At 40.7% G+C, this 59,205-nt stretch overlaps 2 protein-coding genes across 3 annotated transcripts in view; both read right to left on the bottom strand.

Annotated features, from left to right (window-relative positions):
• Window positions 1–17,911: 17,911 nt before the first annotated feature.
• Window positions 17,912–54,011, bottom strand: LOC111157653 (DNA meiotic recombinase 1). Of its 2 annotated transcripts, XM_022519259.1 has the most exons (13): window positions 53,876–54,011; window positions 53,045–53,089; window positions 51,967–52,113; window positions 48,783–48,865; window positions 45,722–45,774; window positions 43,960–44,001; window positions 42,582–42,654; window positions 38,286–38,377; window positions 37,799–37,872; window positions 37,561–37,675; window positions 37,144–37,204; window positions 25,236–25,352; window positions 17,912–17,981 (listed from the first exon to the last, which is right to left on the bottom strand). In XM_022519259.1, the coding sequence occupies exons 1-13, from the start codon at window positions 53,924–53,926 to the stop codon at window positions 17,912–17,914; spliced, it is 1,023 nt and encodes a 340-aa protein (XP_022374967.1). In that variant the 5' UTR covers window positions 53,927–54,011. The 2 variants fall into 2 exon arrangements, with proteins under 2 accessions (XP_022374967.1, XP_022374968.1); XM_022519260.1 differs by lacking the exons at window positions 38,286–38,377; window positions 42,582–42,654.
• Window positions 54,012–56,385: 2,374 nt separating this feature from the next.
• The window catches only part of LOC111157637 (family with sequence similarity 227 member A), an 83,160-nt gene continuing 80,340 nt past the window's right edge, over window positions 56,386–59,205 (bottom strand). Inside the window, exon 16 of the mRNA XM_022519230.1 lies at window positions 56,386–56,561. Within this exon, the coding sequence (XP_022374938.1) occupies window positions 56,386–56,561 (176 nt within the window). The remainder of the gene's footprint in view (window positions 56,562–59,205) is intronic.

Genomic DNA, 59,205 nt, shown 5'->3' with positions numbered 1-59,205 from the left:
GATTTGGGGTCCCTCACTGTGGGGGCTGAGTGGTGTCTCCTACTCTGTTGTGAATGTTTCCCAAATTATTGCAAAAGGAGCATAAGGAAAGGAGCTTTGTGACAAGCCGATCAATTGTCTCTGGGGCTGTAGATGCAGATGGGCAAGAAGAAGCACTGGACGGGTGTCGAACGCCACATGGGCCAAGCGCTGTGCTAGGGCCAACACATGGGTTCCTGCCCTCGTGTTGTGTATGCCCTAGTGGGGGGAGCTTGGACAATGAATCTCTATGTTAGTTAAATATTGCTAACTAAAATAGAAAAATAAAGCACGGAAAGGGGATAGGGATTCTGTGCCTGTGGGGGAGGGGAGTGTATGGGTGTCCTGGTGTTACATGGGGTGCCCGGAGGGAAGGCTTCCCTGATCAAGTGACACTGGAGAGCAGAGCCCTAAAGGGAGAGAGCTAGCCTTGCCGGCAGCGGAAAGAGCAAGTGCAAAGGCCCTGAGGCAGAATGTGGCCGGCTATATAGCAAGGAAGAAAGACTGGAGAGGACTAGATTTGAAGGATTTGTAGGCTGCTATTGGATTTTGCCTTTTCCTTTAGGTAAAATGGAAATCTCTAGAAAGTTCTCAGAGTGACACAATAAAAGGACCCCTATGACTACGGTATAGAGAATAAATTGAGAGTGAGCTAGAGCAGAAGCAGGAAATTAATTAGGAGGCTAGTGTAGTAGTTCAGGCAAGAGATGATGGGACTTGGTACAGATTAATGGCAATGTGTAAAGGAAAAATGGTCTAAATGAAAATTTAACCAATAATTTGCTAATGGGTGGGATATGAAAGAAAAGACTCAAGGATAACCTTATAGGAGTGACACAATAATTAAGCTCCTGTGATTTAGACTGTATAGGCACTGAAGGAATAATTTGGACCGTTTTGCCTATTTATCATATTTGCTAAGTAATTAAATCTGAAGCTCTCTATATAACAATAATTTATAAACTAAGGTAGGTCCATTGAAACCCTCCCTATGTTTTGCTGAAGTAAAATAATATTTTGCTACTTGATTAGGTCCCCATCTTACAGAATCTCATGGCTCCTTTGTCTTCATAAGGCTTTTCGCAGTACATAATTATATATTTACGTCATTATTTGGTTAATACCACCTCCAAAAAATATGAACTTTGTTTTCCTATGGCAGACAAGTTTTTTTTTTTTTTTTTTTTTTTTTTATTAAGTGAATCCATAGTATGCTTTTTCATTCTTGGTATATCTGTTTTCTTACCTAAGATGGTTAAAAGTTATTACATTTTTTTTCTAAATACAGAGAAGGATTTTCTTTAAGTAGAGAGGTCAGAGAACCTAGGAATTTCATTAGGAATAGCGAAGACTGTTGGGGAAAAGGAAATATGCTTTGCTCACTTCATCTTTTTTGGAAAACTAAGTACTTACCCTATGATCCAGCAGTTACGCTCCTTGATATTTCCTGTAAGATTTGGAAACTTACGTCCACACACAAACCTGCACACGGATGTTCCCAGCAGCTTTATTCATAATTGCTGAAACTTGGAAACAACCAAGATGTCCTTCAGCTGTGTATCCTTCAGAAAAACTGTGGTACATCAGGGCAGAGGAATATTATTCAGCAATAAAAACAAATGAGCTATCGAGCCATAAAAAGACACTGAGAAATCTTAACTGTGTATTGCTAAGTGAAAGAAGCCAATCTAAAAAGGCCCTATAACGTAGGATTCTAACTACATAACGCTCTGGAAAAGGTAGAACTATGAAGACAATAAACAGATCAGTGATAGCCAGGGATTAGCAGGGAGGGAGGGATCAACAAACAGAGTACAGAGGATTTTTAGGAGAGTGAACCTATTCTGTATGGTACCATGATGGTGAATACGTATCATTATGCATTTATCTAAACCCAGAGAATGTACAACATTAAAAATGAACCATAACGTAAACCATGGACTTTGGGTGATGGTGATATGCCCATGTAGGTTCATCAATTGTAATGAATGTGGAAGTGTTGATAATGGCTCTGCATTGATAGGGAAACAAAGGCAAAAGAAAAAAATTTCCTGACTACCTACAGCCCGCTGACAGTCCATGAAACAGGCAGAGTGACATTCCTTGAGGAACTCTCAATGTTGATACTTTGCTAAGAGAAAAAGGCAATCTTAGCCCAATCCCCAGGATCCTGTAAGTCTACTTTAACATATAAAAATTCCTTTGGAAATTTCTTTTGTCTCTACTACCCAAGATATATGTTGGTGATCATCCCCCAAGCATCTGACCCACTGATACGCATCTGAAGGGCCTCGTGACTAATGTTTTATTAGACAGTAATAAATGACCTTTTCCTAACAATGGCTAGCCCCTCAAGGTCCTGGAAACCTTGCTTCCAAAATTCCTTAGAGACTTACGCTATCCCTAACCCCCTCCCCACTTGAAAGTGTATAATCGGCCTCTCCTCACAACCCCAGTGCAGCTCTTTCTGCCCACGGGTCCTGTCCCTATGCTTTAATAAAACCACCTTTTGGGGGCGCCTGGGTGACTCAGTGGGTTAAGCTGCTGCTTTCGGCTCGGGTCATGATCTCGGGGTCCTGGGATCGAGTCCCGCATCGGGATCTCTGCTCAGCAGGGAGCTTGCTTCTCTTTCTCTCTGCCTATTTGTGATCTCTCTCTGTCAAATAAATAAATAAAATCTTTAAAAAAAACAAACAACAACAAAAAAGCCCCACCTTTTTGCACCAAAGACATCTCAAGAATTCTTTCCTGGGCATTAGCTCCGAATCCCAACATCTTTCCTCTATCATGCATGTGTGGGGCTGGAGGTATATAGGAAATCTCTAGACCTTCCTCTCAATTTTGTTGTAAACCTAAAACTTCTCTAAAAATAATAAATCCTTAAAAAAGAAACAAACCCTAAGAACTGACAGCTATTGTGTACTCATGCTTACTGTATCCTAGGCATGTGCTACGTGCTTTATTTTGTTGTCATCTGTAAATGAAACAACAGTGCCTCAAAAGGATTTTAGAAGGAGCAAATGAAAATACACACTCAGAGCGGTACCTGGGCACATTAACACTCCGTGAATGTTACCTGTTATCATCCCTCCACTTTCCTGGATGAGAAAGCTGAGGCTTAGGAGCCTAAGTCACTCATCCAGGGTCACACAGCAATTGGCCTAGCTGGGTCGAAACCCTAGGTGCTCTAGCACAGCTTTCACGTGGTACTGTTGACATCTGGGGTCAATTTGTTGCGCCAGTTATCTCATGTGCGATAAGATGTTAGCAGCATTCTGGACTCTACCAACTACATGCCAATGGAATCTCCCCCCTCCTCCAAGCTGTGACAACAAAATGTCAGAAAATGCCTCCTAGGGAACGCTGAGAATGACTAATTGACAGCTGCTCAAGAAGCCCTATGCTGTACTACCTCCCCATGGGATCACAAGATGATGATTATTCTCTTTCAACTGTCAATTTTTTTCTGCAAATGTGGTTTGTCTTCTGCACTCCATCAGCCAACAATACAATGCCATTTTTCATTTTATCTGTTTTATTATTATAGCAGTAAAATTTATATTCAAAGACTCAATTTCCAACCACTAAGAGAATTATTTCTTTTGTTTAGATTTTAAAACCATAGGTTTTTAAGCTACTTTGACTGTCTACCACCTATGCTAAGTTCTGTACCTACGTTCTCTCCCCTCAGTGTTACAACTCTGCAATTTCATAGTCATTAAACTCCCCAAATGTGAAATACAGTTGCCTCTGCCTTCTGCTTTGGTAGGACCAAGGTTAGTTTTTTTTTTTTTTTTTAAGGTTTTATTATTTGACAGAAAGAGTAGGCAGAGAGGCAGGCAGAGAGAGAGGAAGAAGCAGGCTCCCTGCTGAGCAGAGACCCTGATGCGGGGCTTGATCCCAGGACACTGGGATCATGACCGGAGCCAAAGGCAGAGGACTAACCCTCTGAGCCACCCAGGCACCGCCCGAGGTTAGTTTTTTGAGAAAAAAAACTAACTAATTGTACTAATTGTACTTTGGATATAAGAGGATGAGAATCCTGACATTCTTCAGTCAACAAGGTAACCTAAAGAATTTGCCTTCCAACCATGGTATAGGAGGGACACATAGGAAATCTATTTCTAAAACATGAACTTTTATATACACTCTTTTCTAAAGTTGATAAAACTGAGAAATTTGTTTAAAATGTCACCCTCCTGTGCACCTCGGTGGCTCAGTGGGTTAAGTGTCAGCCTTCGGCTCAAGTCACGATCCCAGGGTCGTGATCGAGGCCTACATCAGGCTCCCTGCTCACCAGGAAGCCTGCTTCTCCCTCTCCTGCTTCCCCTGCTTGTGTTCCTTCTCTGTCTCTCTCTGTCTCTCTCTCTCTCTCTCAAATGAATAAATAAAATATTTTAAAAATAAAAAATAAAAATAAATAAAATGTCATCCTCCTACTTTATAAACTAAAAGAATACTTCTTTTCTACCCAAAATCTGACCATGGACTTTGCCATGTATGTACCACCTCAGAGGTTCTGAATATAGGGACAATTAGAAATGATGACATAAAAGTGAGAAAAGTAAATGATCCTAATAACTTGGTAACACATTCTGTTGCAAATTAGGAAAATTATAGTTTTTTGCTTTCAACAAAATGAAAAGAGGGCTATGTGGAATTTTTAGGAATTTTCAGGATTTTAAAGGATGATGTTGGATATCAAACTGCTATGTTATTTAAATTCCATCGGGATACATTCAGAAGAGTGATGTGGAGGTGATAGTTTCATATTAAAATGGCAGATCATTAAAGTAACAAGATAGATTATGAGATTTTGGGCATATAAATTGGAAGGAGATTAAAAAATTGACATTACCAGAACAAAACTCTTTTTGATTTCTACCTATGGAATTATATGGATCAAAGTTTATCAGCACTTATAGCTATAAAAGGGGAAGGGGGAAAAATAGCCCAAAGTAATATTCTTCCATGGATATAGGATCTTTTTTTCTTAATCTGCCTGTATCTTATTAAGAGATACTATTCCCAGGGCACCTGGTTGGCCCAGTAGGAAGAGCATGTGACTCTTGATCTTGGTGTTGTGAGTTCAAACCCTATGTTGGGTGTAGAGATTCCTTAAATAAACAAACTAACTAACTAAAAACGTTTAAAAATATTAAAAAATAAAAGATACATCCCCAATAAAAATTTCTGTTTAATAGTTATTTAGAGTTTTAATGTATATATGTTGTTTTATTTAATTGTGTTCTAATAATAATTATTATGGTAACTTAATCCAGAAGAAATTTTAGTATATAGAGCCTTAGGATCATAAGAAATGAGAAAAAAGGGGCACCTGGGTGGCTCAGTCAATTAAGCATCTGCCTTCAGCTCCGATCATAATCCCAGAGTCCTGGAATCAAGCCCCACATTGGTTTTCCTGCTTAGTAGTGAGTTTGCTTCTCCCTCTGCTCTCCCATCCCGCTTGTGCTTGCTCTTTCACTCTCTCTCTCTCTCTCAAATAAAATCTTTAAAAAAATGAAATGAGAAAAAATATTTTAGTATTTGTGCCACAATTCTGTGTGACAGAAATAAATGAGGAATAACACATTTGATATAAAAATGTAGGATAAGATTTTGGAAAGAAAATAGGAGTTCAAAGAGAAAATAGAACCACATAAGATGTCCAACTCTTAAAGAAGAACCCATTCGTGTATTTTTATTATTTTTTAAGATTTTTTTATTTTGGGGCACCTGGGTGGCTCAGTCATTAAGTGTCTACCTTCGGCTCAGGTCATGATCCCAAGGTCCTGGGATCGAGCCCCACATTGGGCTCCCTGCTTAGCCGGGAGCCTGCTTGTATTCCCTCTCTCGCTGTCTCTCTCTGCCAAATAAATAAATAAAATCTTAAAAAAAAAAAAGAAACTAAAAGACTTTTTAATTTTTAAGTAATCTCTATACCCAGTATGCGACTTGAACTTACAACACCAAGATCAAGAGTCGCATGTTCTACAGACTCAGCCAGCCAGGGGCCCTCTTCCTAGTATATTTTTAAAGGATGATGTTGGGTATCAAACTGCTAAGGTATTTAAGTTCCACTGGGATACATTCAAAAGAGTGGTGTGGAGGTGATAGTTTCATGTTAAAATGGCAGTACTTCACCATATTATAAATTTTAGCTTTTAAAGCACTTTTGGGGCACCTGGGTGGCTCAGCTGGTTAAGTATCCAACTCTCGATCCCAGCTGGGGTCTAGTTCTCAAGGTGGTGAGTTTAAGCTCCTCACTGGGCTCCATACTGAGTGTGAAGCCTAGCTAAAAAAAAATGAAAAACAAAACAAAACATAAAAACCGACAATGTAAACCTACAACGAAAAAGTTGCATCAACATAAAATCTGTTTTCAGAATTTCCTTAGGGGAACTCTTTGAAGACCGCTAATCTTAAAGAGATGAACCCGGACCATGTCGCCATGCTCCATCTAAAGTGGGTGCCTCACTGTGCTGTTAATTACCGTCATGCGGAAATCAGGCTGAGAGGTGTGAATCCTTGACTCCAGATGAACGTGTGTGTTAGTGGCTGCTGTTTTAGAGAGACCTAGAAGAACGGAATCCCACCGTCACTGTTTTTACTTCGCTCTTCTGTATAAGTCTCTTGCTTAAGATTTTCTATCGCTCCCCAGGACCAGAAGATCCAATATTAGCTCCATAGTCTGACATTGAAGGTTTTCCAAATTCTGGGCCCAACCTCTCACCACCTCCCTGCTTCAGCAAATCCCTATTCTCTATCTTCACCCACATTTAAAATATTTATTTATGCCAACTTTTGTGATTTTATTTTTATTTTTTATTATTTTTACTTTAAAAAAAATTAACATATAATGTATTATTAGCCCCAGGGGTACAAGTCTGTGAATCGCCAGGTTTACACACTTCACAGCACTCAAACTTTTGTGATTTTTGTTAATCCCGGTCCATACATGCAAATAAAAATGCTCAAAGTCTACTTCTGTCCCTTCTCTGCTTGGAAACTTAGAGAGGTGATTTTCTTCTTCTTCTTCTTCTTTTTTTTTTTTTAAAGATCTTATTTACTTATTTGACAGTGCAAGAGAGATCACAAGTAGGCAGAACAGAAGGAGGCAGAGAGGGGGGAAGCAGGCTCTCTGCTCAGCAGGGAGAGCCCGATTCGGGGCTCGCCCAGGACCCTGTGATCAATGACCTGAGCTGAAGGCAGAGGCTTAACGCACTGAGCCACCCAGGTGTCCCTGAGACAGGATCTTATGTCTGTCCTCTGGCATTTAGAAGCATTAGTCACCACCTGGAAACGATATTTTTTCTGTTCTCTTGGTAGATAACGAGGGCAGCTGTTCGGTTCCTCCCTTCAGCGCAGCATGCGAGCAAGCCGAGGAGGAAGAGAGTCGAGACTCTACAGTCAGCTCACTAGGGGTGACATAGTCAAGGATTAAAGAGAATGACTCACAAGCACAGAGATGAACAGTGTTACCGCGTCTTAAATACTCTAGATGAGAAAGGGGATTGTAATTATCAAGGTGTGACGAATACTACACTCGCATACACAAATGCTTGGCACTTATCTTCTGGAAAAGCCCAGAATTGCATCCACCCTGCCCTTTGCCTCCGCAAATAGTACCTTTCTAATGAGGGTGGGACAAGAAAAATTTTCTTGGTGACAGAAAAAATTGTTTTAATTCCCTAGCAGCCTTCTAAGTCAAGGGATCCTAGTAGCTGAAGGCTCTTTGGTTTGTCGAATACGAATGAATTTAAAGACAGTGTTCAATGATATGTATGGGAGTGCAAAACCCGAGAAGCCAGAGGAAGTAAAAATGTTTTGCACGGGGGACGTGGAGGAGGAGGCAAGAACACAATGTTTTACCTTCAGAAAAGCAGTAATGTTGTCTAGTGCTCAGTAGAGGGTGTTCAACGGAGGGGCCATTAAGATACCATGGAGGGCTGAGTTCCTGTTCAAGATGGATACTGGTTAAGAGCAGAGACTGTCTGCGCCGAAGCAGCCACATGGGAGGTAACTGGTTCTCAGTCCAGAGAAAATTCCGTGATGTTCCAGTAGATTATAAGGCACAGCGATGTAATTTTCTTTAGATTCCCAGCTCCCTGAATTCTGTTACTCTTCACTCCTACAGTCCCCGTCCCCCACCCATGACCACGGCTGCCAAGTGTGCGGCCAATCCCAGGCTTTGCAGCCATTGAATCCGGGTATGGGTACGTACGGCTGACATAATGGGCCCCTCCTCGCGTGCTAGTGATAGAAAAACAACTGTCACAGGCGTGGGCTGACCACAGACTGACCAACTGAGGCCATTTCCGTGGTAGCTTTTTGGTTCTGGAGAAGCATAAAACGGACCTGAGCAAACTTCTGGGTCACTGTGGCCAAGGACCATCTGGCATGTCACATGCTGGGCCCCAGTCTCTGAGCTCCCCTGGGTGTGACTCAAAGGTTAAAAGATCAGACCTGCCAGAGCTGTGTGACTGGCACTGTGGGTGTTTCAGAGGCTCTGATGATCTCTGGAACTACAGCAGGGCCTTGTCTTGGCTGGGAAATCCAGACCCAAAGAACAGGGGATTGGCAACCTTGGTTTACTTTTGACAACCCTAGAGAGGAAATGTCAGCCTTCACAAGCTGGAGGGGAGGGAGTAGCTATATGCTAGGGCAGCTGAACAGGAAGTCGAGGGACCACGTCATGTTTTTAAATAGATTCCTCTGTGTTCTCCAGACAAATACAGGGATGTTGATCAGGTATGGAGCCGAGTGGGGTATCTGAGAGGAGAGCTGGCAGCGACCTGCCGAGGAACAGAATGGAAAGGAGGAGAATTGACCAGAAAGTATATAATTATGTACTTTAATTGTACCTTTAGAATTGCACTTAAGAATTACAATTGTACTTTGGAGACACATAGACTTAATAATGTGAAGAAAAACAGGCTGGCACCAAAAATCAGAACATAAGGACCAAGACAGTGAAAACATCGATGGGTCAGTTAAACACCAACTGGTGTGTCTAAGGTATTATATAATGAGAAGGAAAGTTCTGGTGTTTACATAATTTTGATCACAGAGGCAAAATATAGTTTGCACACACTTGGAGGAAAACCAACCAGCATCAGAGTGATCTCTTAGGAAGGACTTTGTGAAACAAGGACACCAAGCCTACACACACACACACACACACGCGCGCGCGCGCACGCACACACGCACACGCACATACCCTACCTGATCTGGGGGTGGTTTTCATTGGTCCTGGGTAGAGTCAAAAGAGGAGACCTTTGCTTTTACATACATATAAAATTCTAGGCATCTAGTTTGAGAACTTACAGGGTTCTCCCCCCCAAAAAGGGCTCCTGCCCAGTGTAAATAAGTCCCTGTAAGTAATTTCACATGGTTTTCCCTCCTCTACCTGTTGAAATTGCTGCAAAGACCAGTTCTTAAATTGGGAAATGTGGGAGTTGACTCCCTTGGCAGTACTTGTAAATCCAATAGGGATTGTAGTGTTCAGGACAGGCTCTTTGCTCTCTGCCAAGGAGCGGAACTCCTTGAGGAAAAGGGGTGGAGGGAAGGTTGGCAAAGCAGCCATCCAAGAGCTACTCAAGGTAGAGGGTGCCTTGTCAAGACAATGTGAATGTCCAGGCTGCCTGGCAGGTCTTTGTACCTGCCCCAAACTTGCTCAAGCACACCCCGGACGAGGCAGTTCCCTGCGTGAGTGGCCTCATAGCTACCTGTATTTTTGCTTTGTGGCTCTTAGCCACATTTGGAATCATTTGGGTGATTTCCCCTGCAAGTCCATGCCTCAGGGACTGTCTTGATTAATCATTCCTATATACTGTTGTACTTGGCAACTAACTGGTGTCTCCGTATTGGCGGAGTACAAGGCAGTATGCTTTGTAACTTAGGGATGCACAGATATGTAATCTAAGAACAAAGATTTTAGGTATGGGAGTGTTTGACAACAAATTCAGAAAAATGGTTAATTCTTTGGGGGAGGAAAGAGACTCAGTCCTAGAGGATATTCAGGGGTCTTCAATTGTATTGGTAATGTTTCCTTTCACAAGTATCAGCTGCATTATTTTTTATACCTTTTTGTCTTAAATACTCCATAATACATTTAAAATATACATATGGATGAATGAATGAGGTTTTATGTGGGGAGTCCTCTGAGCCCATTAATAATTCAAGGTTTATATCCAAGCAATCTTACTATTTTTTTTTATTGTTCTGGGATAGAGCTTCTTTTTAAAAAGATTTTAAAATTTCAATTCAATTTAATTAACATATATTGTATTATTAGCATCAGGGGTAGAATTTAGTGATTCATCAGTTGCATGTAACACCCAGTGCTCATTACATCAGGTGCCCTCCTTAATGCCCGTCCCCCAGTTACAGCATGCCCCCACCCACTTCCCCTCCTACAACCTTCAGTTTGTTCCCTATAGTTAAGTCTCTTATGGTTTGTCTCCCTCTCTCTTTTCATCTTACTTTCTAAAAAATATTTTATTTATTTATTTTACAGAGAGAGTGAAAGAGAGAAAAAGCAGGGAGAGCAGCAGAGGGAAAGGGAGAAGCAGGCTCCCCACTGAGTAGGGATCCTGATGTAGGGCTCGATCCCAGGACCTCGGGATCATGGCCTGAGCTAAAGGCAGACACTTTACCAACAGAGCCACCCAGGAGGCCCTGTTTTCATCTTATTCCCCCCACCCCCTTGCCCCATGTTCATTTGTTTTGTTCAAATTCCTTAAATTCCACATATGAGTGAAATCATATATTTGTTTTTCTCTGACTGCCTTATTTCGCTTAGCATAATATCCTCTAGTTCCATCCACATCACTGCAAACGGAAAGATTGCATTCTTTTTGATGGCCGAGTAATATTCCATTGTGTGTGTGTGTGTGTGTGTGTGTGTGTGTGTGTATACACACACCACATCTTCTTTATCCATTTTTCTGTCAGTGGACATCTGGGCTCTTTCCATATTTTGGCTGTTGTAGACATCAAGCAACCTTCTTCTGATTCCATATTCATCAAGCAACTTTAGCTTCATTTGAACTTGCTCACTGAGGCAATGGGTAGTTCGGGTCAATCTTGACAACTAATCAGCTTGCTATTATAGTCCGTTCTTCAAGATCAGTGGCATTTTGGTGTACTCTACTTGGTAGCTTGTGTGCTTCGTGAGACGGAGCTATTTCTTTTTTTTTTTTTTTTAAGATTTTATTTATTTATTTGACAGAGATCACAAGCAGGCAGAAAGGCAGGCAGAGAGAGAGAGAGAGAGAGAGAGGAGGAAGCAGGCTCCCTGCCAAGCAGAGAGCCCGATGCGGGGCTCGATCCCAGGACCTCGGGATCATTGACCTGAGCCGAAGGCAGAGGCTTTAACCCACTGAGCCACCCAGGCGCCCCGAGACGGAACTATTTCTCTAGAAATTAATCAGTACTGGAGAACAAAATACACTGAAGATGAAGGCTGAAGGCCTGACTCTGAGGCATGGAGCATTTGCCACCAGATGACACCTCTTGAGAAAATTTCAACTAGCTTTCCCAGGTCAAAACCCCTTTGTCTGTGCCTGCTTTTAGGTTTACATAGTCTTAAAAATGTTATGTAAATCCCGTGTTGCCATTTAACTTTCTAATATCTTGTGTCTCATGTTTCTGACCATATTGTAAGCTCTTGAAGATGAATGCTCCCAGCCTATAAGAGCCCAACATTGTATCCTGTAGAATACTGTTACACTGATGACTTCCAAGGAACCATAACTCCTGACATTCGAGCTCCTGCATAGTCCCCTCCCACAAGGATCTGGGCTTGGCTGATGACTTGCTTTGGCCAATGGGACCTTAGCAAGTACGAGACAAGTAGAAGCCTGATAAGCTCTTGCCATCCTGGAACCCAGGTACCATGTAGAAGCTCAGGCTAGACTACGGAATGATGACAGAGAGAAGTCTCACCCTTTCATCCATCCCTGCCAACATCCCAGACACATGGGTGAAGTCATCTTAGACCCTCCAGCCAACCCATGAGCTGAAGGTAGCTGTGTGAGCGGCTTGTTTCCTCGTCCCTTTATCTGGATGTTGCCATATTAGGATGTAAAAGCACAAGTGCTGTAACCATCTTTTGACCATGAGGGGAGCTTTTGGAGAACCAACAACCAGCACTGAGGATGGGAAAGTGAACGTTCTTTCTGTTTCTTGTTGTTGTTATATAATAGCGACATTATATAGTTGCTATTAACTTAATTACTATATTAATTATATTAATGAACTGACTAGTTAATTAATGAAGGTCAGCTTCTGGACTCTTCATTATATGAGAAGGCATATTTCCTCATAGCTTAAGTCCTTTGAGTTGGGTTTCTGTTACCTGCTGCTGAAGGCATTTTTTTTTTTCTTTAAGTATTCTCTACAGCAGATGTGGGGCTCGAAGTCATGGCTCTGAGATCTAGGGTCTCATCCTCCCCCAACTGAACCAGCCTGGTGCTCGGCAGCTGAAGGCATTCTAACTGATATGCTCCTCAACCAGCTCCACTGGTACAAATAGAAAACCCCTGAAATGCCCTGCATTGTGTGTAACAGACCTTCAATGAGTTTGTCTCTGCTGAGGAAGTAAAAGATTTTGTGGTAGAGACTACCAGTTGCTTTCCCCCTTAATTAAAGAACTCTCAGTTCTAGCTGGGCATATTGCTGTCTAGAACAAAAGACTAATCCCCAACTTCTTTGTGTGTAGATAAGGCTGTGTGACTGAGCTCAGGCCAATGAGATACAAGCACAAGTGTGCGGGAGGACTGCTTCACAGGGGCTGACTCAGCTGGAAGGAACTTTTTTTCTGCCCTTCTGACTTTCATAGTTCTTCCCCCAGCTTGGTTTCTCTGACAAGAGTTCCAAGCACTATCTTAGGCCATAAGGTGACCTTGAAGATGGAAGCCAAGAGCGAGGATGGTCAAGCAGAAAGACAGAAGCCTGATGACAAAGTAGGGGTCCCGAGGACAAAATGGAGGCACCAGAGCATCTCCGGACTGCCTGGCTTCAGATTGCTTGTTAACGAGAGAAATAGAAACCTTGATTTTGTTTAAGACACTGTTATTTTCAGTTTTTCTTTTATATTCAGCTAAGTAAAATCCCAACTTTCCTTTTAAAATATTAAAGGCTGGGGTGCCTGGGTGGCTCAGTGGGTTAAGTGGCTCTTGATCTCAGCTCAGGTCTTGATCTCAGGGTCGTTGAGTTCAAGCTTTGCAACATGCTTAACAAAACAAAACAAGAAAAGATTGACATAGGAAAATATATGAAGAGTATGAATAATGAGGAATCTCTCATCTGGGTGTTAAGCAAGCCCTCCCTGGCTTCCTTTTTCTCCATTTCCCTGAAGCAGCATTTGGGAATCACTTTCTCTGCACCTTGGTTGGAATTCTAGATTGCAAGTAGTATAGTCCAACTCCAGCTAACTGAAACAAAGGGTAATTTGTCACAAGGACATTAGGAGTCATTGGGTTGGCAGGAGGCTGGAAAACCAGCTGGGGAATGAACAGGAGTTTGAACAACACTGCAGTTTGGGAGTCAGAAACCTGCAGTCTAGCAGCAGGAACAGACTGCCAGGTCACCACACTGCTGCTGGCCCTGCCACCCTGCTGTCACTGCACGAATGAGTGGCTTCTAACCCATGTTTTAATCCTCGGCAACTGTCACTCAGTATCCAATGTCTCAGGACAGACTACATGAATTGGGGAGACACAACTCTTTAAAAGAAAACCAGGATCTTATTATAATAGAGACATGGAAACTGTACAATCAAAAAATTAGAAACATTCACTACGTTCAAGCCAGAGTCAGGTGGAGAAGACTTGACTGGGCACAGCTTTGTGTCCAAGGTCTCAATCCCTCTTTTTGCCGTGAAAGACATCCCTTCTCAATTGTCTAATCTACTGTATTCCCTGTTTTTGGCTTGGCCACCCTATTCTGATCTGGCTTTCTAGCCTTATTTTTTTCTTTGCTCTTTAAGGAATGATTGAACAGGAAAGTTAGAAAGGAATGGTGGAGATATTCTATTTCAACCTCTTCATTTTCTAAGTGGATACTAGGTTTCCCTAGATCTTGACTTACATGTTTCTGTAGCCAGTATCGAGTACAGATTGTGTCTTGTGCATCCTGGCGTTTGTTAGAAGTCATCAAGAAGTCATGAATGCCTGTTGACCTGTAAGCTAGACTCAGGCGATCAGAGTTCCTTGCCCCTACCCCATTCCTTGGAGTATGAGTTTCACTTATCTTTCCCATTTTTCTAAGGATAGACTTGAGATAGTGGTATGGTGTTGAGAACACCTGCACAGTGTACGTGACTGAAGCCAGTCAAGGCCTCTCCGTGAACTTTTAAGATTTGGTGGGCAGGCGCAGGGATCTGAACTTGTCTTGCTGTTGCCCAAGACAAGCATCATGTGTAAGTTCCCTTTGCTTACTAAAATGGCCACCCACCAAGAGCGTGGCCTGCCTCTTTCTTCAGTCCCTCCCTGCCCTCCACCCATGGGGGCTGATTTCAGATAACCCCTGGGAAGTTCCTGAGGAGGTTATGGCCAACAGTGTTTGACCCCTGACTGTACCTAATTCTTACTAACTGCTTGGGTCCCTGTCCCCACTAAAATTCATACATTGAAGTCCTAACCCCTAATACCTCAGCATGTGGCCTTATTTTGGAATAGGGTCATTATAGATATAATTAGTTAAATTGAGGTCATACTTGAGTAGGGTGAGCATCTAATCCAACATGACTGGTATCCTGATAAAAGGGGAAAATTTGAACACAAAGACATATACATAGTAAGAATGTCATGTGAAGATGAAGGCAGAAACAGGGTGATTCTTCTACAAGCCAAGGAATGCTGAAGGTCACCAGAGAACCAGCAGAAGCTAGGGAAGAGACAGGGAACAGATTCTCCCTTGTGGACCTCAGAAGGAACCAACCTTGACCTCGGACGTAGAGCCTCCAGAACTGTGAGACAATAAAATTCTGTTGTTTAAGCCATCCAGTTTATGGTATTTGGTTATGGCAGTCCTAGCAAACTCATACACAAACCTTAAAAGTAGGTTTGTGGTAAAAGTAGGTAAAAGTCCTAACCTCTACTTGCCACTTCCTCATTCCTGATCATGATAGAAATATAATCTCCTCTCATAGGTTAGAGAACTTTGTCAACAGTCACTTGTGACTCTTCTTCTGTTTTTATTCAATCTCACACCCATACTTAACCTACTGAACCACATTTTTGAAATGTCTGTTTCACTGCTACTCCAGTCCCAGGCTATACCATCTCAGAATTTAATTTTTATAACTGTTTCCTAAATTGTCTCCCTGATGCCAGTGTTATGTCCTTTATCCATTTTCTGTGTTTCCATCAGATTAATCCTCCAGCTTCTCAATGCCAACAACTTCCAATCAGAGCACACCTATACCCTTTCCTTTTTTCTACCATAAAGCTTTCCCATTCCTCTGCCTGCCTTTGAGTCTCTACGAAAACTAAATAGAGGTCACTGACTCTCTTGCTGTAGCAACTCCGAATAAATAACCTCAGTTCTTACTTGATAGTCATTGTTTGTTTTTGCCACTGAGTGAATGCTCTATGGAGGAAAAACGCATGCTTTTTCTAGTGGGTTTTCTAACTTAGTGGGATGTAAGCCTAGAGCCACAAGCAACATCTTGGCTACTATGTGGGGAAAGCCTGTCTGAGAACAACAGCGGCATGGAAATGATCAGAATAGGAAAAAGAGGTAGGGAGAGCAAGTCCTGATGATGCTGTTTGATATCTTGGCTCCATCTATGGCTAAAGTCACCACTACTTCTGGACTTTTCAGTTTCATGAGCCAATGAATTCCTATCTTCATTTGCTACTTTGAGTTTTGATGGCTTGCAACCAAAAGAGTCCTGACTAATACAAGCTCTTTTTTGAGCTCTTCTGTCCCCCTTAGAATAAGGAGTGAGAGCTGTTTCTGCAGTCTGGTGAACTGTACAGACTGGAAAGCCCTGGCAAATTGAACCCTGGCCCAGCAGAGTTCCATGGGCACTGCATAATCTGCTCTGCTTTCCCAAAGTTGGGCCTCAAGGTTACAGCTTCTTAGTTCACTGTCCTTAGTTCTCAGCTACTGTTCTCCAAAGCAGGACACAGAGAGCAGCTGGACCCAGACAGGTTTCCAGCTTTAGCTACATGCTGTATTATAACTAGCCTCCCCGCGGGGCTGCGTGCCCTTGGATTAGGCCCTGATTTCCAAACATACTGCCTACCTTTTGGTAAATTCTCACTGGTGAGGGGGTTACTCAGTTTAATCCAGAAAATTTTTCTGAATCTCAAATCTTGGGTCTTCTATTTCCTTTCCTACCAAAAGGCTCTGGGCTCCTACATACATTAGTCCATTCCCCTCCAGTGCTCTGCATACCAGGGAATCTTTAGCTGTTGTTCAGTTTTTATCAAGTAACAAAATCTTCCCTTCCCCAGGACAAAAGTATGCATTTATATTTGTATACCAAAAAAAGTCATTTAAGTGACTTTGCTGAATATAGAAAATCTGTTCCTAGATATCTCTGCTTACTCAGAAAGTGGCTTCTGTGGTATAAAAAAAAGTAAAAAGAAAAAAAAAAAAAGCTCTAATTTCCCAGGACCCCATACTGAACAATTTCTGCTTGTCAGGCTGGTCTCTGTTTCCAAATCCCAGCTTCTCTGCCTTTGCACATGCTGTCTCACAGCTTACCCTTTTCTCTCCCATTTTTGGAATCCTATAATCCAAGACCACACTACAGATAAATTAATTATATAATCATTTGCTCTCTTTCATTCTTTCATAAATATTATATTTTCTCTTAACCAGTGTACATATTCTTTGAGGGCAGGAACCATACTTTCCTTGTGTATTTTTTAGCTCCAAGCATTGCTGAGTGAATGAGAACAGATAATCAAATACTTTTTGTAACAAATGGTACTTTCAATACTTGCTGTTTCATACAAGGTGACGCAATATAAGAGATGAAATCTTTTTGAAATCTATAAAGATTGTCATTATAAGTACTATTCATATTTTAATTTTCAAATACTTTTATCATACATTCATTCTGAAAACCAGATTTTATTTTTAACAGAAAAAAATATTCTTTTACACATTTCTAAATTTAGTGTTCAGAAATTTTACATGTAAATTAACCTTAGTATTTTTTTAAAAATATTTTGAATTCTCTACCCTGAGCTTAAAATATAAAACTCATGCTATATTGATTACCCCAAACTGTAAAGTTCCTAGTTAGCTTCCTCTTTTATCCTCCATAAAATATGCCTGTATCAGAAGTATGCTTTTTCAAAGTAATTTTAACTCGTCAAAAAGTCAAATGGATTAGAACTTAGTTTAATTTAATACTTCTTTTCCATTGCTATAGAGGTGAATGTACAGTTTGATGTTGTAAACTAAAAAAAAGCTTTTTTGTATGTTCTGTAAACATTCCTTTCTTAACTGGCTCCCTCCTTTGGAAGTGTGTCCACCTCTGTAAGTGTTCAAGGGAAAATGGTGGGAGAATGGGGGATGTCTGAGCTTGTAGATTTTCTATCTGTTTAGTGGCTGACTTTGGACAGCTAAAGTGATGGGATCGGGTACCCCTTCCCAAGTAGTTTTCCATAGCTTTATTCATATATACACATGTAGGAATATATATATGTGTACATATATATATTCCTGAATTGATATACAATGTATAGGGATTATACATCAGGGACTTTTAGGATAAATATAAGATTTATAAATTTCTTTTGTTGACTTTCCTCTAATAGCATGTGAAAAAAACAAACTCTTACTTCAAGTTCTGAAATTTCAGACCGCTTTTCTATTTCTTCAGCTCCTAATAAGCACTAAGAAGCAATTTGCATCAATTTGCCACCTACTCCTTGGCATCCCCAATTCCTCCAGCAGTTATTGTGAAGGTGGCTTCATTTTCAGGCATCTCAGGGCTAACAGAATACAAGGGAACAGAAGTTTATAAAAAGCTTTATTTCTATAAATACCATATTCATGTCACAGGCATCACACCCCTATCAGTCTGAGTCTCCAGAGACATTTCAGAGTTGCTACAGCTAAATGTGGACTACATAATTTACCTACAAGTATTACCAAGCCTCACAAACACTTATTGAACAGCTTCCATTTTTAAGGTTCCGAATGTCAAGAGAAATGACCCCAAATCTGGAAATAGGCAGAAGGAATAACTGGGTTTTTTTTCGGTATACTCTGAGGCACAGTGTGGCAGGGCCTGGGTCAAAAGGGGGGTGCACATTTCTGCGACTAGACCAATGCAGGGCAAAATTGTGCAAGACTTTGAAGTGAACTAAAAGGTTGCCACGTACGTTCAGTGGAAAATAGGTTGCCCAGCACATCCTTCCAGGTTCCCCTATTTTGTAAGGACTCTGCCTTTTGTTGTCTTTGAGCTACTTGACAACTCTGCAAGTTGTAGGTAACCATGAATAATACAAATTATTCTTGTCCATAGAAATGTGAATTGTACGAGGAGGAATGCAATTGATTCTTGTCCTATGGATTTTGATCCGTTTTTGGTCAATTTCTAATTCACTTAGCATTCCTTATTTGGCTCCATATGTGTGTTAATTTGATTTTTTCTTTGATCTGGTTATAAAAATCTTATTAGTTCCTGCACTAATTAATGAAGTAAATAAAATCTTTGACATTTTATATTTGTATGTGATTATATGATCTATTAGATTTTACCTTTTACTTTTTTCTACAACACCGTAGGAATAGAGGTTAATTTGTGGAAAACTGACAGCAATGCGGGCAATTCCTGTCTGTGGGTGATGCAGATGATTGCAGTCTATAGCACTGGAAATGAATTTCACTGTGTAGAGAAGCAACTGATTTCCCTCCAGTAAAGAAAACAACTTCAAAGGTTACAATTGATTGCCTTGTAAGATATTAACCAGTTTTTCATCTATCTGCAAATTTATTTCTGCATTCCTCTGATTGACTACACAAATCTCTGTCAAACTATCCTTTGAATAAGATTCTTCATTACTTGAGTTGAATCAAGTTTTTGACACACTTTTATTTTGTATTTATTTGCAAGAAAGTCATTTTTCAACTTCTGAAAATCATACATTAGAAGGTACTAGATACTACAGATTTCACAAAAATGGGACAGAGTCCCTGCTCTCAAGATGTCTAACAGGTGAACTATGTATGACGTATGACAAATATGCAAAGTAAGATAAATTTCATAAAGTCAATATATATGTTACAGAACTCTAAAGAAAGGTTGATTATACCAGTAAGGTTGATTAGGAAAGGACTCATAGATAATATAAAGCCTCATAGAGGCTTTTTGAGGCAGAAATGGGGGTATTCAAGGCAGAGGGAATAGTATGAACAAAAACAGAGAACTAGATACTTGTTTAATAGGTAAGAAAGAAGAATGGGGCATTTGGGTGGCTCAGTCGGTTGAGCATCTGCCTCTGGCTCAGGTCATGATCTCAGGGTCCTGGGATTTTGGGGTCCTAGGATAGAGCCCACATCAGCCTCCCTGCTCAGTGGGGAGTTTGCTTTTCCCTCTCCCCCTGCAACCCCCATGCTTGTGCTCTCTCTCTCTCTCTCTTTCAAAGAAATAAATAAAATCTAAAAAAACAAAACAAAACAAAAGAAAAAAAGAATAAGAAGTTGGGTTTAGGTATGTTGTGTTTGAAGTACCTGAGTGATAGTCCTGTAGAGGAGTTCTATAAGCAGTTGGAAACAAATATCTAAAACTCAAGTAAACTAAACAATAAATAAAAATTTGAAAATCACTGATCCTGAGAGAAAGAGCCAGTGCTACTTTATGTTATTATTATATTCAGGTTATGGTGACTGTTTAGTAACATTAATAGCTTTCATTTATTAAGTATTTACTAATTTACTACATGTTGGTCTTCTTTATGATTTTATTTTAACTTTATGAGAACTCTTGGGTATGCATTATTATCTCCATTTTATAGATGAGAAAAATCATGGTTCAGAGAGAAGTAATTTGCCCAAAGTCACAATTGCTAGTAAAGGAAAGTGCCAGATTGGAGACTAAATTATTTGACTCCAAAGCTCAATGTTCTTCTTCTTCTTCTTTTTTTAAGATTTTATTTATTTATTTATTTTTATTTTATTTATTTATTTATTTTTGTCAGAGAGAGAGAGAGCATAAGCAGGGGGAGGGACAGGCAGACAGAGAAGCAGGCTTACTGCTGAGCAAGGAGCCTGATGTGGGACTTGATCCCAGAACCCTGGGACCCTGACCTGAGCCAAAGGCAAACAGCAAACACTTAACCAACTGACCACCCAAGGGTCCCCAAAGCTCATGTTCTTAACCACCAGACTTTACTGCCTCTCAAAGCTGATTTTTGTTTTTTGGTTTTGTTTGTTTTGTTTTGTTAGAGGGGTGGAGATTAGGCACTGTATTCTGAGCACACTATGGGTTAGGTTACTTCCCTTAGGAAATAGTAGGGGGGCCTCCCCTGAGGATAGCAAATGGGCTATAAATAAGGCCGGTCTTGCTAAACTAAAACTAGAGCTGGGTAAGAAGGCCCGAGGAGAATCAGATCCCAGAGAGAAAGGGAGAAGCAGGGGCTCTGCTGAGCAGGGAGCCCGACTCGGGGCTCAATCCCAAGACCCTGGGATCATGACCCAAGCCAAAGGCAGCCACTTAACCCACTGAGCTAGCCAGACGCCCTGAGTTGTTTTTAATGTCCATCAATCTCAAATATGCTAAATGGAATAAAATAAATGGGTTTTTTTTTTCTTCACTCAAAAGTTTTAAAGTGAGCAGGGCACCTGGGTGGCTCATTCAGTTAAGCGACTGCTTTCGGCCCAGGTCATGATCCCAGGGTCCTGGGATTAAGCGCTGCATAGACTCCCTGCTTAGCAGAGACCCTGCTTCTCCCTCTGCCTCTGCCTCCTGCTCCTCCTGCTTGTGCTCTCTCTCTCTGTCAAATAAATAAATAAAATCTTTTTTTTTAAGTTTTTAAAAAAATATTTTATTTATTATTTATTTGACAGAGATCACAAGTAGGCAGAGAGGCAGGTAGAGAGAGAGGAAGAAGCAGGCTCCCTGCTGAGCAGAGAGCCCGAGGTGGGGTTCGATCCCAGGACACCAGGATCATGACCTGAGCTGAAGGCAGAGGCTTTAACCCACTGAGCCACCCAGGCACCCCAAAAAAAGTTTTAAAGAGAGAAAAATGCATACTGGGGTCCAGCTATATTTACTTATGGAAGCTATAAACTATAGTGACACTTTAGGGAAAGAGCTTTGTCTGTTTTCGTAGTCATTCCTATATATCTGGGAATTCTTCTGATAGCCCTTTTCTGCTCTATTCCTCGAGAATTCTGTGTTTTCTTTGAATGAGAACTGTCTTTCCCTTACATCTGTGTAAGTTAGTAGTTGAAGGCATGGGACTAGCTGTAACAGATGCTATGACTGTCCAAAATAGAGCATCTTTAACAAACTAAGAAATAGTGTAATGATTAAAAGTGTTGGCCCTAGATTCAGACAGTACAGATTCTAATCTTGGTTCCATCTTTTATTGATTGTGTGATTTGGGCAAGGCCATTCATGCGCTCACTAAGAAAATATTTATTAGGCACCTGCTAAATCTTTGTTGTAGGTACTTGAAATCTAGAAGTGAAAAAAACAGACAAAGATCCCTGTCCTTGTGGAACTTATATCTTGGGAGAAGAAGAATCAGATAATAAATAATGAACATAATATATATTATGTAATATGTTTGAAGATGGTAAGTGTTATGGGGAAAGATAAAAACAGAGCTGGGTGAGGGACAGTAGAAGTGTGGAAACTGGGAGGAGTTGCGATTTTAAATAGGGAGATCTAGCCAGGTGTGGTGGAGAAGGTACTATTTGATCAAAGATTGGAGGGGTGGAGAATGATAACCAGAATGAGGGCTGCGTGGGGAAAGATGATTCTAGGCAAGTACAAAGTCCCTAAGGTAGAACTGCGCCTGGCCCATTTATAGAACATCATATGGCCACTGAGGTCGCAGTGCTGTGAGAGAGGGAGAGCAGGGACAAGGATAGGGACATGCACGTAGTGCTAAGTAAACCATCACAGAGACTTGAGCTTTTATTCTGAGTTAAGATGGGGAGCCACTGGAGAGTTTTAAGCAGAGGACAGATATCATCTGACTCAATTTTATAAGGGATCACTCTGGCTTCTGTGTTTAAAATAGACTGTAAAGGGACAGTGGCTACCTAGCTGCTTGAGCCCTTGGTTTGCTCATGTGGAAAACAGGGATAATGACCCCCACCTCTTAGAGTTGTTGTCATAAACAATGAAATATATATATAATTATATTACATATAATTACAGATATGATTTATATAAATGATAGAAATTATAAATTTTATATTTTATATAAAATTATAAAAATATATTATATATAATTATATATTTTATAAAGATATACATATATATGTATATAAATAAAGTGCTTGCTGGAAGGCCTAGTATGCAGCAGCCACTCAACATGTATTAGCTATGATTAAGTAGCACCATCAACTTCTCAACTAAAAAGTTTTCTCTAAAGTCAAGAATTCTTCGCGGGAAATCTTAAGGAACCAGAAAGAAGGGAGGACATGCTGCACAGCAAGCTAAGTTTTGACACTTTTTGCTCCGACTAGTTTTGCTGTTTTAATTCAAATTTTTGGAAATTTGAATTTCTAACCTCTACGATCCCTTTAATAATCCTTTATTGAGTCTGCAGAATGCTCGTATTCTCTCAAGACTGTAAGAACTGTAGGAGTTACTTGGTCCTGCAAATATGGAGGATTTGATAAAATATGCGAATGACTGCACATGTAGATGGTGTTCATTTGTTAATTCGACAAATAGTTACTGAGTTCCTACTATGTGCCAAGTACCATGTTGGTGCTGGGGACATTTGTGAATCAGACTCAGTCCCTGCTGTGAGGGAGATTTACATGGAATCAGCTGATGCAATTCAGAGTGAAAACTGTTTAGGAAAGTATTTTATTTATTTATTTATTTATTTCAGAGAGACAGAGAGAGTGTGTGCATGAGTTGAGGGGAGGGGCAGAGGGAGAGGGACAGGGAAAGCAGAGTCTCTGCTGAGCAGGGAGCCTGACCCCAAGCTGAGCCCGAGCTCCATCTCCCCACCCAGAAATCATGACCTGAGCAGAAACCAAGAGTCAGACGCTTAACCAACTGAGCCACACAGGCACTCCTAGGAAAGTTCTAAGCACAGCAATCTAAGATACAGACCAAGAAATTGTAGTAAAAAGATGGAACAATCTTACTACCTATTGAATTCAACAAAGCATATTCATAGCAAATTTCTAGAGATTTCTGAAATCCATAAAATACAGCATTTGTATATTATAGCCTACAGGGATAGGTCACAAAAAGCAAAATGGTCTAAATAACAGTCAGATGGGAGAACTGATTATTTAATATTTATTCAGTGACAGCCCATAATAAGTACTGCGATTCGTAGCAAATACCAGATTAAGAGCTCATGTAATTTCTTTTTGGTTGATTTTTCCTCCGTAGTATAGTTATCACAAATCTTTGCCTTGTTGATCAGGGTTGGCTAATCAGTCAATCACAAATATTGTACATCTACCATGTGTCAGGTACTGGGAATACAGCAGTGAGCAAGAGAATCGGGTCCCTGTCCTCTGGGTATTTGGGGTCTAGCATGGATGGCATGCAGTATATAAATCATTGCCAGTGGAATATAAGCTCCATGAGGGCCTTGTCTTTTTCTTTTAGTCATTGCTCTATTCCCAGAACTCAGAACAGCTGGTGTATATCTCTTGTAAAAATTTGTTGTTTATAATTCTTTTTAAAAAGAAAATTTACTTATTTATTTGACAGAGAGATAGAGAGAGCACACAAGTAGGCAGAGCAGTGGGCAGAGGGAAAGGGAGAAACAGGGTCTCTGCTGAGCAGGGAGCCCAATATGGGGCTGGAGCCCAATGTGGGTCTGGATCCCAGGACCCTGGGATCATGACCCAGGCCGAAAGCAGCTGCTTAACCCACTGAGCCACCCAAGGGCCCCATGTTTATAATTCTTTTTTTTTTTTTAAAGATTTTATTTATTCTTTTGATAGACAGAGGTCACAAGTAGGCAGAGAGGCAGGCAGAGAGAGAGGGAGGAAGCAGGCTCCCTGCTGAGCAGAGAGCCCGATGTGGGGCTTGATTCCAGGACCCTGGGATCATGACCTGAACCAAAGGCAGAGGCTTTAATTCACTGAGCCACCCAGGCGCCCCCTTGTTTATAATTCTTAATTAAATAAGTAAAATATCATGAAAGAATATAAATTACAATATAGTGTAGCTTAGACCGGAGGGTTAGGGACAAGTTCCCTGTGGAAGTGATGTTTAAACTGAAACCTATAAAACAAAACAAAACAAAACTCCCAAAAAACAAATCTGGCAGAGGAAAGGAGAAGAATATTTCTCTGTCATACTCTGTACTTTCCCCGCACTGACCAAACCTCAGTTGGAATCATTCTTTGGCTATCTAGCTTCACCATAAGCTTTGGAAGGTCAGGAACCAAGTCTATTCATCAACAGAATCCTTTAATCCCTAGAACCTAGTCTGTAGTAGGGACTTCCCAATGGAGTGAATACTTTTTTTTTTAAAGGTTGTATTTATTTATCTGAGAGAGAGAAAGAGAGAGAGAGAGCACAGGAGAGGGGAGAGGATCAAAGGGAGAAGCAGACTCCCTGCTGAGCAGGAAGCCCAATACGGGACTCAACCCCATGACTCCAGGATCATGACCTAAGCCTAAGGCAGTTGCTTAACCAACTGAGCCACCCAGGCGACCCAGAGTAAATACTTTTTGAGAAGGAAATTCAAACATGTAGGATCTGCCAGTGGTATAATTAAAGCCTCTCATGGGGCGCATGGGTGGCTCAGTGGGTTAAGCCTCTGCCTTTAGCTCAGGTCATGATCTCAGGGTCTGGGATCAGGTCTGGGATCGGGTCTGGGATTGAGACCTGCACTGGGCTCTCTTCTCAGCAGGCAGTCTGCTTCCCCCTCTCTCTCTCCCTGCCTCGCAGCCTACTTGTGATCTCTCTCTCTCTGTCAAATAAATAAATAAAACATTTTTTAAAAATTAAAGCTTCTGAGGAGAGGCAATTCTAATTAATGCCATATGCCCAAGAATCTGATTAAAAATAAGAAAATATTTACCTGTCATAAATCTTTGCAATTCTCAGTTCTCCTCTTCCTTTTCTCAAGCTTATTCTTGTTGTTGAAGCATGAGCCAGGATGTGTCCCCCAATGGGTTTTTTGGGGTCTGCCTGAAAACTAAAATAATAAAACACTTTTTCAGGTTTCATCATAGGAACTATATACAGAAAATCTGCAATTATAAGGCAAATTTTCTCTGGATCACAGCAGGAGATGGGGTAGGTGTGTGTTCTAAGGAAGCAGGGACTCATTCATTAACTATGGAGTGGGGTATGGTTTGGAGCTGTCATATACCCCCTTGCCATCCCATTCAGGCTCCTGATGTAAAGTTCACAATTTGATTGCTTTTTTAAAAGGAAAAAAACACAAATACTATGTTATTCACTGTCTTAGGATAATACTTGGGGGTAAGCAATTTTTCTTCTTTACAAAATACCAAGACCGAATTTATTTATTCATTCATTCATTTATCAGAAATCTTTACTAATGGCCTACTATATGCCAAACACTATTTTAGTCTAATGAATAAGAAATGCCCAGTTATCCCTATGGGGTCATGATACAACTGAAAGCAGACTGAGAACCTCCTTCTTGTTCATTAACTATATGTTGGAAGCCTTCAATGCTGCACTCGTTATGAATTTGCAGTGAGAATAATCTTGGAAATGTCTTTGTCTTTATCACTGATGCTCAAAGTTTATTATTCTAAAAGAGGATACAGAAGAGATAAGTTTTGACTATGTGTGAATTTTAAAAATATATTATGATTGCACGAGTTATGACACTCATCTTGAGATATATACACACTAGGGTACTAACACTCACTTGGCAAGAAGTGAAGGGTCCTTAATAGCCCTAATTGTGAATCCTTTAAAAAAAAGCCCAGGTGCTTTAAATCATCAACAAAATGCCAACAAACCAAATCTGGAAGCATATTAAAAGGATTATACATCATGACCAAGGAGGATTTATTTTAAAAATGCAAGAGTGTATCAACATAGGAAAATCATCAGTCAAAAGAATGAAAGGAAAAGACCCCCACATACTCATCCCTGTTGATGCAGAAGAAAACCTAGGCTTTGAAATCATCAATAAGGGGAACTAAATATAGACTAACAGGTTATACTTGATCAAAATAAACTGGGACATAGCCTAATAACTTCAGCTCTGGGAGAATACGGTTACAAGTCAGTTTAAACTCTGCTTGATTCATGAGTGTGCTCAGGATTCTGGTTACTCTAAGCATGAGGCATGGTGTAATAAGGATGTCGCTGACTGGCAGGAGGTTGAGTAGGTAGCAGGGTGGTGGGGATGAGAGCTTCTTGGTGAATAAGAAGTTCTCTGGTGAAGGAGTCAGCTGATACTAGCAGGAATTTGCTTATAAACTGCTGCTTGTTTAAATGGCTCAGGAGTTAGGACCAGAAGATCCTTGGCTGGGGCTGGATAGGACTGGTTAAAATTCGGTAGGTCCAGTGTTGAAATAGACACAGAAAGTTGGTTTTGGAGTGAACTATCATCAAGAAAGTAGTAGCCAGGCCATTGAGAGGGACAGCAGTTAAGAAGTTAGAAGGCTATATACCACGTCTTTGTCCATTCATCCGTTGATGGACATTGGCCCTCTTTCCATAACTTGGCTGTTGTTGATAATGCTGCTATAAACCTCGGGGTGCATGAATCCCTTCGAATTAGTGTTTTTGTGTCCATTGGGAAATACATAATAGCACCATTTGCAATGACGTGGACGGAGCTAGAGAGTATTATGCTGAGTGAAATAAGTCAGTCAGAGGAAAACAATTACTGGATGACTTCACTCATATGTGGAATTTAAGAAACAAAACAAATGATCATAGCAGGAAAAACGAGAGGCAAACCAAGAAACAGACTCTTTTTTTTTTTTTTAAAGATTTTATTTGTTTATTTGACAGAGAGAGATCACAAGTAGATAGATAGAGAGAGAGAGAGAGAGAAGCAGGCTCCCTGCTGAGCAGAGAGCCCGATGCAGGACTCAATCCCAGGACCCTGAGATCATGACCTGAGCCGAAGGCAACGGCTTAACCCACTGAGCCACCCAGGCGCCCGCAAGAAACAGACTCTTAACTATAGAGAACAAACTGATGGTTACCAGAGGAGAGAGGTGGGGAACGGCTTAAATAGGTGATGGGGATTAAGGAGGGCACCTGTGATGAGCACTGGGCGATGCAAGGACTTGTTGAATCACTAAATTGTACAGCAGAAACTAATTTTACACAGAATGTTAATTAAGTGGAATATAAATAAAAGTTAAAAAAAAAAGAAGTCAGAAGGCGTGCTTTTTGCAGGCAGCTGAAGGGGTAGTAAAACAATAATGTGAACTCAGTTGGATGAAATAGCTAAACCTGAGTTGTGTATGTAACGCTTTCAGATCAACGTCACTCTTAATGGAATGGCTCTAAATTTTCCAGGTGATCCTATTCAAGGTCTTAAAAGAATCCTATGGTTCTATACAGATGGGTCCTGATGATATCAAACAGGGCTAGGACTCTGAACTTGCAAATACTATACTTACATTTCCTTAATGCACTTTTCATACTGTGCCTTTAGTGCTATTATTATGCACCTTTTATATTTCCCTTCAATCTCTCTTCTATTACCTGTCACTAGGCTCCTTAAGGGCAGACAACACTGTATTTAACATTGGAGCAACCAGCTACATAGTGCGTGCTCAAAAATATTTTTGAAGATAAGATATGGAAGTTACAAAAATATCAAGGAGAATATTGGACTGTAGAAAGATTGGTGCTGCCACAGAAGGTAGACCAATGAGAAATTTCTATCAAGAGGAGACAAGAAGCTACATGGTGAAGAGAAGTTTCAACAGCTATGTTACTGCTTCTCACAGATGGTCTCTCAGTACTGCTTTGTAATTCTCCTCTATGAGCTTGGTTAGTCTCCTTAAGCCCCCTTTTCCATTCTTGTCCCTTTATCTTGGATGACAAAACTTGTCTTTTTTTTTTTTTTTAGATTTTATTTATTTATTTGACAGAGAGAGACAGCAAGAGAGGGAACACAAGTAGGGGGAGTGGAAGAGGGAGAAGCAGGCCTCCTGCTGAGCAGGGAGCCTGACATGGGACTCAATCCCAGGACCCTGGGATCATGACCTGAGCTGAAGGCAGACACCCAATGACTGAGCTACCCAGGTGTCCCCCACCTTTTTCTTTCTTTCTTTTTTTTTTCCCACCATTTTCTTTTTTTAAGATTTTATTTATTTTTGCAAGAGAGGGAGAGGGCAGGCAGAGGGAGAAGAGGACTCCCCACGGAGAAGGGAGCCTGACCCGATGTGAGACTCTATCCCAAGACCCTGAAATCGTGACCTGAGCCAAAGGCAGATGCTTAACAGACTGAGCTACCCAGGCACCCCGACAAAGCGTGCTTCTTTGTAAAAAAGAAATGAGTGTTCTCAGGAAGAACCTCCCTCAATTTCCCCTTCTTTCTATCTGCTGCTTAAATACTTTTCTATAGTTGTAGTCATCCCTTCCTTCTTCCCTCTCAAACTCTGCTTTTTCCTTCTTCCAACAAATCCTCTTACACCTTGATGCCTTTGCACACACAATTCCCTGTAAACAAAAGCCCCTTTCCCACTGTGTTTGTTCATTTAGCTCCTACTCACCCATCCAGTGTCAGCCCTTCTTGGAAACCCTGCCTGGTCCTCTGAAACAGAGTGAAGCCTTCCCGTCTGTGCTCTCATACCACTGTATATTCCTCTGTGAAAGCACACTACATTGTAATTTTTCTTTAATTAAGTAGGCTCCACACCCAACGTGGGGCTTAAACTCATGACTCTGCTATCAAAAGTCGCATGCTCCACCAAGTGAACCAGCCAGACACCCCCGCATTATGATTTTTAATTTATAGGTCTCATTCCCCTACTATAGTCCAAATCCTTATTCAGCTGTGTAACTCCTAGAAAAGTGTGTATAATGTAAAAGGTACTGTATAAATATTGCTGAATGAATAGAGGGGAGGACAATTTGGGTGTCCCTGGTCTACATTCTGGATACACATCTCCAAAGAAGGTATATAATTCAAGGAGCTTTTGAAGGGTGTTCTGACCGAAAGGCAAATGTAAAAGGAGACAGAATTTCTCTCTAATTCAAGTAATCCTATCCCCCCCACCTCATTTACTGATCATCTAAAGAACAGCAGGAATGTGGAGCTTTTAGAAGCATAGCCATGATTTTTTCTTAGCAAATTACTGTTTGCTGTGACCAATGTGATACCTTATGCACAAAAAAGAATATGTACTACTGCTTGTTACTGATGACTCCAGGTGAAGGGTCTGAATGTTAGGAATGTTATCTTAAAAAAAAAAAAAGTTATCTCCAAAGGGAGATTTTGAATGAACTAAATGGGGAAATAAATTATAGAATGTGCAAAAGTACTAAAAAAAATAGGAAAGATATCATGGGAAATAAAATGTCCTCAAAACTGACTCAAACGGGGCACCTGGGTGGCTCAGTGGGTTAAGCCTCTACCTTTGGCTCAGGTCATGGTCTCAGGGTCCTGGGATTGAGCCCCACATCTGGCTCTCTGCTCAGCGGGGTGCTTGCTTCCCCTCTCTCTGACTGCCTCTCTGTCTATTTGTGATCTCTTTCTCTGTCAAATAAATAAATAAAATCTTTTTTTAAAAAGTGACTCAAACAGAGGTTGTACTTAACCAAAATTGCCACATACTGTAACAACCTTAGCTCTGGGAGAATATCACGCCAATTCAAATTTTACTTGCTCCATCAAGGTGTTCAGGATTCTGTGGAGAATTTCGTGTAGAACTGATGGTTCTTCACGTTTCTTATAGGTCACTAACACTTGGATAATTTAATAAAAGATATAGACTCTCTCCCAGAAAAATGAACGTATGTATATACATGAACTTTTCATGTTCGTTTAGGGGATTCATGGTTTCTCTCTCCTCTGAGGCAGATGAGTATTAGTAATAATAATAACACCTAAGATTTACTGAGTTCGTACTATGTGACAGACACACTTCTTAACTCATCCAATTATTTCCTTTTGCTTCCACATTTAGTGAATAACTTCAGATTAAAACTGAAATTCCTGTAAAGGTCTGCCTACAGGGAGAGAATGCACTGGTTACAAGAAACTCAAATACAGTTACATTTTTCACTGTCAGTAGACTGGCCCTCTGATCTATCATTGAGTCTCCCGAGCTTGATTAATATGAATCTACCCTGAAGAGATTCTTGGTTCTCAGTAGGTCACCAAATCCAATCTCTGCCTATAAGGCTAAGGGTGTTGAACTCTGGTCAGTTCACCAGGGTAATGCATACATCCCTGCAAAGTTTCTCAAATGACAGCTTGCCAACCTCTCTCCAGGCATCTATGGCTCTGATGTACTGTGCACAAGCATTGGAGTTAGACCTGGGTTCCAGTTTCGGATTACCAGCCAGCCATGTGACCTCAGGAAAATTACTTAAGCGTTGTAAGTGTCTGTTTCTTTATTTTAAATGGGGGGTAATAAAAGTACCTAACTGGTAGGGTATATGTAAGAATAAAATAAAATAGTTTAGGTAAGGCATTAGCCCAGTGAATATAATTATCTACTTTCCCAATCCTGACTCAATGTTTTCATTGGGCCAGTTACTTATGTTCATGAACCTCAGTTTCTTTACCTGTAACATGGGATCAAAAAGATCTTACCACTAAGGGCTGTCATGAGCATTCAAGATATATTTAATATAACTCATTGAGAGCCTACTGCATGCCAGGAACCATGCTAGGTCATTTATGTACATTAGCTCTACCCTTAACACTAATCTTGGCACATAAGAGATATTTAATTAAATGATCCAGTTAAAACAGCCACTCTTTCAGTGACATGTAGAACAAGAAAATTCCTTAAAGTTTCTTTGAACTTCCTGAGTATTTTAGCAGTTACAACCAAGGCTCTAGGTAAAGTACGAGAAGATGTAGCATTCCGCATCCTTTCAGAGGGCTTTAATTTACTTCTATTTTTGACCTAGTAAAAACAGCTTCAGAAAACCACCCACATTCCTCCTTCAACCTATTCTTATTTTCCCTTCTTTCATATTTTCTTCTCTTCTTTCTTCCTTTTCTCAGGAGATGGCAGAGTATGACAAGCAGGAGGAAGAGAGAGGCGTGGATATTAGGAATAAAGAGGGGCCAAGAGAGACTGCCATTTATCCCCATCTGGCTGAACTGGACATAGTGTATTAGATTGCTGAGGGTAAGACCCAGAGCAGCCTGATCTCCCAACTTCAACCCGGGGTGCTGGGGTCACGTAGTACAAGATTATGGTGATGGTAGGGCAGGTGATATTTTCCTAGGAGGGGGAGAGGGAGGGTAGCTCAATGAGGCTAAAAGAGCATTAACTTTAGATTTGAAGATACCTGGGTTCAAATCCTGACTCCCATTTTTAAATCTTTTTTTTTTTTTTTATTTGACAGACAGAGATCACAAGTAGGCAGAGAGGCAGGGGAGGCGGGCGGGAAGCAGGCTCCCCGCTGAGCAGAGAGCCCGATGTGGGGCTCAATCCCAGAACCCTGGGATCACGCCCCGAGCTGAAGGCAGAAGCTTTAACCCACTGAGCCACCCAGGTGCCCCTTAAATCTTCTTTTTAAAAAGATTTTATTTATTTATTTGCCAGAAAGAGAGAGAGCACGCAAGCAGGGCGAGCGGCAGGCAGAGGGAGAAGCAGGATCCCTGGTGAGCAAGGAGCCCCATGTGGGACCCATAACCCTGGGATCATGAGCTGAGCTGAGCCGAAGGCAGACGTCCAACCTACTGAGCCACCCAGGTGTCCCCTGACTCCGGTTTTAAACTGGATGATTGAAGAAGTAGATACTCTGAGCTTCTGTTTCCTCTTTTTCAAATTAGGAATAATAATAGTATCTATGTCAAATACTAGTTGGAGCAGGGACCTTCAGGGGCCAGCACAAGGGCAAGCTGGTACTGTCCCTGAGGGACAGCAGAACTCCTGGTCCTTTGGACCTGCTGCAGGGGAAGCTCTGGATGGAATTTTTGAGACGGGATCTATTGAGGAGAGAAAGGCTGAGTGAACATGCCCAGGAATGAGGAGGATTCTTTGAGATTAGGGGAAGATAGGGAAAGAAGAGTACGGCAAAAAAAGAAAATTTGGGGGGAAGGAGAAGAGACTTTAAGATTTTATTTTTAAGTAATCTCTACAGCCAATGTAGGGCTTGAACTCAGCCCTGAGACCAAAAGTCACATGCTCCGACAACTGAGCCAGCCAGGCACCCCCAAGAAGAGATGGTTTTTGAAAAAGGCTATGTTTAGGGACACCGGGGTGGCTCAGTCAGTTAAGTGTCCGACTCTTAGCTCAGAGGTCTTGATCTCGGGGTCATGAGGTCAAGCCCTGGAGTTCAAGCCTTGTGAGTTCAAGTCCTGTGCCGGGCTCCACACTGGGCATGGAGCCTACTTAAAAAAAAAAAAAAAAAAAGTAAAATATAATAAGAGGTATGTTTAAGAAGTTTTGTTATCTCCCCACCCTGCTACTTTTCTCATAAAATCAGCAGAAAAATCTACAATTTTTTCAAAAGTTTGAAGACGGAATTCTGGGGCAGGGAACATAGCACTATTTGGAGACTGGTTTCATAGAAGGAAAAGGGAGGCACAGGGAGGCTGAGCTGGGGTGATAAGAGAATTATATAAGACAATACATAAAAGCACCTGGCAGCAATCAATAAATATAAGCCTTCTTAATCTTTTAATGGAGTTCATATAGTTTATTTTTACTTATTTATTTTTTAAGTTTTTCTTTTATTTAAGTGGGGCTCAAACTCAGAACCCCCAAATCAAGAGTCACATGCTCTTCTGACTGGGTCAGCCAGGCGCCCCAAAGTTCAGTTTAAACGACTTGCTCAAGGTCACCATGCTTCTGAACTTGGCTTAATGTTTTTTCTTGAACCATATTGCTTCTTAACTTACGTGCCTGCTGTTGGGTCAGTGAGTGACACTTAGAGAGCAAACTGCACATTTACAAGACTTGCAAATGTTCTAAGATGACTTTTGGTTTTAGCTAACAGATACACAGAGTAGGTGAGTAGGTCATGGTCTTATTTGTTGCTCATATTCTCTGCCCGGGTGTGGAGATTTGCAGGCTGATACTTTTCACTTTTTATCTCCAGGCCTTCATTAACTGGGTCATTCTAGTTCTAAAATCTGTATCTGTAAGCCTCGTCTAGGAGCTAATGCTCTGCTGTATCATACAGCAGCTCCCCACCTCTGTAATTTTGTTCCTTTTTAATACGATGTGCCATCAAGTATAATGCATGGGACATAAGCCTCAATTATTGTCAGCATACTTGGGGACTCATACCAATTATGGTGATATTTCTCTGACAGGTCCCAGGCAAGCTGCAGCTTGGAGTTCTTTAACACCGAGAAACAAAGCTTTTCTTTATGGGAGGTTTTCTAATAGCATTTGAGTTCCTTTAGTTTAAAACTGTACTGTTTTTTTTTTTCATTTAGTTGTGGCAATCTATTGCTTTATATAAAGACACACATTTAATTTATATTGTTATAATTTAATATACTTTAGAATATACTAATTATAGTGAACCTTGATTCCTCACAACTTGGTTTGGTGAAGGATACGAAGCTTCAAAGCAGAGTCATCCAACAAAAGTATTAGCCTTTGCTACCTTGTCTGGCTCTCAGGTCACTTCACTATAAATCTCCCTTCTCCAGCTCCTACAATTGTTTCTTTCTGTCCTCTCTCTCTGTCCCCTTTCATTGTCTTAGTGGAGTCAATTCAAAATGGTTTTACTCTTTTTGAAACTGTCTACGAATTTAAGAAAAAGAACCCCTATCTGATCTAATTTCCACAGATTTCCTTTGCCTTCTCACCCCAGATAGACAGTTTTGGCCTCTGCAGTGTTCCCTCCCCACACCTGAAGAAAGAACACTGCTCTTTAACTCGTACTGTTTTATTTGAATGCAACCCACTTCCTCCCTCTGAGCCAATGAGTCATTTTCTCTTTTTAAAGTGAGCCCTGAAAATCTTCCATTTCTCTCCAGTTTAAAATTATTCTCTTTGTGAAGTACTTTATGTCCTGTGTATGAAAGACACCCTATAAAATGGAGAATATTGCCTTAACTACTCAAGGACTACAGATAATGCATGACCTACCAAGTCTTCACAATTCTGAGTTAAATGGACACCACTTATTTTCTTCTTTATGGAGTCAAGGCACATAGTCTCTTTTGTGCAGTAGTGAATTCCCAGAATCTTGATACATAGATTTTCAATAAGTATTTACTGCACGAATAAATGGTTGATCTCCCCATCCTCAGTCTTTTTAACTTGCTTAATACCATTCATGTAGTTAATATTTTTCACATTGGACTCTCCTGTGATTAAATACTCATAAAAAGGGTATTGAAAAGGGAGAAATACAAATTGCAGAAGATGCAACAATACTCTTAGGGTTAGTTTAGAAAATGCCTGAAGGGGGCACCTGGGTGGCTCAGTGGGTTAAGCCTCTGCCTTTGGCTCAGGTCACAATCTCAGGGTCCTGGGATCGAGTCCTGTATCAGGCTCTCTGCCAGCTGCTCTGCCTACTCTCTCTCTCTGTGTCAAATAAGTAAATAAAAATCTTTTAAAAAAAGAAAATGCCTGAAGGGGAGTGCCTGGCTGGTTTGGTCAGGGGAGCCTGTGACTTTGGATCTCAGGGTTGTTGGTTTGAGCCCCACACTGGGTATAGAGGTTACTTAAAAATGAAGTCTTTTTAAAAAATTAAAAAATAGGGGTGCCTGGCTGGCTCCATCAGTGGAGTATGCACCTTGGTTGTGGGTTTGAGCCCCACTTTGGGTGTAGCAATTACTTAAAAATAAAATCTACAAAAGAAAGAAAGAATAAAACAGAGAATGCCTAAAGAGAGATACATTCGTTTCAATACAATTTACATAATTTACATTGGATTGAATATCTTCAAATACATATGTCATTGACCCGTTTTATCTGCTACTAAATGATGTGTTGCCTTGGTTTTAAATATTGCGCTCATCAGAGTAATAACCGATTTAAGCAAGAACCTTCCATGGATGCTAAAACCAACTGGTAAGAGCTAACTGCAGGACATGATATTCACACACATCTCAGATTACTCTAACACAAATCACTTATTCATTATAAAAGCAAAAAGGTCTTTTACAATGGAGAAATTTTGTGAACACCATCGTAATCCCATGACCAAACTTCACATCACTAATAATGGGACAAACCACCATCATGTGCTTCTTGATATGATCTATGGAGAAGGCCATAGTATTGCTTATGTAATCCTCCTGCCAAAATGTTTAACATTTTAAATCATGAAAAATACCCTCCAAATTGAGGGATGTTCTGAAAAACAGTTGACCTGTGCTCTTCAAAACTGTCACTCTCGGGGCGCCTGGGTGGCTCAGTGGGTTAAAGCCTCTGCCTTTGGCTCAGGTCATGATCCCAGAGTCCTGGGATTGAGCCCCACATCGGGCTCTCTGCTCAGCGGGGCGCCTGCTTCCACCTCTCTCTCTGCCTGCCTCTCTGCCTACTTGTGATCTCTGTCTGTCAAATAAATAAATAAAATCTTAAAAAAAAAAACCACACACAACTGTCAGTGTCATAAAAGCTTAACAAATGCTGAAGAGTCGTTCTGATGAGAGGAGACTCAAGAGACAAGACAACTAACTCCAGGCCGTGTGTGATACTAAATTAGTCTTGAATCAAAAACAAAATTTAAAAACCCCGGCAACTATAACGGACATTTTTGAGACAATTGGAGGCGCTGGAATATAAATGTATGTTAGAAAACACGAGTGTGCCATTGTTAAATTTCCTGATGGTGATAGTTACCCTGTGGTTATACAGGAGAATCTTCTTGTTCTTCCAAGAAGTATGCTGAATTATTAAGAGGAGAAGGGTCCTAATGTCTGTAAATAATTCTCAACAGTTCAGGTGGAAAACCTCTTAAATGGTTCACCAAAAAACACACACATGTATATTTGAGTATGTGTGTGTGCGTACAGAGAGAGTTTACATGTATGCATATACACAGGGACACACAAAACATCAGAGGAAAAAAAATGTAGCAAATGTTTACAATAGAAGAACTTAGCTGAATGATATATGTATTCATTGTACTAGTCTTGTAACTTTTCTCTGGTTAAACAATTTTCTAAATAAAAACTTGCTGGAAAGATCGACATCACGAATTCAGGGTAATTTTGATCGCTTATTCAGATACATAATGCTCAAAATGTTTGATCGTGGCAACTAATCATTCTTTGAATTTTCTGTTTTCATCATCCTACTTTATTTAGCTCTCCTTGCCTTTCTGTTCACGGCCATCTGTCAAGCAAAGCCATCAAAAAGTATGTGATGTGCACGAACACCTCAACAGATTCTGAACATGCCTAAGTGCGAACTGAAATTCTGTTTCTTCTAACAGGAGACTTCTCTCATTGGACCTCTTATAAATGTATCCTTGTATATCCTGCAGAGAGCCTCCTTTTTTTTTTTGTTTTTGTTTTTGTTTTTAGGCTGATGGCTTATCAGTACAATAAAAGCCATTCATGTAAATGGGATATAATTTTTTATCTTTTTCTTATTGTCCTCTAATATCCTTTTAGCCCTAGACAAAAGAGGAGCCCAAAGTATCTCTGAAAATGGTTAAAACTATTGCTTTATTCTATAGAGAACTAGAGAAAAATAGATTCCGGATAACAAGTGATATTTGCAATTATGAAGTAATATTCACCGTGTAATAGAGTAATTTGTGATATATTTGTGCCCACATTGGGACTAATCATTTTGGAATTATTTTCTGTTCTTCACTCTAACGCTTTTGATATTAACCTTTGGGAAATACAAAAGCAGAATATTGGGGCTTACGTCATAGTTGCTCCTGGATCAGCAGTCATTTGATTGGTCACAAACACAGCCACGTTATATTCTGCATCGAGAAATAAAATTAAGAAACTAATGATGGCAATATAAAAAGTTCACTGCTTAGATTTCAGAGTTTAGAAATACTGTGCTATGAATTGATTTTATAAACAGTATTACATTCCTATTTTTTCATTGGTAACATAGATTAACTTCCTTAAAATTATTATTGTTATTACTATTTAGGTACTTACTGTATCAGAATCAGTATTTTGATTAAAAAAAAAAAAGAGTTGCATTCCCATGAAGGTAAATTTATTTTTAAACGTGTATTGCCTCCTGACATTATTCTGAGCTTCTCTGTGAAGCCTACTCAACAGTCATGATGCTATTCTGATAGCACCACTTATTTTAAAAATCTACCTTCTGAGATTTTTTGGAGTCGTGACAACATCTGGGCCAATTTTTGCTGCCGTTCAGCCAACTCCCCACGACCACTGAAATCCACTCGAAAAAGTGCCATTATTGAATCAATGATCTGCACAGGATTAATGTAAAAATAAATATGGAAATGGAAATAAATTAATTTGGATTGGAATCAATAGAAGAAAAATAACACGCTAAATAGCTCTGCAAGGGAGCAGTATAGAAAAGCTTGTACCAATAGCTTGAAGATGCCGGCTTCTTCATGGAACTTTGCTGCTACATAATCAAGTAGCTCCATCTGATGTTCACCTGGTGGGAAATGCAGTGAGAAAATGTTATAACAGCTAGAAGAAGCAGAGGCTAAAATCATTTATGGTCCTGGAGGCAAGCAAAAGAGAGTCCTGAAAAGATTTTCTTTATTATTCATGGCTTTATTAAATATGATTTCACATTATGCCTTAGCATGCATGCCAAAGGCTACATTATCCAAAAAGGATGTTACTCTCCATTTCAAAGACAAGAACAAGAAGTCATCTGAGGGCATTTTAATACCTCAGGGCTTGCCAGATGATAAAATCTGTGGACTGACTAAATAAATTTGGAGGAAAGCAAAACGCAAAGAGAACAGAACAGCATCAAAATGTTGTAAGGATCAACTCAATAGCAAATCAGTGCCGCCAACCTTGAAACAGCCCAAGCAGCAGTTACAATGGGGCTCTTACTGGTATATGCACGGGCATAAAGGACGTTGTCCAGTACGGCGTCATGGTCTACATTGAAGCGGTCAGCAATGTCCCGAAGGCGATCTGGACGGCTGGAGCATGCCAAGATTAAGGATCCAATAAATCAATTCCAAAAAAAGCTTAGAACAACTACAAAAAATAATACCTTAAGTAAGTAAACTAACAGAGAGGCAAACATCATACCTGGAAAGGTATTCTGAAAGATGCGAATAACCACTTAAAATCTGTATCAGATTTTTCCTTTTCATAAGTGCCCAAATTAATAAATAACTCAGTGTATAACAATGATAGAAATGATGAACACTGATGAATTTAAATACTGAATACTCTGATCTTTACAATAGCTTTGGAACCTAGTTGTTATGGCCTATATTACATTTTACAAATGAGGACACTGACAGAGATTAGGCAAATGACTCAGGATTATGCAGCAAATCAGTTACGAGGAAAAAACCAGACACTAAGATTTGTGACTCTCTTTTGATTTCAGTATAAAAATAGATCTATTCTAGGAAGATAATATCACTGAATTATAACTCAAGTCACTTCAAAGTGAATTAATTCACTCTCTTTAAATTCCTCGCTTGTTCAATATGAAGTAATTTAAGATACTGTTAACCATGAGTTGCCAACAAATGATAAATTTGACTACATGAACCAAAGGATCAGTAAGTAATTTCAAGGATCATGGGGTGCCTGGCTCAATCGTTTCAACATGTGACTCTTGATCTCGAGGTTGTGAGTTCGAGCCCTACTTTGGGTGTAGCGATTACTTAAAAAAAAGAAAAATCTTAAAAAAAAAAAAAAAGAATTTCAAGGATCAGAAGGAAATTAGCAACCTATGGTTTTTGGTCTGTTTAGGGTTTAAAATCTCCCTTCTTCTAAAAGACTTGTGTTAGCTTTCTGAAATTAGTAAATTCATAGGGAGGCAAATTCAGTGTACCTGCAAACGTTTTTTGGAAGATGTTAATAATCACTTATAGCTATCTAAACAATAAAGAAGTAATCCACATTTTTTTAGGTCTTCGGTGATCCAAATATGGCTACAGTATTCTCTGAATTGATGTGAGCTAAAATAAAATCCATGTCTGTGTTCTCATTTCACTTTGTTTACAGTGTTTGTATAGTACTGATCACACTACAACTGTAAAATGAGGACAATTTACGATTTTATTTGTGATGTTTACAACTAGCTCCGTGTATGTAGAATTAGATTGTCTTTACAATTCCCCAGCCATCTATATCCTAATGCACTACATGTGTTCTTTTCTTCAGAGCTTCAGTGACAACCACTAAAATCTTCCACTGCTCCTGAGTTTACCCAGGAGATATTTTTGGTGGACAGGTCAAAGCTGGCAGAGAATTGGAAGACACAGTAAAAATGCTTTTCAGCACATCACTTTTTACAGAATCTGGTTACTATGTGACTGAAAGTGTAAAAGTTGGGCTTATGCTGAAGGGAAGTTCAAATCAATTTTTAAATATTTGTTAGCCGATTACTATATGGAATTGATTACTATTTTAACCAATTACCAGTGCATTGCGGTATCATATACAGAGTTGTAAAACAATCCTTATTATGGGTAAATGTAAAACATAAATAAGAAGGCAAAATATAAACATATAAAAAGGAAAATATCAGGAGAGAGTAGTGTATACGTAAGAGCAACTAAAGGAGGGGCGCCTGGGTGGTGCAGTGGGTTAAGCGGCCAGTTTTTGGTTTTGGCTCAGGTGATGATGTCATGATCCTGGGATCAAGCCCCACAACAGGCTCTGTGTTCAGTGTGGAGTCTGCTTGAGGTTTTTTTCTTCCTCTTCTTCTACCCTTCCCCCTGCTCATTCTCTCGCTCTCTTTCTAAATAAATAAATAAAATCCTTAAAGAAAAAAGAAAAGAAAAGAAAAGAAAAGAAAGAAAGAAACTAAAGGAATGAGAACATTCCATTGGGGCTCTTGAATGTCCTTGTTCCCCTAAGCTGTCCTCCTTACTCCTTCTTGCAGAAGACTTGGCTCCTAACTGTTCCTCTCTATCATTCTTGATAAAATCCAAATTGCCCAGGGATGCCTGAGTGGCTCAGTTGGTAAAGCCTCTGCCTTCAGCTCAGGTCATGACCCCAGGGTCCTGGGATGGAGTCCTGCGTTGGGCTCTCTGCTCAGCGGGGAGCCTGCTTCCCCTCTCTCTCTGCCTGCCTCTCTGTCTACTTGTGATCTCTGCCTGTCAAATAAATAAATAAAATCTTTTAAAAAAGAGACAGAGAGACACAGTGAGAGAGGGAACACAAGCAGGGGGACAGGGAGGAGCAAACTCCCTGCTGGGCAAGGATCCTGATGTGGGGTTAGATCCCAGGACCCTGGGATCATGACCTGAGCCAAAGGCAGACACTTAACAACTGAGCTACCCAGGCGTCCCTAGATAGTAAATTCTATAACAGATTAAGAAGGATGAGGTTATTTACGTTGGGTATTTAGAGAAGATTAGAAAAGGTAGGCCTTCAAAGGAGAGCCTCAAAGGATTTGTGTGATTCAGGAAGACTGAGGTAGGGACAGACGGATCAAATATCCAAGGAGGATAGAAATATACCATGCAATTCCTCTAAGACTGGCCAGATTCACATTTAAGAGTGAGAGCAAAATAAAGGCATTTTCAGACATGCTAGGGCTCAAAGCTTACCACCCAGATTACTTTTCTGAAAGAATGACTTGAATAGGTATGCAGAGAAAACAAAGATACGGGGAAGAAAATTAATGAATACCTTTATAGTTAAGACTAACTAATTGCTGATGTACAAAGTTTTCATGTTTTAGAGACAATTTTAGAGAACAGATTGGATCCCTTTGCCTCTACTAGTGGTAATAGGCAGTAGTGAGCTTGGAGAGCTAGGTTGGGGCTTCATTGTGAATGGCCTTACAAACTTGTGTGCAAGTCTTTTCTACTGTTAAAAACAATTTCCGCTGAACCTGATACCTCAAACTACTGTATTTCTTCTTCTGTTTATTGGTTAATAGCACACTGGCTCCATTCTTTACTGTTCATTTGCAACAAGCTTCCATCATCTTCTGTAACTGCAAATGCTCTCTTGGATTCCTAATTTCAAATCTCAGTGATCTTTCTCAGTTTGTGCCTTCTCTTTCTCTTGCTGACTACCCTTTTCTTCTTTAAACTTTCCTTTTGCTTAGCTTCTACGACAGATTTCCTTCTACTTCCTCTGTCTCTATGGCATCCTCTTTTTTAGTCCCTCTTTCTAAACTTAGGCACACAGGGAAGTGATAGTCTCAGTTCTCCTCTTGTCTAAGTTCTCCCACCCTTTTGTTTATTCCATCTATATTATCTCTGGCTCTACCCCTTCTCAGACAGAGTCCAACATTTCCAACTGCCATGTGGATGTCCTCCTGTTCCTCATACTTAACACACGGAAATGAAACACACCTTTTGTCTGAACCATGACCCTCCCAATTCTGTCTTTATCACATTTCTCTCCCAATATCTAGATAAAAAACCTGATAGTTCTCAAACTTCTCTTTCATTTGTCTACCAAATACAGTCATCAAGTCCTATCAATTTTCCTAATATTTCTTGTCCCCTTTTCCTTTTTAAGATTCTTATTTTTACATGATCTCTATACCCAACATGGGGCTCGAACCTACAACCTTGAAGTCAAGAATCACATACTCCCCTGATTGACCCAGCCAGGCACCCCTTGTCTTGTTCTTTTTATTCAGGCTTCCAGCCTAGGTCAAGCTCTCATTACTTGCCTAGAATATTGCAAAAATATCAATTTATACCCATCATCTAGTTTTAAAGCCCTTCATATCTAAGACCCAAATCATCTTTCCAGCCTTAATTCTGAAACATCTTATATTTCAATTAAACTACAATTCTTCCTGTGACCCAACCACTTTCTGCCTTTTCCCATCCTGTACTTTTGTTCTCTTCTTTCTTTTCCTTTTATTTTGAACCATGACTTTGAGTCAACAATCTCCTTCCACCTATTAAGTACCATCTTTAGAGAAGTAAGAGGACTAAAAACAAATAAAATATAAGTCCCTCTCATGTATTTATTTTGTGAATTTTACACCAAATACATCTAGAGAAGTGAGACTTTTTTAAAATAAAAAGTGACTTGAAAACTCTATCAACAACTAATTTCCCTGTGGCTCTTCTCATTATTGCTGGTTTAGGGGATGATTATATGAATGATATACTTCAAACTTTCTTTTATAGTAACATTACTACATCACATTACTATGTAAGCAACTTGTTTAAATAAAAAGGTTACAAAGTATTTTCTGTATCAATGAAGATAATCTTTCCTCCTGAATAGCCACCTGCTCCTGGAAGTTGAGCTGTCACTAGGAAGCAATTAAAAAAATGAAATAATATTAATAGAATTGAATAAACTTTGCACAAGCAAATATATAAATTAACAGGATTAATGTTGGTTGCAAACCTTTTGTCAATATGGCAAAAAATCATGATCCTTTAATTTCTAAACAGCATGTTATATTTTTATATTACTAACCAGTTGTAAAACTATAAGTATTCTATCAGCATGATAATTCAACAAAGAATGTCCATATCTCTCACAATCTTTAGTTCTCCTAAAGAATAGAATTTAAATATTACTTTTTTCCTATAAGAAATAATCACAAATATAATTTATGCTATATAGCCCATTTGAGTCACCTTTCAATTAATGCATGTCAAAATTTAAAATGCATTTTCTTTATAGGCATTAGTAATTGACACAAAGGAATTTCTTTATATTAGAATCATTGATTATTTCATTTATTTTTCAAGACAACCCTAACTTTGGCACTATCATTATGCCTATTTTACTGATGGGGAAAATTCAAAAGGTGAAGAATTTGCCCAAGGTCACACAGTTATTAATGGTAGAGCCAAGACTGGGGCCAGGTGCTTTGATTCCAGAATCTACTTCTTTTCTTTCTTTCTTTTTTTTTTTTTTAAAGATTTTATTTATTTATTTGACAGAGAGAGAAATCACAAGTAGGCAGAGCAGGAGGCACAGAGAGAGGGGGAAGCAGGCTCCCTGCTGAACAGAGAGCCCGATGTGGGGCTCCATCCCAGGACCTAAGCAGAAGGCAAAGGCTTAACCCACTAAGCCACCCAGGCGCCCCCAGAATCTACTTCTTAACTGCTTGGCCATGCTCCTTCTGCTTAGGTCAAAGAAATGTGGAGTAACATCTTTGTACAAAAGGAGGTATTTTTGTTTATTCTGTTTTAGAAAAATTTATTTTTAAGTCTTTCCTAAGGCCAACTTTACTTCATGGAAAGTTAGAGATTCTAGGCCTCAACTGATTTGGGGACATTCTTGTTGATAGAATATAGAAAAGATGGATTGGGAAAAATGGAGACAGTGAGGGCCTCTACCCACCACCAGCACTACACTCATATACCCATTCACTTCCTCCTGGTTTCCATTCAGGTGTTCAGAGCGCAGAGTGCAGCACATACAACATTACCTCAAGCGTCAAACATTCAAAGACTGGCTTTGGTATTTGTGTAACCATAGGCAGGTTAGTTTCCTTGCAAATTCCAGATTACCTGAGATTATATAAAGTACCAGGCACAAAGTACATTAGTAAGTGACTGCTATGATTATTATCGTTATTGTGGTTGTTATGTATCCTTACCACAGAGGGTATGAGAGAGCTGGGTTTTTCCAGTACGAAATTCTGTGAAATATAGAAAAAAGGAAAACCACATAGTTAATTTCTAGCTATTTTCATAAAGAACAAAATACAGTCTCAGAGTATGATTTTCTTTCCAACTGTCAAATCTTACACCTAAAGTACCACTGTGTCATGGATGAAGCCGGCAATACAAGGTGTTTGCTCATAGAACTGTCCTTTAGAAAAAATTTATTTAAACCAAGTTTTCCCTAGTCATTGTGAGATAATGGAAAAGAGGACATGGAAGCTCCACCCCTCTTCCCTCATACCTTCTCCTACTCATTTTTCCCCTCTAAATGTTAATCTGTAGCCTTTATCACGTTGTTTAATAAAATGGTAAACATGAGTGAGTGTTTCCCTGAGTTCAGTCAGCTGCTTTAACAAACTAATCAAACCCAAGGAAGGGGACACTGGAACTTTGGACCTACAGCTGTTTGTCAGAAGCACAGGTTTAATCTGGGCTTGTGACTGGCCTCTGAAGGCGGGGGATTCTTATGGGACTGAGTCCATACTTAGCCTGTGGAATCTGGCACTGTCTCTGGGTAGATAGTGGCAGAATTGACTTGAATTCTTGAATACCATGCAGGTGTCCAAGAATTGCTTGTTGTTGTCGGGGGAAATGTCCATATATTTGGTGACCAGAAGTGTCAGAAGTGAAGTGTTTGTGTGAATAGTAAAAGAGACTCACAGGAAAAAAAAAATACACAGTAGGAAAGAACTGGGTTTTCCCTATATAGGGGAAAAAACACGAGTTTTTTCATTTTAGTCATAGAAATGAAAGTTTAAGACCCTACCACAAGGAAGGAGAGCCTGGGGTCGTCCCACTGTACTGAGATCCTCAAAGGAAGGCTGAAGTAGTCTCAGACTGGTGGCATGCCCTACCTTCCAACAGAAGCAAATTCTCTTCTGGAGAAAAACTTCCCCACTCACCAGTTTAGGTCCAGTGAGCTCCCATAGATCAAAATCAGGCAATAAGCTCAGAAATATCAATAAATACACAAGAGAGCAAGCCATTCAACCCTGACAGTTGACAGGAATAATAAAAAGCAGATTTATTTCTCTATGTCAACAGAAATATCAACAACAACCACAAAAAACAGACTAGTTCCCCAAGGATTGCAGATACTGGAGCTGCAAGGCACAGCATACACAATACCTGTGTATAAATTGTTATGAAGAAAAATAGAGGGGCCCCTGGGTGGCTCAGTTAGTTGAGTGGCTGCTTTTGGCCCAGGTCATGATCTCAGGGTCGTGGGATGAAGCCCTGCATTGGGTTGGGTTCCCAGCTCAGCAGGGAGTCTGCTTCTCCCTCTCCTTCTGCTACTCCCCCTACTGTGCTCTCTCACTCTCTTTGTTAAATAAATAAATAAAATCTTAAAAAAAAAAAAGGAGAAGAAAAATAGAAGATAGAATCAGGGAAGAAAAAAATCTACTATGTCCATGGAACATGCATATCCTAGAAATAAGATTGGTCTCATTACCCAACTACCTTCTGAAGGACTTCTTTTATGGAAGTCAGAGATTAAAAAAATGACAAATGCCAACAGGACCTCTCTGTTAATGATGGAATGTCTTTTAAGCTCAGGGTGATCCTGTATTATAATTGAGATTTCAACATAAGTTTCAAAGTAGATATACAATGTACTATTGGTTGTTTTTAAATTATATATGTATGTGTGTATATAATTTCTTTCATATAACAAAATAGTAAGGTTCTACTTACCTCCAAAAGCTTCTGTGATTGCCATGCTTTCAATTCCACCTCCTAGCAACTTACTGGAAATAAAAAGTAAGCATTCGTAAAAGGAACAGAAACAGAGAGATCAAGAAAGGAGAAAGTGTACCATTAATGTCATATCTGTCTCTCTCTCTATCCACCATGGACAGGAATTCTTGGCGGAACAAATGACATGCTAACTCTTCAGAACACAGATTCTGCTGTATACGGGCAGTGGATCAACAAAAGATAAAAAAAAATCTTTTGTTGTTCTTGCTCTAGCTTCTAGGTACCAATAGGAAATGGGCTACATAGGCTTAGGTCTCATCATTCTTTAGAACTGAAGCTTGAGCAAATGGTTTTAGTTATTAACTGGGTTGTTCACATTGTGCTTGGGACTGTGTTTCTAAAAGTCAACTGAATATACATTCAGTGGGAGAACAGATAAGAAACGGTAATAAGTAATAAGCAAAATATGTGGTAAGTCAGATGTTATTAAATTTATGAATAAAAATTAGATCCAGAAAGGAGATAAGAAGTGCAGAGGATGAAGGCAGGGAGTTTATTTATTTATTTTTTTAAGATTTTATTTATTTGACAGACAGAGATCACAAGTAGCAGCGAGGCAGAGAGAGAGGAAGGGAGGCAGGCTCCCCACTGAGCAGACAGCCTAATGCGGACCTCGATCCCAGGACCCTGGGATCGTGACCCGAGCCGAAGGCAGAGGCTTTAACCCACTGAGCCACCCAGGCGCCCCAAGGCAGGGAGTTAAATAGTTAAATAAAGTGACCAGAGAAGACCTCATTGAGTAGATATTTTAGCCAAGATCTAAAAGAGGTAACAGCAAGCCAGGTAGATATAGGAGGAAAAAGTGTTCCAGGCAGAAGAAATGGTAAGTGCAAAAGCCCCGACACAGGAGTGTATCTGGCATGTTCTAGAAATAGCAAAGAAATCAGTGTGGTTGGTGCATAGCAAACTGAAAAAAGGATAAAAGATGAGATTAGATTAGAGAGGATTTTGGCTTTTGCTCTGAAATGAGGAGTCATTAGAGTAGTTTTGGGCAGAGAAATGTCATGATCTGACCTAACTGGTTTTTGTTTGTTTGTTTGTTTGAAGAGAGTTGGGGGAGGGGCAGAGGGAGAGCATCCCAAGCAGACTCCCCGCTGAGCACGGAGCCTGAGAACACGGAGCTCAATCCCCTGACCCTGAGATCATGATCTGGGCCAAAAACAAGAGTTGAAGGCTCAACCAAATGAACCACCCAGGGGCTCCTGACTTAAGTTTTAAAGGGATCATTCTGGCTCCTGTGTGAAGAATAAATACTAGGGGCAAGGTCTGAAAAAGAGAGAGGTTAGAAGTTATTATACTACTCCAGAGACAAAGTTAATAGGTAATTTAAACTAGTAAGGTAACAGTGGAGGAGGTGGTGGAGAATTAATTGAATTCTTATTTCCTCTTTTTTTCTATACACACACACACACACACACACAGGAAAAAGATATAAACATTATAATGGAAGGTTTCAAACATAAACTAAAGTGGACAAAACACTATAATAATGAGCCATCAAAGGGCACCCGGGTGGCTCATTGGGTTAAAGCCTCTGTCTTCGGCTCAGGTCATGATCTCAGGGTCCTGGGATCGAGCCCCGCATCGGGCTCTCTGCTCAGCAAGGAGCCTGCTTTCCTCTCTCTCTCTCTGCCTGACTCTCTGCGTACTTTGTGATCTCTGCCTGTCAAATGAATATATAAAATCTTAAAAAAAAATAACGAGCCATCACGTACCTCTCACTTAGCTTCAACTATTATCAACTATGAACTCATGGTCAATCTTTTTTCATATAAACCTCCAACTACTTCCTTCCCTTTTCCTGTTATTTTAAGCAGATACAGGACAACATATCATTCATCCTAAATATTTCAGTAACTATCTCTAAAAGACGTATGCTCTTTTTTTAAACATAATCATATCATCATTATTACCTAAACAAGTAGTAATTCCTTAATAGCAACTATACAGTAGGTGTTCAATTTTCCAACTATCTCGTATATAGCTTATTTTTTAATACTGTGCTTGAATCAGGATCCAAATGAAATCTACATATTGGGGATTAGGTAATATGTCTTTTAAATCTCTTTTAATCTCTAGGTCTTCTCCTTGACTGCATCTGTTTTTTGATTCTTTGTAATTTATTTGTTGAAGAAACTGGGTGGTTTGTTGTAGAAGGTAGAGCACACTCTTAATGAGCAAGAGTTAGGGTGTGAGATGAAAAAAAAAAACCAAAGTGCCAAGGACGACACCAAGGTTTTAGTTCTGAGGATTAGAAAAGAGGCAAATCCGAGAGGAGGGAGGCTTTGGGAGGTGCAGATCTGGGACAAATAACAGAAGTTTGGATTTGGACCTGTGAAGTCTGAACTGCCTGGGAGACATCCAACTGGAAGCAATATTTGACTATGAAATCCTTTTTTCTTGGAATACCTTATGAGGACAGGGTTTTGAGGAATAGTTTGTAGAAATACTGCTTTTGTTCAAATTGCTCTTGGCCACTCGTCTAACCTATGAACTAGTAATTCTGCCTAGGAAGGTAAGGGGAAAAAAAAACACAACTTAGTCAACTTGCATTAGGAAGATGATAACTATGTCTTAGGAATCTTGAGATAGTAAATAAAAAGGGAAGTTAAAGCAGCTGATGCTAAAGAGAAAAAAATAACCCACTGGATTATTTCTTCTAAAATATTCAACCTAAACAACTGATTTTTAAGTAAAACCAAAAGTGAGATGGAATCTCCTTTATCAACAAGGAGAAAAGAAAATGAAAAGTTAAACTGATTCTCAAGACAGGTTTTTAAAATACAGGCTGACTCAGAAACTACTTATATTTTGGGTCTGAATTTCTTGTAACAAATTTAATCCTGCTTCTACAAATTGTCTGGAATTTGTTTGCTTCAGTAGACTTTTGGAAGAAAAAAAACCATACAAAAAGAAGCTATTCCTAACAAACTCAAGAAAAGAGATACAACAGTCCAAAGATTGTGTCTAGTGGTCATAAAAAATATGAGGTACACACTCAAATTCCTGGCTCCCAGTGGTGATATGGAAAACCATCTTTCTCTTCTCACTGTACTCAAAGGCAGTCAAGAATCCTGGCTCCTACAAAAAGACAAAAGGAAAGGTTCAAAGGGGTATAAGATGATAGTTTCATTTCAAATGCTGCCCCAAACTCCACTTGATTATCAGGGTAATCATTTGATATGAGCTACAGTTCATTAGTCTTTGAAGGCAGCAAAAGATCGTGGTTAAGAAAACTGACTCTGAAGCTACCCTATCTAGGTTCAAAATAAGTGTCTAAAACTTATTAGTTGTATGATTTGGGGTAAACTACTTAATTGTGCTGTTTCTCAGTTTCCTTGCTTGGGCCAAATCAGGATAAGAACAGTGATAAGTCAATCAGAGAAAGACAGTTATCATATGATCTCCCTGATATGAGGAATTTGAGAGGCAGAGTGGGCGGTTTGGGGGGTAGGGAAGGAAAAAAATGAAACAAGATGGGATCAGGAGGGAGACAAACCACAAGAGATTCTTAATCTTACAAAACAAACTGGGGGTTGCTGAGGGGAGGGGGGTGTGGAGAGGGTGGTTGGGTTATGGACATTGGGGATGGTATGTGATATGGTGAGTGCTGTGAAGTGTGTAAGCCTGATGATTCACAGACCTGTACCCCTGGAGCAAATAATACATTATATGTTAATAAAAATTATTTTTTTCAGGACGCCTGGGTGGCTCAGTTGGTTAAGCAGCTGCCTTCGGCTCAGGTCATGATCCCAGCGTCCTGGGATCGAGTCCCACATCAGGCTCCTTGCTCATCAGGGAGCCTGCTTCTCCCTCTGCCTCTGCCTGCCATTCTGTCTGCCTGTGCTTGCTCTCTCTCCCTCTCTCTCTCTCTGACAAATAAATAAATAAAATCTTCAAAAAAAATTATTTTTTTCAAAAAGAATAGTGTCTCTCTCATAGGGTAGCTGTAAAGTTTAAATGAGGTATATTTATGGCATAAAGCAGAATGGTATTTTACCGAATGACTCAATTGATTTCATTGAACAGCATCATTTTCCATTCGCTCTGGAAGTTTCAAGGAGCACAGAAATTCCAGTGTTCACTATTCACGAGACAATATATATTGCAATGGTAGAAATACTACTTATTTGACAAATCAATGAGCTGTAGCTGATGCAGTAATCTAACTAGCAAGAAGAGGCCCGATGTGCTCTCATGACATGGTCTAATGTATTCCCCTTAAAATAAGAAGATTTTATTTATTTAAGATGGAGAGAGAGAGAGAGAGAGGCATGAGCACAAGCAGCAGGGAGGGGCAGAGGAAGAGGGAGAAGCAGCCTCTCTACTAAGCAGGGAGCCCGATGCAGGACTTAATCCCAGGACCCAGGGATCATGACCTGAGCCACCCAAGTACCCCTAATGTATTTCCCTTTTTGTTTTATACTATGACAGTGGCTTTCAAACTTTGGAGAACTTAAGAGGGGTGTTAAAAAAAAAGCCCAGGCCGGGGTACCTGGATGGCTCAGTCAGTTAAGTGTTTGATTCTTGATTTTGGCTCAGGTCATGATCTCGGAGTTGTGGGAGAAAGCCCCACATCAGGCTCTGGGCTGGGCGTGGAGCCTGCTGGGGATTCTCTCTCTTCCTCTCCCTCTGCCCCTCCCCCATCCTCTAAAATAAATAAATAAATAAAAAGTTTAAACTCACAATTATTTTATTTTATTTTATTTTATTTTATTTATCTGACAGAGAGAGACAGTGAGAGAGGGAACACAAGCAGGGGGAGTGGGAGAGGGAGAAGCAGGCTCCCCGCAGAGCAGAGAGGTCAACACTGGGTTTGATCCCAGGACCCCAGGACCACAACCTGAGCCAAAGACAGACACCCAACAACTGAGTCACCCAGGCGCCCTAAACTCACAACTCTTAAAAAAAAAAACAACAAACCAAACCAAACCCAGGCCTTCAATGAGTCTGGGACTATGTGTTCTTTATTAGCCAATCCAGGTCATTCTGATACACAACAATGTTTGGAACCACTGTACTATGAAATTAACTTCCTTTTTCTCTTCCCACCCCCCACCCCCCCAATCTCTTTCTCTCTAAGAATAAACAGCTTTAGTTAAGAAAGGATGCAGACTCTGGGTATAGTAATGGATGCTTGAGAAGGAGAGGGATTCTTTTCTTTGATAATGGGATTTAATTTGTAAAGAAAATAAGACTAATGCCGATGAGCTATAACGTGGCAGTTTTGCAAATTCTGGGTACTGCTTGAGGGCAGTTGTGGAGCTGGCCTGTGGTATACTGTCTGAATTTACTCAGAAGTTAGAGCAACTGAGCTCGGTTCAGAGCAGTTCGGTTAGGTGCTCTCCAAGTTCAGGACCATAGCACCGCTGTCATCACTGCCGCACTTCAGCTGCCTCTGGGTGAGCAAATCAAATGGACTTGCTGGGAATGAGACTCTTACATACATATGTAGACATACATGGAGAGCCTTGTTCTTCTGCAAAAAGAGAGACTGGTGACTCTGCACATTCCTGTTTCCAACGATAGTGCCTCCACAGAACCCCCAAAAGGTCAACACAAAAGCTCGAGTCAAAGACATGTTTTTGCTTGGAGCCTCTTCGTTGCATGGGCCACTCAGTGTGTGTGGGCCGGCTACAAGGTGTGAGTTCAGCTCAGCTTTAACTCATCTGCCTCAGTGACCATATTCTTGGTCATATTTTTCTCAACCGTACACATGCAGATCCACACTTAGTTTTTTTCTAACCCGATGCTCTCTTACTAATTGGCCTATACCAGGAGACAGCAACTTCTTTGGTGCTAGTGCTTTGCAACAACCAAAGATACAATATTTGAGGAGACAAAGCGAAAACAAGGAGGAGTTAAGGCAGAGAAACAGAAAGGGAGAAAAATAAATATAAAAGGAGACCAAAAAAAATTTTTGATAAAAATAATTACCTTTTTAGTAGTATTCAAGTCTCTTAACACCTGTCTCAGTCTGTCAAAAATTAATTGTTGTTGCTTTGAAACTGAAGTGATAAAAAGTTAATGTGAGGGGGTATAATAGATTGTGATCTACAGAAATTTGGGGTCCCCACAGTAGTTTCTGGTGTTCATGAGAAGTGTCAAAGGTCCAATGAGAAAGGCTATAGAGCCTCACAGACCCTTCTAAGCTAAAACAACAAAGAACTGATTTTGCTTACAATGAGTTTGTTGGCCGCCTCTTTAATTTTGTCCACTTTTGCTTCTGAGAGCCCTTTGACATTGCATAGTGCTCTTCTAGTTGTCATCTGTATCCCTTTGATGGTACAGATTCCTACGGACTTCAGTTTCTTAATGTCAGCCACGTTCTGTAAATAAAAGAATGGGTGCAGCAGATTGATAAAATGCCAGCCTGCAAGGCTCCCATACTATGTCATGTGCTTTTGAGTCCATCTCCTTCCACCAAGATGCCAATTTTATCCAAGCAGCCAGGTGGAACCCACCCACCATGTAGCCAAATGTTCTGGAAATATCTGAGTAGAACATATCCAGCACGCTGCCAAATGTTCTGGCTGTGCCCTGATTTCCCAAGAATGTTAGTGAGACCATGGCAATGTAACAAGGAATTCAAAAGAGAAGTCTGTTGGTGGAAAAGCTAGCGAATGTATCACACGTTCGCCCCCTCAGTTCATCTCTTTCCTTCTAGAGAACTTCATTATGATTATGTTCTTTTAAAATTAAATTTTTCCCCCTCGATCCTTGGAAAATGCAAATAACTACATCACCAAAGAACTAGGATTTTCTCTTGCTCCTATTTTCTAAATCCAACTGAAAGAGATTAAATGTGAGGGCTTCAAAAGATAATGTCAGGGAAGTTTTACTATCAGTGAACTGCTGCTGAAATGCATCTACTTAAAGTCTGATTTCAGTCAACATTATTTACTCTGATCATCTGCCACAGAACTGAATTTTTTGTTGATGAAGACAGAGGTGGGTAGCTCTGAATGCCTCCAGTTGGACCAGTGGTTCTTGGCTGGGGACAGTATGCCCCCTTAGGACACCTGATAATGTCTGGAGAAATTTCTGGTTGTCCTAACTAAGAGGGGTGTTACTGGCATCTAACGAGTGGTCAGGAGCCAGGGGTGCTGTAAACACGCAACAAATGCACAGGAAAGTCCCCTCCCCGCCCACTAAGAATTGCCCATTCCCAAATGTCAGTAGGGTCAAGGCTGACAAACTCCGAATTGAACAATTTCACATTGAAAAATTACTTACATGGAAAATTGAAAAAATACTTACAATCCCATGTTTTTGTAACAGGTCAATGTCTTGAAACAAAGATTCCTGGAGGAGATGGAACAGAAAAAAAGGGAGCTTTGATTCTTCATATCCAATTGTATCATATCTTTTAAAGAGTTAATTCAGTATTATGAGTCACTCCAAAATGCCTCAAATTCCACTTTCCTAGACAGAGCGAGTTGGGATCAATAATGTTTTTTCAAACACATTGTTATATACTTAGAAGATGCACCAACACTGAAAGGGTTGGGAAGCCCAGTATTTTTGTCGTGTCCTGTCCAGATTTTTAAGACCTTAACCCAAAGGAGTGGAACAACATTTAACCTCTTTACTTTTTTTAAAAAATTTATTTATCTGATAGACAGAGATCACAAGTAGGCAGAGAGGCAGGCAGAGAGGGGGAAGAAGGCTCCCCGCTGAGCAGGGAGCCTGATGTGGGGCTCGATCCCAGGACCCTGGGATAATGAACTGAGCAGAAGGCAGAGCCTTTAAACCACTGAGCCACCCAGCCGCCCCAACATTTAACCCTTTTAAAAATATGTTTTCTCAACTTTTTGCCCCACCAGACCTTGAATTCCTTCAGTACCAGCATGGATTGATACCATTATGGCCATACCAGTTAGGTTATTAAAATACTTTCATGCTAGTTGCTAAGTAGCTAGTCTTAGCCCCCCTTGCCAAACAAGTCGTTACATATTTGTAATATTGCCTCTCCCTAGCACTATGTTTTCTTTCCACTCTCAGTTTCTAAAAATAATAGCCAACAAAGCAGGAACTTCATTTTTGTGGAATGACTGAACGTCTGCCCATGTTTCGGCATTCTAGCCATACCTCTTCATCTTGGAATCCTGGTTCTTCCAGCACGACTTGATCCTCCTTCATCTTGAAAGGTGAGCAGCAGAAAAATAATCAGTTCTAGGAAAATAAATATTATTTAGGAAGTAGTCATAGATCAAAATCCTTTGCTCAGAGACCTCCCTGATTTCATTTCAAAGTCACCAAGGACCAGAAGAGGAATTAGAGAAACATTTCATTTAGAATGACTGGGCTGGTCTATCTGCTTTCTGCTGGGCATGTGACATTGTTTCTTTTGTGGGTGTGTGTATGTGAGGGTGGGGAACTTAGTTTCTACTCCTTTTCCTGAAAATTGGTTACTTTTCTCATCTTTTGATTTCTTAAAGCACAGATATCATGACTGCTAATATCTTTTTTGTTGTCTTGGAATACTATTTAGTATTCCATGTTGCTGTTTAACCTTTCATGTTTATGTTAACAATACCAATTTTGTTAACAACACGAATTTTGACCTCTTGTCATTCTTCCTGTATCTCTTCTGGCTCCCAGAACTTAGTCTAGCCTCAATCAATAGATTTTAACTTTCTCATATACAATGAATGCCTTCCTGCTTCCTAATTATGAATGGGCTCTTTTGCAACATATTTCTTTGTTTCTTAAAACATTAGCTCTATTTTGTTTTGTAATATTTACTAGTCTCAAAATTTTTTAAAGACTTAAAATTATGGTAGATACCCAATATTATGATAACACGAGGGCCAATAAGCAGATAAATGGAGTCTTAAACATTGTAGTAGTTGTTCTAAGATCTCGGGAATCTACAAGGCATGGCCATAGTATACAATGTGGTCCAAGCAATCAGTTTTCTTGGTTTATTGTGTTTTCTCGCTTCCTACCAAAGTCACTGTTGGGGCCCAGTGGAAGGGACACCGACTACTACAGTAGAGGTATGATTGCTGTCACCTAATTCCGCGGAGCAGCACAGTATCTGAGGCAAAGAGGAGACAACGTGAATGGGATCTTCGGGAATACTGTCCCTCAGACAGGTAAACTTATATAGGACGATCCTAAATTCCACCCTGCCCTCATGGAAGAAAAAAATCGTTCATTTCTTCTCGCCTTGATAAAACGAAAGATAGTTCTTTCTCAAGTGGCCATGGATGGATGTTAGAGCTGGATCCTAAAAGCAGGCTCCCTGCCACCTCGGCTTCAGGCGTCGCAGCTGGGGAGCCGCCATGGGCATCTTCCCGACACCCGGTTCCCCCCAAACGAGGCCGAGGAGGCCGAGTGAAGACTTAGGTCCGACTTGCTTTAAAATAATGCTGCCGGAAATCCCTCGGGGTCACTGAGATTTCCTCCCGCGGGTGGGGACAGAATGCAGAAAGTCACCAGCCCAGGGCCCAGCGACGACCACCAAGCCCCACCAAAGGAAGGAAGCCTTGGCTTTCCCCTCACATTCTTCACACGCTCGCCCTTTTTGCCACAGACCCCGCTCGTACCTACAGTCCCGCGAGGTTTTCAAGGTCACTCCCTTCGGCCCCCCGCCCGGGCTTTCCCGTCCTCAGAGATTCTGACCCCGAACCAGAACGCTGAGACTGGCAGCCCTCGCGCCACTGACCAGCAGGTTTGGCGCCAACGGACGAGAGTCTGGGCGCCGGTCCAGCGTGGGCGGGGCCGGGCGATGACACAGGGGCGTGTCCACAGTGGGGGCGGGACATGGTGGGGGGGAGGCAGAGACCGGACGTGGAACAAGAGTGCGGGCCCTTACGGGGCGGGGCGGGGTGGGGGCGGGGCTTGCAGGGAGGCGGGGCGGGGCCCCGGTGGGGTAGGTATGGGGGAGGAGGAGCTAGGAGCCGCTTCCACACGAACCTCGCTGGAGCGCCCGATGGGGAGAGGGAGGGATTCTGAGGCAGAGGAAATGTTATGAGGAGAGGGACCCTGACACGAGCGGAGGCTGGGGGTCTCCATTGAGCTGAGGGAGATGCTGAAGTGGGGAGAAGACTCCAGGGTGGGGACCCTGAGGAGACGTGTGGAAATTAGGGGGCACTGAGGAGGGCGCTGAAGTGAATGAAGACAGGCTGCTGTGAGAAAGAAGGCCCTAAGGTGGGGGTTGTTCGAAATGGAGAGAGGCCGCTGGGAAAGGGTCGTGAGGTGGACAACCAAGGCGGGGAGCGGGCCGTCAGCGAAGGTGGCTGACGGGGCGGCAGGTGCCGCGCAAAATGCTTGTCTTGTTGGGGGACCCTCAGGTCAGGAGGTGGAGTATGGGATCCTCACTGAGACCCCAGCATTCCTGATTTCCGTCCCTTCTCTGTGGCTCCCGTACCATCAGCCGCTCGCTCTCTGGCAGTGAGGCACCCAGGGCCCATTCAGGATGGAGAGTAATTTTTCTGCGTCTGAACTTGAAATTTTAAATAGACAACAGAAGCCAAGCATATTTTGGTCCAGCTTTTAAATAGAAATATGGGGACCGCCTTCTTGCCAGCACGGCCGTCTCTGGCGGCGTCATCCTGCTCCCCTTAAATGGAGACTGACTGTTGACGAGAGAGTCATGAAACATTTGAGAGAGCATCTGTTGAGGTGGAGGCTAGCATGGGTGTCTGTGCAAACAGTTCTCGGAGTTCAAGACCTAGTACAGGACGACCCTTTTTCTTCAGTGTCTGAATCATTTTGTTGGAATAAATAGAAAAAAAAAAAAATTCCCACAATAGCAGTTGGGATTTTGTAGGACATTTTTTTCCCCCTCAGAGTGGATTGTTTAAAAAGCCAACAAATAACTACTGTAGCTCCTTCAAGATCTTACTTTCCAGAAACAGAGCCTGTCCTTCGTGTTAAATGGAAATCAGTGCCCGGTCTGGGGATGGACGAACTGGATAGAGGTGATAGGCCTTCACCTTGACACCTCACCTAATGATTGTAGAACTGTAGAGCAGCTCCTTAGGTGAGGACACCCAAGTGTATGGAAGAGCTGCAAAGAGCACAGCAAGACGATTTAGGGAAATCTAACATATGCAGTTTGGTGTAGTGACAGCTGGGAGAGAGAAATGTTCATAATATTTGAAGGTTGTGTGCACTACACTTAAAGAAACAGAAATGAGCTTGGGAATGACAAATTCATAAAATGAGGATAAAATTCGTGTTTGGATATGGTAATGATGGTTATAGGCAACTTAAAAAAAATTTTTAACCCAAAAGCTGTGGGTAGTTAAAAAGTATACTTGAAGACATCCACTCAAATCAGGCCCCCCCCCCAAAAAAAGGACTAGCCTTTCATATCATATAAAAATTCTGAATATGATGATGGTGATATTTCAGATCAGTGGGGAAATGATGAATTCAGGGAATGGTGCTGGAACAACTAGGTAGCCATCTGGAAGAAAAATAAAATTGGAACCCTACTTCACACCTTATACCAAGATAAATTCCAGATGGATCAATGGATTAAATCTGAATGTAATAACAAATGTGCTAGAAGAAAATGAGACAATTTTTTAATTATCCCAGAATAAGGAAAATCTTCTTAAATATGACACAAAATTCAGAAGCCATAAAATACTTATAAAAATGACTACTTAAAAAAAAAAACCCTGCATTGTAAAATGCTACTTTCCTATTTTAGATATAGAGTATGGGGAGCCAGAGCTTTTGTATCAATCAGTAACTAATTAGTAATTGTGTCAAACAGCTTTCCCAATTTCTCAAATCCTTCGGTGAGTCTATAAATCCTCTACAAAATTTTTAAAATTTCATTTTAATGGTATTCTGAAAACAACTAGGCAGCGGGAGTACCTGAATTTTAAACCATTACACTTTACTGCCCCTCTGTGGACAACCGCCTTATAATCAAAAAAAGTCATATGATCCCACTGTCTGCAGTCGGGTTTCCTCAAACTGGTGCCTGTGGCTGTATGTTCTTGGAGTTTCAAGAGCTCAAATATGAGAAATGCTTTGGTAGAGAACTTAAGAATGAAAGATCATCACACAAAAAGAATTTCACTGAGTATCTCCCCTTCAACAAATTTAATCCGTTCAAAAGATGTTTATTGAATCTCTACTATTTGTCAGACACTGCGCTAAGGGTTATGTACCGGGGATGCAACAACCAACAAGATACAAACCCTAATGGGGGCTATAGATTGGTATGTATATAGGCAATTACTATAGGCAATTACAGTGAAACACACACACACACACACACACACACACACACACACACACACTCACCCCCGACTCTCACACACACACACACACACACACATCAGTCATTTGGGGGCTTTCTCATTTATTTATATTTATTTCCAAATTTGAAAAACTTCCAACTTCAGCACATAGCTGCCCAGAGATGCATGCCCCTGACAAGTTATTTAACCAATATTTACTAAACATAGCTTGATGGGGTGCCTGGGTGGCTCAGTCAGTTAAGTGTCTTGCCTTTGGCTTGGGTCATGATCCCAGGGTCCTGGGATCAAGCACCATTTCTCCCTCTCCCCCTGCTTGTTCTCCCCCCACCTCTCTCTCAATAAAATAAAATCTTTAAAAATTAATAAGCACAGCTTGATTCCAGCTTTCTGCTGGATAAGGAGATGAAGACAGGTCTCTGCCCTTCAAGAGCCATGAGTGTAGTAAGGGAGATAGACACTGAAACATAATCACACACAGGGCAAGGTAAGAGGGATTATACGTGCATTTAGGTAACAGGTAGGTGTCTCACTGCACGATCTTCCCAGAGGAGGTGACACTTAATTTGGGGCTGCGAGGACAAGGGAGGATTTGCCAGCTGGGCAGGGTGGGAAAGGCAGAGGCAACACAGAGGCTTATTTAGGGAAATGCGAGTGGTTCTGCTGGGGTGGAAAAGTGCTAGGGAGAAAGTAGCTCTCAAAAGTGCAGGACAGGGGGTGCGTGGGTGGCTCAGTGGGTTAAAGCCTCTGCCTTTGGCTCGGGTCATGATCCTAGGGTCCTGGGATGGAGCCCCCAGTAGAGTCAGGCTCTCTGCTCAGCAGGGAGTCTGCTTCCCTTCCTCTCTCTCTGCCTGCCTCTCTGCCTACCTGTGATCTCTGTCAAATAAATAAAATCTTAAAAAAAAAAAAGTGCAGGACGGAAGCTAAAGGTAACATCTGATGACAGCCAACACTTAGAGCACTTTCTCCTTTCCACAGATTACTGCAACCCCTCATCACAAAGACACCAGGAGATAGGAACTATCATTACCCCTATTTATAGACAGGGGAACCGAGGGACCAGAAGGTAAAACAACTTGCTTGAGGCTCACGGTCTGGCTCCAGCATTGATGCTCTTAACCAACATACTAAACCAGTATATGGCAGACCCTGTGTATTCATAGGTGATTTTATTTTCTGTTTATAGAAGTA

Source organism: Enhydra lutris, unplaced genomic scaffold (assembly GCF_002288905.1).
Source record: "Enhydra lutris kenyoni isolate GAN:26980312 unplaced genomic scaffold, ASM228890v2 scaffoldscaffold55, whole genome shotgun sequence".
Lineage (NCBI taxonomy): Eukaryota > Metazoa > Chordata > Mammalia > Carnivora > Mustelidae > Enhydra > Enhydra lutris.
The sequence above is the reverse complement of the archived record's forward strand: the minus strand, read 5'-3'. Positions and strand labels throughout refer to the sequence as shown.

Excerpts from the sequence above, each read along its gene's own strand:
- LOC111157653 (XM_022519259.1), bottom strand. The coding sequence starts at position 53,926 with ATGAAGGAGGATCAAGTCGTGCTGGAAGAACCAGGATTCCAAGATGAA. Across the intron at positions 52,114-53,044 it reads TGTTACAAAAACATGGGATT|AACGTGGCTGACATTAAGAA; the intron begins GTAAGTATTTTT and ends TTTTATTTACAG. Across the intron at positions 17,982-25,235 it reads ATTGCAAAGATTTATGACAG|CCCTGAGATGCCTGAAAATG; the intron begins GTAAATATTTTC and ends GTATTCTGTTAG.